This window comes from Hemiscyllium ocellatum, chromosome 24 (assembly GCF_020745735.1).
Source record: "Hemiscyllium ocellatum isolate sHemOce1 chromosome 24, sHemOce1.pat.X.cur, whole genome shotgun sequence".
Classification (NCBI taxonomy): Eukaryota; Metazoa; Chordata; class Chondrichthyes; order Orectolobiformes; family Hemiscylliidae; genus Hemiscyllium; species Hemiscyllium ocellatum.
This window is the reverse complement of record NC_083424.1, coordinates 44,250,688-44,322,776: the sequence shown is the minus strand read 5'-3', so window position 1 is coordinate 44,322,776 and position 72,089 is coordinate 44,250,688. Positions and strand designations below refer to the sequence as shown.

Here is a 72,089-nt window from a genome sequence, read left to right as displayed (position 1 = left end):
GTGGATTACTCTTCTGAGGGTCGGTGTGGACTTGTTGGGCCGAAGGGAGTCTACGATCTATGAGCACACCGTTGGCTTATCAGCAGCATCTCAAAGGCAGGTATGGCTTGGGCTGGGCTGAACAGCAGCAGCAGAAATGGGTGAAGGGTCAGACGTGAGGGAGCCAGGAGTTTGAGAATGAATGGATAGAAGGTGTTGGTGGCCAGTCAATTAGTGAGGGGTGGTGGAAGGTCAGGAGAGAAGCAATGAGGATGATGATTTAATGATGGAGCCAGGGGATGCGAGATGGTAAATTAGGAAGAGGGCTGGTGAAGAGTGAATTAGTGACGGATTTGAAGAGAGTTCGTGAGAGAGCCAGGGATTGGAAGGGTGTATTAGCAAGGGAATGGAGAAAGTTGGTGAGGGAATTGGAGGAGAGGTAGATGGAGGAATGTGAGTTAGTGAGGGGGTGGAGGGGAATTGGTGACACAGTCAGGGTAGGAATAGACGAGGGTGAATTAGTGAGGGGTTAAGGGGATTAGTGAGGTGTGGGAGCCATATGGAAGTAAAATAACTAGTGTAAAAGTAGCATACGTGTGACTTTACCTTGTCAGTTTGGAGAAACTGGGTTTGACAGGTTTTCCTGCAGCAACACTCAGAGGTTGCTCATCAGAGTCCTTTGCGGGCTGAATACTCTGCCAAATCAAACAAATTGCAAACTAACTGGATTGGCTGCTCACCCTGGACTACAATGCTCACGGCTATTTCGGAATTGAGTTTACATTTACAGTGTAACATTGTGGATCACAGATTGAAATGACCCACATTAAATGGTGTGAAACTGGACTGTCCCACTGACTGGTAGAATGCACACTTGATATCAGCAACTGCCTGCAATCCGGGGAGAATTTAGACCATCTCGGTGATGGAGTCACTGAACCTCTGTGAGTATTATTGGGAAAATGGGGTGGGAGTGAATGGAGAGAGGATGCAGTGTTGGGGGTAGGGGTGGGGGTGGGTGGGGGTGGGTGGGTGGGGAGGGGGGGGGGGTGAGTGTGGCAAATAAGACTTACCAGACCATAGGGCTGTTCTCTCATTAGAGAAGGAGAGAGAGAGAGAGATGACTGGTGATGGTTTAACCAGCATCCAGCCAACAGAAACAGGATTGAGTAATAGGCATGGTATAGAAGAAATGGGGCGAGAAAGAATTGTCCTTGTTTGCTTTTTGTTGATCAGAATAAACGAGAGTTTGTTCAAAATCCATGAAGCTGGTTGTGGTGTGGCTAGAGCTCTGTTGTAATCCTGCCCGTCACTTGTAGCCATCGCGCGCATGTATACACACACGCACAGACACACGCATAGACACACAGACACACAGACACACACACACACACACACGCACAGACACACACACACACACACACACATAGACACACACACACATACACACACAGACACACACATGCACAGACACACACACAAAAACACACACACACACACACACACACACAGACACACACACACACACACACACACACACACATGCTGAAGTCGGGCATAGCCTGAGGCTTGGGACTGGAGATTCTACCCAGGGAAAGCAAACCTTGGTTCATCTGCCCTCTGACTGCAGAGGAAACAGTGGCCAGACTGAGATTGGTATACCATCCGGCTCCTTTGAGGGGAAGGTGGATATGGAGGAGAGGGTAGCACTGGGGAAACTGGAACACGAAGAACATTAATTACAAAACGTGCTGGACTGGAGGAGGCTACAGAAGCCAGAAAGCCTGGGGGCTATGTAAGTAGTTATTGCTCTTTTAGGACACGACTAGATAAAAAGACACAGAGGGCTCCAGATGGTACACCCATCTGTGTTTTTGATTTGATTATAGCAGCTTCGAGTGGAAACCAAGTGTTAGTCCAGGTGACGATGCATTACCAGAACGGAACCTTTTAGTTGCCTGCTGTGTACACACTGACACTCTAATTAAACATTCATTGGCCAGAATCCACTCGGAGATGCCATGCCTTCCTAGCCAGAAAGACACAAGGTGTTACTTGATCAGAAATTGCTGGCTCTGTAACTCTTCCTACTCTCTGTGATTACCTCCCAGGGCCAATAACAGGTGCTGAACCTTAGCCAAGTCTGCTGATGAGGAAATTAGTGGACTTTTTGTTTCCTAATTTCATTGGGAGTTGGAATGTGTTTCCCTTTGCTGAGCTCAATAGACAATAGACAATAGACAATAAGTACAGGAGTAGGCCATTCTGCCCTTTGAGCCTGCACCACCATTCATTATGATCATGGCTGATCATCCTTAATCAGTATCCTGATGCTGCCTTATCTCCATAACCCTTGATTCCACTATCCTTGAGAGCTCTACCCAACTCTTTCTTAAATGAATCCAGAGACTGGGCCTCCACTGCCCTCTGGGGCAGAGCATTCCACACAGCCACCACTCTCTGGGTGAAGAAGTTTCTCCTCATTTCTGTCCTAAATGGTCTACCCCGTATTTTTAAATTGTGTCCTCCGGTTCAGCAGTCACCCATCAGCAGAAACATGTTTCCTGCCTCCAGAGTGTCCAATCCTTTAATGATCTTATACCAGAACTGCACACAGTACTCCAGGGGTGTGGTCTCACCAGGGCCCTGTGCAGCTGCAGAAGAACCTCTTTGCTTCTATACTCAATCCCTCTTGTTATGAAGGCCAACATGCTATTAGCCTTCTTCACTACCTGCTGTACCTGCATACTTGCCTTCATTGACTGGTGTACAAGAACACCCAGATCTCTCTGTACTACCTCTTTACCTAAAGTGATTCCACTTAGGTAGTAATCTGCCTTCCAGTTCTTGCCATCAAAGTGGATAACCATACATTTATCCACATTAAACTGCATCTGCCGTGCATCTGACCACTCACCTAACCTGTCCAGGTTACCCTGTAATCACCTAACATCCCCCTCACATTTCACCCTGCCACCCAGCTTAGTATAATCAGCAAATTTGCTAATGTTATTGCTAATACCATCTTCTATATCATTAACATATATTGTAAAAAGCTGCGGTCCCAGCATTGATCCCTGCGGTACCCCACTGGTCACTGCCTGCCATTCCGAAATGGAGCCGTTTATCACCTATCTTTGTATCCTATCAGCCAATCAACTTTCAATCCAAGTTAGTATTTTGCCCCCAATACCATGCGCCCTAATTTTGCTCACTAACCTCCTGTGTGGGACTTTATCAAAAGCTTTCAGAAAGTCCAGGTACACTACATCTTCTACATCCCTTGTCCATCTTCAGAGTTACATCCTCAAGAAATTCCAAAAGATTAGTCAAGCATGATTTCCCCTTCATAAATCCATGCTGACTCTGACCTATCCTGTTACTACTATCCAAATGTGTCGTAATTTCATCCTTTATAATAGACTCCAGCACCTTTCCCACGACTGAGGTCAGACTAACTGGTCTATAATTTCCTGCTTTCTCTCTCCCACCTTTCTTAAAAAGTGGTACAACATTAGCCACCCTCCAATCCGCAGGAACTGATCCTGAATCTATTGAACTCTGGAAAATAACCATCAACGCATCCACAATTTCTCGAGCCACCTCCTTCAGTACCCTGGGATGTAGACCATCAGGCACCAGGGACTTATCAACCTTCAGACCTAACAGTCTCTCCAACACCAATTCCTGGCAAATATAAATTCCCTTAAGTTCAGGTCCTTCAGCCACTGTTTCCTCAGGGAGGTTGCTTGTGTTTTCCCCAGTGAACACAGATCTGAAGTACCAATTCAATTCTTCTGCCATTTCTTTGTTCTCCGTAATATATTATCCTGTTTCTGTCTTCAAGGGCCCAATTTTAGTCTTAACCATATTTTTGCCTTTCACATACCTAAAAAAGCTTTTACTATCCTCCTTTATATTATTGGCCAGTTTACCTTCGTGCCTCATTTTTTTCTCTGCGTATTTCCTTCTTAGTAATCCTCTGTTGTTCTTTAAAAGCTTCCCAGTCCTCCGTTTTCCCACTTATCTTTGTTATGTTATACTTTTTCTCTTTTAACTTTATATTTTTCTTAACTTCCCTCATCAGCCAAGGCATCCCATGCCTCCTCCTAGGATCTTCCTTCCTTTTTGGAATGAACTGATCCTGCATCTTCTGCATTATACATAGAAATATCTGCCATTGTTCCTCCACTGTCATCCCTGCTAAGGTATTGCACCATTGAACTTTGGCCAGCTCCTCCCTCATAGCTCCACAGTTCCCTTTATTCAACAGAAATATTGTCACTTCCGATTGTACCCTCTCCCTCTCAAATTGCAGATTGAAGCTTATTGTATTATGGTCACTACTTCCCAATGGCTCCTTCACTTCGAGGTCCCTGATCAATTCTGGTTCGTTGCACAACACCAGATCCAGAATTGCCTTCTCCCTGGTAGGCTCCAGCACCAACTGTTCTAAGAACCTATCTCGGAGGCACTCCACAAAGCCTCTTTCTTGAGGTCCAATACCATCCTGTTTCTCCCAGTCTACATGTATGTTGAAATCCCCCATAACAACTGTAGTAACATCTTTGCAACAGGCCAATTTCAGCTCCTGATTCAACTTACATCCGACATCCAGACTACTGTTTGGGGGCCTGTAGATAACTCCCAAGAGGGTCTTTTTACCCTTAGAATTTCTCAGCTCTATCCACACTGACTCTACATCCCCTGATTCTAGGTCCCCCGTGCAAGGGACTGTATATCATCCCTTATCAATATGGCCACCCCACCCACTCTGTCCGTCAGTCTGTCCTTACAAAAGCACGTGTAGCCTTGAATATTCATTTCCTAGGCCCTGTCCACTTGAAGCTACGTCTCAGTTATCCCCACAATATCGTATCTGCCAAGTTCCAAAAGAGCCTCAAGCTCATCCATCTTATTTCTAATGCTTCGCGCATTCATGTATAGTATTTTTAATTTGTTACAGCCCTCACCCTTCCCATCAACCCCTATTTCACTCAACCTTACAGCATGATCCCTTTCTGAGCATTCTGCTTCATTGAAGTCAAGTTGTCTTTCTTCTCTTGTTCTAACTTTCCCTTCAATTTCCTTTTTAAACATCCAGTTTGTCCCCTCCCCCCCGCTACTTAGTTTAAACATAGCTGTGTTGCAGTAGAAAACCTGCCTGCCAGAATGCTGGTCCCTAACCTATTAAGGTGCAAACCGTCTCTCTTGTAGAATTTATGCTTACCACAAAATATACCCCAGTGATCCAAGAACTTAAATCCTTGCTTCCTGCACCAGTTCCCCAGCCACACGTTCAAGTCCATTATCTCCCTGTTCCTGTCCTCTCCAGCCCGAGGAACTGGAAGCAAACCGGAGATAACCATCTAACAAGCATCTAATCCTGCTTTTTAGCCTTCTTCCTTGTTCTCCGAAGTCCCGCTGTAATATATTCCTCCTCTTCTTCCCGACATGATTTGTGCCGACATGTACCACCACCTCTGGCTCTTCACCTTCGTCCTTGAGGATTTCCCGCACTCTGTCTGTCTCCAGCTCACCTCGGTTCTGGACAGTTTCACTTTGCCAGTGATGCCCAGCGAGGGAACTGACATGTTTTGCCCTCAGTGGGAAACTGGTGCCCACACTGCATGACCAGCAAGGTCAAGAAAAGGCAAAGAGGTGGAAGTAGAACAGAAAAATGCTAGAGAAACACAGCAGGTCTGGCGGTACCTGTGGAGAGAGATATCGAGTAAACATTTCAGGTCAGTGTTCACAAGGGTCTTACAAAATATCTGTTTGACTTCAACGTTGTCTGTCTCTCCACACCTGCTGAGTATTTACTGCATTTTCTGCTCATGTTTTGTCGATCTGAACGCAAGGGTGAGTTGAATCAAGTTGTGTTGGTGAGTTGTCAGCAAGCTTAAACAGAGCTTTTTTTGATTTTGATTTGATTTATTACTGTCACATGTACCGAAGTACAGTGAAAAGTTTTGTTTTGTGAGCAGTAAAGGCTGGTCATACCATACAGAGAGCATCAGGGTAATAGAACAGAGCGAGGAATATAATGTTATAGCTGCACAGGAGGTACAAAAAGTATGAGATCAACATTAACTTTGACATTTGAGAGGTCCATTCACGTGTAGAAGACTGAAGGAGTTAGTGAGTTTCACAAAGCTGAGGTACTGCAGGAGGTGGCTGTTTATTTCAAATAGCTGGGGAGTGCAGAGAGTTTGGGTCACTCTGCCTATGGCTGTAAAACTAAATTTAAATAATAACCTGTTGAGGAGGCAGAGACATACCAGAGGTCCGAAAGCTGTCTCCAATATCCTTCACATGCACGAGAGGTTCAGGAGAGCAGATAGCCAATCAGGCTGATGTCACCCATTTCACAAGCCAATCAGCTCCCTTCTTGCCAGCTGAGTCTCATTTTGCACACGTCCCCTTGGTGCCTCCCCGTGCTGTGTAAATACAACTTACAATGAGACTCAGTGACTCACTTTTTAAAAAGTGCAGCAGTCCTTTCCTTGATCCTTGGTTTTTTTAAATCAGTCCTTTTTTCTCAGTCCACAACCAAAACTACAGAAAAATAAAAATATACAATCTTTACGCCAGTGAAAATCAAACAGCCATTTGTCCACCCAAAACCATCACCAATGCTCTGGGGGAGTAAATAAACTGAAATACATGAAGATGACTGAGGGTAGAGATCAGCCATGACCCAGTTGAATGGTGGAGCTGATTTGAGGAGGCAAATAGCTCCTGATCCTATTTCCTATGTACAAAGAAATGTTTAATAACATGAAAAAACAGTTCAATTTCATTAAATGCACCTATGAGCTGCTGTTCCTCCTGCACATCAAAGTCCAGAAAAGGATTCTATAATTTCTGGCTACCCATAGGAAGATGACCCTGATTGTGTCAGGACTGCTCCTGGGTTATTGCATTGTTTATATCTCAGTACAGTAGGACTCAGCTCAGCAACAACCTCAACCCAATTCCCATATCCTACTCCTACTCATTGCAGCAGGCAGTTAAACTCAGCTGTTGTCTGGCAAATGAATTACCTTCAAATATTCGGGGGGATCGTTACAAACGCAAATTGGGTTCACTCAGCTGTAAAACCAAGCAACCAAATTGCAAACGAAATCACTTCTGACAGTAAAGTGCTAATGGAGTTCCACATTTCACACCAGCACTAGGAATCTGTGACATTTGAGTGCCCCTATTCCACCAGACTTTCTCTGAGTAGTTAACTTGGCTTTCTGAAAATAGTCAGCACTAATGACTGACACTGGGTAATCGAAAGAAGCCTCTGCAAATTCGGTCTGATTCATCATCCCCCCCAAAAAAATGAATGTGACATTGATAGTAGATGAAGAGATAGAGAGAAAACTTCACATCTTTATAGAAATGGCTAGAGAGATTGTTGATTCATTGGTTTTAATTTTCCAAAATTCCATAAATTCGGAGAAAGTGTCAATAGGATGGAAAACAGCGCAAATAACTCCTTTATTCAAAAAGGGAGAGAGGTAGAAAGCAGGTCACCTCAGGCTAGTTAGCTTAACATCTGTCATAGGGAAAACATTAGAAGCAATCACTGAGGAGGTTATAGTAGGGCACTTTGAAAGGTTTGAGGTAAACAGGCAGATACCACACAGACTTGTGAAAGAATAAACATGCTGAAGCAATTGATTGGACTTATTTGAGGGTGTACCAGAAGGCATTTGATAAGGTACCATATCAGACATAATTGTGAAAAAAAAGCAGCTCGTGTTGTCAGGGGTAACGTATTGACGTGATTAGAAGATTGGATGCTTCCTGACCGGCTGTGCTTTTTCCAGCGTCATACTTTATCGACTTTGACTCTCCAGCATCTGCAGTCCTCCCTATCTCCTGGAAGATTGGCCAGTCAACTGAAAGCAGAGAGGGTCAGTCTCTAGTTGGCAAGATGTAATGAGTGATGTATCACAGGGATCAATACTGGGACTTCAACTGTTACAATTTACAGAAATAACTTCGACAAAGGGTCTGAAAGCATGTGTTGTCAATTTTGCTGATGACCCAAAACTAGGTAGGACAGTAAATTGCTCAGAGGTTACAAAAGGATATGGGTCAGTTTAGTGACTGAGCAAAGATCTGGCAAATGGAGTATAATGTGGGAAATGTGAAATCATCTATTTTGGAACTGACAATAAAAAAGAAGCATGTTATCTAAATGATGAGAAATTGCAGAACTCTGAGACAAAGGTGTCATATGCATGAGGCACAACACCAGTACAAAGGCACAACAAAATGTTATTGTTTATGGTGAGGGGTATTTAATATAAATGTAATGAGGTTACACTTTATGGGGCATTGGTGAGACTGCAGCTACGTCGAGTATTAGTCTAACTATTTAAAGAAGATTGTAAATATATTGGAAGTAGTTCAGAAAAGCTTACCAGACTAATACCAGTATTGTTTTATGAGACAAGCTAGGATTGTATCCAATGGAGTTTAGAGGTGACTTGACTGAAAGATATATCCTGAACGGTTTGGCAAGGTGCGTATGTGGCCGAATCTACACCTAGGTGTCACTGCTTAAAAATAAAGGGTTACCCATTTCAGACAAAAATTAGGAGAAATTTTTTCTCAGTGGGTGGTAGGTTTTCCTCAAAAGGTAGTGAAAACAGAGTCTTTGAATATTTTTACGACGAGTTATGCCGATCATTGATAATTGGAAGGGGGGTGAAAGGTTATGCAGAGTAAACAGAACGGCCAAAATCAGACTAAATGGTGGAGCTAGTTCGAGGAGCTGAGAGGCTAATTCCAGCTCCTGATTCATCCGTGGGTAAGAAATGGCTGCAGTAACAGGCTTATTAACTCCTTTTGCCTCTTGCACATGAAGATGGGAAATGGTTTGTATTATTTGGGATGAATGTTTCATTCATCCATTTTCTTTTCTTTGAGAACGTGCCTCAATTTTATTGAATTCATTTGAGAAAGTAACAGGCAGGTTGGATACAGCAGCACCAATTGACATAAACATTATTAGGTTTCAAAAGACATTTGATAAGGTGCTACACAGATAGTAGCTGCACAGAATAAGAACTTCTACTGTTGAAGGTAATATATTGGCAATGGACAACAGCATTATGAATAAGTAGGTCATTATTCAGGATGGAAAACTAATGGAGGTGCTGCAGAGATCAGTGTTCGGGACACAACTACCTGTATTGTCGCCAAGTATGCTCATGATTAAAAGAGAGAAATGGAAAGAGATAAAGAAAAACAAGAAAGTATGTTTTGTAGAGGGCTTGACAGATTGGGCATCATGTGGGAAACATAGAAATGTGGATACATGAAAAATAGGAGCAAGAGAAGGCCATTCAGCCCTTTCCATCCTACTCCCCCATTCAATATGATCACGGCCGGTCATCAATTCAGTCCCCTGTTTCCAAATTTCTCCCCATACTTTTTAATCCCTTTAGTCCTAAGAAATATATTTATCTCTTCAATGTTTTAACTTCAACTGCTTTCTATGGTAGTGAATTTCAAGTCCTCACTAGTCTCTGGGTAAAGAAATTTTTCCCCATCTCAGTCCTTAATGGCATACCCTGTAACTTTAGTCGCTAAACCTATCCACTTTGGTCAAAAGAATAGATAAACAAAACTTTATTTAAGTGGAGAAAAGTTTCAGAATTCAAGGATAAAAAGGGGATTTGGGAGTCTTCATAAGGAAATGATAGAAGGTTAGTCTGCAAATGATTTGGAAAGCAAGAGGAGTGTTCAGATTGATTGCAAAGAGAATGGAGTTTTAAAGTAGGGGATGTGTGTACAGGGTGTGACTATATTGAATGTACTGTGTATAATTTGTTTTCTTTATTATTTGCATTGGAGCAGTTCAGAGAAACATCAATAAGGTGATTCTTGCAAAGTAGGTGCTGTTGTTTGAGGACGGGTTGAGCAAATATCATTAGACCATTAATCCAGAAACTCAGCTGGTGTTTGAATCCCACCAGAACAGAAGCTATTGAAGACTGTGAAACCATTGCTGATTGTCAGGAAAAGTCCATCTGACTTGCTATTGAAAGAAATTTGCTGTCCTCACCTGGTCTGGCCTACACGTGATCCCTGACCCACAGCAAAGTGGTTGACTCCCAACTACCCTCTGGGATGGCCCTAGCAAGCAACTCAGTACAAAGGCAGCTAGGGAAAGGTCAGCAATGGCTGGTCAGCCAGTGTCACTCACATCACACAAGTGAATTTAAAAAAAAATGTTTAGAATAAGGAATGTTCCTTTTAAGATGGAGAGTGTCATGAGTTCTCTATCCCACAAACTTGTGGAAGTTCAGTTATGGGTGCGTTGGGCATTTTGTATGAAAAAAAACAAAAGGGATTCAAGAGCTATAGAGATCAAGGTGGATATGAGGCCACAATCAGATTAGCTTTGATAGTATTGGAGAGCAGGGCAGGCTTCAGGTGCTGAATGGTTTATTTCCACTTGTATCTCTGAAGTTACATTTGTTCTCAGTTCATTCTCAACATTCAGTCAGGAGGTTAACAAATGAACACGATCTGCAAATCTGCCTCCGTATCGGGTGGTGTACTCTGCAGTGTGTATCACAAAGCTCCACAGCCAATATTTTGATGTTTAAGAAGGATCCTCGAGGATTCACATCCCTCGATTCACTCTGTTTGCTGTGTGTCCAGGATTTTGTTTCTTTTGTCAAATTTTCAGCTCTGTGTTTCTGGAGCCTTACAGGACCAGCTCCCTCTTCTGGATATCTGTGTAATTACCTCAACTAATTTCAAACAAGCAACAGACTTTAAGACCACAGGACTATAGACAAAGGAGCAGTTAGCCCATTTGGCCCACTGAGTCTGCGCTGCCCTTCAATCATGGCTGATACATTTCTCAACTCCATTTTCCTGCCTTCTCTGAGATGAAGAACTATGACAGAATACACTTTGTCCGGTGGCTGAAGTTTCTCAGGGAGTCTCAGTCTGAGTTAACCCAGTTTGGAATCTAGGAGAAAGTGAGGACTGCAGATGCTGGAGAAGAGTGTGATGCTGGAAAAGCACAGCCAGTCAGGCAGCATCCAAGGAGCAGGAGAGTCAATGTTTCGAGCTTAAGCTCTTACTGATGAAGGGCTTATGCCCGAAATGTCGACTCTCCTGCTCCTCGGATGCTGCCTGACCAGCAGTGCTTTTCCAGCATCACACCTTTTGACCCAGTTCGGAATCTATCCCATTTAACACAGTGTGAAAACAGAGCTTTCGGGTCAGACTAAGCAGGGTAGCTTGAGCTGTGAAATTACTCAACTTGGCAGTGCCACCTCCGTTAAAAGAATGTCTTATGCCCAATGCGGGAAGGTGGGTACTGAGATGGAATCCTGCATGCTAACCCCAGATGCAGATTGGCAACAACATGGAAGCACGATAGTGTCAAAGTGGGCTGGTTAGAAGGTGGCTTTAGAATTTCATTCCAGTTGTTTTAGAAGCTGCTAGCTCTCTAGTCTTCAAACCTCATAGTCTCTTACCTCACCATCTTCATCCCATCTCCCCTCATTCATTGTGCTTTTAATAAATGGTTAATGGTTACAAATAACTATTTGCCCCAAATCCTTGCTGTGCAAAAATAATTAAAATGTCCCAAAACACAACAAGAGTTTTTGCTTTTATGTCTTTGGGCCTCTCTCATATTTTTCTCTTTGTATTTGCAATTTCATGGTGTGCGGTTGGAATTGTTGCTGAATCCCTTTCAGGTACTCATTTGTTTATTTAACATCTTGATGGTCCCCTGTTTCCTAAAGGCTGGACACAATCCGCACGTTCCTACATGTTAAGACGTCCACGGCTCCAATGTTGAAGGATGCTCCACAGTCATTGCGCTTTCCAAACCAGAATTACAAACAAAACAGCAGTGGGACTTTGGACATTTCCATGTAGTGCGCATTCTTAACCGAAGTGAAGTCAGGGGGCATTGACTGCGGGAGACCTCAGCTCACTGATTCACCTTTCTGTCTAGGTTACAATAAACTGCAGCCATTGCAGAAGACAGGCTGATGTGAGGAAGGTCACAGTGTCACTGCTGATGTGACAGAGGCCATACTGTAACAAGACAAGCCAGGGCAAATCATTCTGATGAAATAGCTGTTGGTCATTCTGTCACACACTGGGTTATGAAGCAGTCAGTAGGTTCCTTGCTCACTTCAGAAGCTGGTAGACACTATCTTGGCTCCCTCTACTGTAGAAGCTCTGAACTCTCAGAGGTTCCGTCTTTAGGAGATTTGTTAAACTGAGAGACAGTGAAGACTGCAGATGCTGGAGATCAGAGTCAAAAGGTGCTGGAAAAGCACAGCAGGTCAGGCAGTACCCGAGCAGCAGGAGTCGACATTTTTAGCATAAGCTCTTCATCAGGAATGGGGGAGGGGGACTGAGGGGGCTCACAGATAAATGGGAGGGGGTGGGGCTGGAGGGAAGGTAGCTGGGAAGGCGATAGGTAGATGATGGTGGGGGGGGTGATGGTGATAGGTCAGACAGGAAGGTGGAGTAGATGGATGGGAAGGCAGATGGACAGGTAAGACAGTTCAAGAGGGTGGTGCTGAGTTGAAGGGTTGGATCCGGGATAAGGTAAGGGAAGGGGCCATCAGGAAACTGGTGAAATCAACATTGATCCCGTCTGATTGGTGGGTCCCAAGGCGGAAGATGAGGCATTCTTCCTCCAGGCATCGGGTGGCTAGAGTTTGGCGATGGAGGAGCAGGGCAGACGGGTTGATTGGTGCATGTGTCTCAGAGATGTTCTCTGAAACGTTCCACAAGTTGTGCCCTGTGACTAACCACTTCAACTCCATCTCCTACTCCGCCAAGGACACGCAAGTCCTGGGTCTCCTCCACCCTGGGCATTGGTGGTGAAGGGACCAAATGTTGACAGCGTTGGATGTGATGCCAATCAAGTTGGTTGCTTTGTCCTGGATGGTGTCACGCTTCCTGAGCATCGCACTCTTGACTTATAGATACTGGACAAGGAAATGGGGAGACAGGAGGTGAGTCACACACTGCAAAACTCCCAGCCTCTGACCTGCTCTTGCAGCCACTATATTTATATGGCTCGTGCAGTTCAGTTTCTGGTCAACAGTAACCCCCAGGATATCGGAAGTGTGGGATTCAGTGATGGTAATGCGCTTGAATGTCAAGGAGCAACGGTTAAATTCTTGGAGATGGTCATTGTATGGCGTTGTGTGGCTCAAGCATGAGTGTTGACTAGGTCTTGCTATGCATAGTTACAGACTGCCTCAGCATCTGAGGAGTCACAAATGGTGCTGAACACTGTACAATCATTGGTGAACATTCCCACTTATGACCTTATGATGGAGGGAAGGGCATTGCTGAAGTCATGGTCAGTACTCTGAGGAACTCCCGAAGTGATATCCTGGAACTGAGATGACTGACTTCCAACAACCACAACCATTTTTCTATGTGCTAGGTATGACTGCAACCAGTGGAGAGTTTGCCCCCACCCCCGATACCCACTGATTCCAATTTTGCTAGGACTCCTTGATGCCACACTCATTCAAATGTGGCCTTGATGTCAAGGGCGGTTAGTCCCCCCTCTGGAATTCAGTGTTTTTGTCCATGTTTAACTAAGGCTCCAGTGATATCATGAACTGATGGAAGCCAAACTAAGCATCACTCCGTAGGTTCTTGTTGAGCAGATGCCTCTCACTCTGTGAGCACCTCCCAGTGCTTTGCTGATGATCGAGAGTTTTGAGGTGGGGTGTGTGGGAGGATGCGGCGATGGGGGTGGGTTGGATTTATCCTGCCTTTATGCACATGACACATTTGGGCAATTTTGCACAATACAGGGTAGATGCCAGTGTGGTAGCTATACTGGAACCTCTTAGCTGGGGGTGTGACGAGCTCTACAGCATACATCTTCAGTAATATTGCTGGAAAATTGTGTTTTACAGTATTCAGTGCCTTGTGTGTTTTTGCTATCTCATGGAGAGAACCTAATCGTGTGCAGACCGGTGGCGGTAATGGTAAAGTGGGGGATATGCAAACCCATGGAGTTATTTGTTTGGGCCTGAATACAATTCTGCTGGTTCTGATAGTCACAGATGTCATGGATGGCCACTTTTGAATTGCTAGATATGTTCAAAACTATCTCATTTAGTGTAGTGACACTGCCATACAATATACCGGAGGGGAACCTCCATGGGAGGATGGGACTTTGTCTCTACAAGGCCTGGTCACTCTAACCAATACTGCCATGGACAGATGAATCTGGGTCAGGTAGCTAAATGAAGATGTGGTCAAGCAGGTTTCTTTCTATGCTGGTTCCCTCAGCCCTTGCCACTGACCCAGTGTGGCCTCTATGTCCTGAAGGAGTCACTGTAGGAACAGTGCTGCTGCCAAGACATTCTTGGTGATGGGCAATGAAATCTCCACCCTGAAAACATTCGGCATTCTTGCCAACTTCAGCACTTCCTCAAAGTGGTGCTCATCATGAAGGAGAAGAGGTTAATCAGCTGAGGGGAGCACAGAACATGGTAATGAGCAGGAGCTTTCCTATGTAGGACCTGATGGCAACAAGAGCCATTGTTGAGGTCTCCTAAGTCAATTTCCTCCCAGTTACATAAGAGTGAGCCACCAGCCTGGTGGGTCTGTCAAACCAGTGGAATAGGGCACACCCAGAGTTGGTGTATCTGGGAGATTGTCTGTACGGTCTGAATGTGTGAGAATAATTATATCAGGCTGATCCTTGAATCGGAACAGCTCTCCCCCTTTTAACAGAAACCCCCAGTAGGGAAGACTTTGCAGAGGCATCGGGGCTGGGTTTGCTCTTGTTGATTACTCTCTCAAAACTGCCTGTTACTGTTAAACCCACTGATCTTTCTTTTACTAATGTCCTTTAGGGAAGGAAATCTGCCATTCTTATCCAATCTGGCCTCCATGTGACTCCAGGCACACAACAAATTGTTTGACCATTAACTACCCTTAACATTTGGTGGATTCAAAAGAAATGTGTGAAATTTCAAATGCATACTTTGCAGCTGTACTCACAATGGAGAGGGATGATGTAGGTATAGAAATCAGAGAGGAGGACTATGATATAACCTCGAACACATTTGAGAGAGAGGAGGTAGTTGTGGTTTTAGCCAGCTTAAAATGGGATAAGTTCCCAGGCACAGACGAAATGTACCCTTCTGTGGAAAGCAAGAAAGGAGATTACAGGGACTCTGATATGACCTTGTAAATTCTCTCTAGACATAGGTTTACTGAAGGTCAAGGCAAAGAGCATTTCCATTGTTGCACAAAATGCATGTGAGCCCAGACAAATGTGCATTGAGTAAATAGCCAAGGTCTTTTTCCCCCAGGGCATGGAAGTCCAAAACTAGAGGGCATAGGTTTAAGATGAGAGGAGAAAGATTTAAAAGGGATCTGAGGGGCAACTTTTTCACGCAGAGATATGGAATGAGCAGCTGGAGGAAGTGGTGGAGGCTGGTACAACTGCAACATTTAAAAGGCATTTGGATCTGTATATGAATAGGAAGGGTTTAAGAGGGATATGCACCAATCGCAGGCAAATGGGACTCCATTAATTTAGGATATCGGGTCAGTATAGACAAGTTGGACTGAAGGGTCTGTTTCATGCTGTACAATTCTATGACTCTGGATTAGTGGTGCTGAAAAAGCACAGCAGTTCAGGCAGCATCCGAGGATCTGTAAAATCGACGTTTTGGGTAAAAACCCTTCATCAGGAATACAGGCAAAGTGCCTGAAGGGTGAAGAGATAAATGAGAGGAGGGTAGGGGTGGGGAGAAAGTAGCATAGAGTACAATAGGTGAGTGGGGGAGGTGATGAAGGTGATAGGTCAGGGAGGAGGGTGGAGTGGATAGGTGGAAAAGAAGACAGGCAGGTAGGACAAGTCATGGGGACAATGCTGAGCTAGAAGTTTGGAACTGGGGTGAGGTGGGGGAAGGGGAAATGAGAGAACTGTTGAAGTCTATATTGATGCCCTGGGATTGAAGTGTTCCGAGGCAGAAGATAGGCGTTCTTCCTCCAGGCGTCTGGTGGTGAGGGAGCGGCGGTGAAGGAGACCCAGGACCTCCATGTCCTCGGCAGAGTGGGAGGGGGAGTTGAAATGTTGCGGCACAGGGCGGTGTGGTTGATTGGTGCGGGTGTCCCAGAGATGTTCCCTAAAGCACTCTGCTAGGAGGTGCCCAGTGTCCCCAATGTAGAGGAGACTGCATCGGGAGCACCGGATACAATAAGTGACATTGGTGGGTGTGCAGGTAAAACTTTGATGGATGTTTTTACCTAATTCTATGACTCTGTGACAACTAATGTGGCATCATTCTTCAAGAAGACTGGCAGAGATAAACCAGGAAACTATAGGCCAGTGAGTTTAACATTAGTGATTGGGAACTGTTGGGAAAAAAAACTTGGCGTAGTTTACCTAAAGTGACAGCCTGGACCAGGGAAAAGCGAAGCAAGGCTGGGAACTGGGAAGGAGATGCCTGTGGGAGGCAGTTTAAAGAACTAAAGCCATGCCACAGAAGTGAAAGGCATCCACAGAAGTGCCAGAGCTAGATTCACCACAGTAAGGATTGAGACCACAAAGTAACAGCTCACTTCAGCTGGTCCTGAATCAACTGGCCCTGCCTTAATCAACACACAGAGTAGCCAGACCATTCAAAATGGAGCTTCAGGAACTGCAGAAACGAAACTCACTGAACCCAGTTCCCACCATGACGTTACATGATCGAGAGGCTAGAGACCAAAGCACAATCTCAAAATATGAATGCTGTTGACCTAGCCCAAAATTAGGCCTGATCTCAGTGGGAGAAAGTGAGGGCTGCAGATGATCAACAGGCAGATAGGCCCATGGCATCTGATGCTGCAGGTGAAGCACTTTCAGATGCAGAATTACTTGACAGCTGAGTACTAGTCGTGTTGAGATCTCTCTCTCTCTCTTTGCCTGGAGAGGTGTGATCTTCTGAATGGTTCAAGATGGAATCTCTCTTTGTCTAGGCAGCGTTGAATCATTCTAACTGTTACAAACTGATGGCTGATGGTTAGGGCTTCTGATTTGTCCGGTGTCCCAGGCCATCATTTTCATTGGTATCGGAACTTCTGTTCAAAGGTGTACTGTAGCAAGTTTGTCCAGGCAGTAAATGGCGAAATGTTGCATAACTTTAACCATAAAACTCTAGATTTTAAAATACAAATTCATTGCACAGACCTCTGCCAGTAGTCTAACCAAGCTGCATATATTGCACTATTCCTGTCCCCATTACATTTTCATATTTGTTCTTTAATGACAAAGCCCTTGCCCTATCGATCTATACTGGTTTAATTATTTACCAGAAATACATTATGTTTGTTAAGAAAGTGCTGTTATATTTAAAATATTTGATCACACCTGCTTTGCATTTCAACAAATATCTTGCCTCTATGCATTTTTGCAAACTGCTAGATTTGTGTTTTGCTCTTTAAAAAAGAAATGGCTATATCTGATTTTAGTGATTTATGATCTTTAATTGTTTTGATTGTGGGGAAGGGAGTGGCAGTGAATGTAATAATTATTAGAAGTGACAAATAAAAGTTTGAGGGGAAAAAGACACCTGCAATCTGCTCAGGAGAGGAGAAAAATCAACTTTCTTTTTAAAGTAATCTTGAAACTTGTTTTGCACAGATTTAAGGTTACAATATTAAATACGAGATTAACAGTCAAGTATTGTAGTAAATGGACAATAATAAATATGCAGTTATGAAACTCAAATGAAGTGCTGATAAATTCAAAAACAAACCCTCACCACTATTACCGGCTGAGCCGTGCATCACATTCCATTAAAGGCTGTGTTATTTCATTTCTCCCTGTGACCAGACAACAAGGAATGAATCAATGCTCAATCGACACACTCACAATTCCCCAGATATTCCAATGGCTATATTGGCAGTGCAGCAGCACAGACTGGGGTTGCAAATCCGGATGCAGCTGATCCCGAGAAATTGTATATTCTGATGAGCAGTTCCCCGGTGTCTAGAACCCTCTGAAAATGCCCATTAATCACAGGGGATTTGGAAGGTTCTGATTCACTTCAGCTAAATAGTTACTTGGGTAAAGCTAGAAGAAAAACCTACTCTAACTCCTCTAACTATTAATCAGGCACCTGACTCAACACCAACTTTTCAGAGCATGCTCCAGTGAAATGTGGAATGTGATGCACAGCTCACCCAGTGATAGTGGCCAGGGTTTGTTTTTGAATTTATCCAACACTTCATTTGAGTTTCACGATTGTATATTTAGTATTGCCCATTTACTACAATACTTCACCATCGAGTACGGGATTAAAATATATTATCTCAATCTGATCCTGAGACACGTAAACCTGACAAGCAACTCCTAATCAAACAGCCTAACCTGACTAGAATCCAGTCCCCAATGACCAAAAGTGGACTCCAACCCCAGACCAGACACTGTCACTCCTGGACCCTACCCTCTTATCAACCTGCACACTGACCCCTCACCCTCCCAGCATCCCAATTTCACACTGATCTTACAAACCCTTTGATTGGAGCTGTCAAGCTATGTTAGAATCATTGAGTCATACAGCACGGAAACAGACCCTTCGGTTCAACCAGTCCATACCAAATATAATCCCAAATTAAACTAGTCCCACCTGCCTGCTCCTGGCACATATCCCTCCAAACCTTTCCCATTTGCAAACTGTGGAAGCCTTTAAGTGTTTTCCTGGAAGTTACTGACCAGTGAAACCACAACCTGAAGAGGGAGCACTCTATTTAGATTTGGGCATCCCACTGCTACATATCCAAACATTGGCTTACTTTATTGGTTTCTTTTTCCTTACTCGCAGGAATAGAGGCTTCAGCCATATGCACATCACAATTCTCCACGTGACAGATTAAATGTGAGGGGGGAAAAATTATTTGTTCGAGAGAGAAATTCATTTTAAGTCCAATCCCTTTAGTCAATTCTACTATAACTCCTCTTCCATTATTGCAAATTGGCTGTAAAGCAATTGGTTAATAGAGAACGCTGTTTCTAAAATGCGTTAGCTATGACACAAATAGATCACTGACTGTTATTTTGTATTATGCGGTTTTTGTACAGCGTCGGGTCACACAGGAACACACTATTGCGTTACAGAAGAAAAGACTAGCTTTACCATTGCGTAATAACCTAAGTGACTTCACAGGACAAATTAAACTATTACACTGAGCCACTTGTTCTGCTTGTAGCTACTCCCAGCAGGAGATCTGCTGCCACAGTATGTAGTCTGTCTTGTGCTATCCCCACACAATCACAACCACCGAGCTCTGATTTACAACCTCCCTCTGACAATAATCACCTAATTACACTCGGTTGACCCTTTTTGCTGCAACCTTGCCCTCTCAGTGGTTTTTCAGCTCTGACATATTATTTTGTGGAAGTAACTTTGGAGAGTTCTTTTAGCTCTTGTGATTTCAAACATCACCTTTCTTAACGTTTACACATGGAATTTTTAAAATACATTTCTCCCTTCACAGATCTTTATGTCGTGTGTCAGTTTCTTAAGCAGTCAGAGAGAATATACTTTTTCACAGCTTTCTTCGCTCCTGTCTTTTTTTGTTGACAAGTTTGAATTTTCTTGTTGTTGATCATCCTTTACCTTCAGGAAATTATGGAGCTATCTTTATGCTCCTTCTTGCAGGTGTGAGCCACATAATGTGATGCCAGGTCAGGTTGCAAAATGTTTGATCAAACAGGTAAACTTTAACATGCGTCTTACAGATGGAAGTGAGGTAGAGATGTGTAGAGGTGTTCCAGACTGGAGGATTGGGCAACTGAAAGTCAGTAATTATAAAGGACTGCCCAAGACGAGGAGCCGCCACCTATGCACAGATGGCCATCACACAGCATTGCCCTTTGATGTGAAGGGCACTGCTTGTCACTGGCCACTCGGGTGTTTTCCTATTTTCCTGGTGGTGGAAATTGAATAAAGATTTGTACACTTTGTGTCTTTCACTGTGTCTCACACCTGCGCGCACGCGCGCACACACACACACACACACACACACACACACCATGGGTGCTGGGGAAAAAGAAAAGAAAAAACATACAAAAAAAAACCAGGCGATTCAGAATCTCCTTTCTTCAGCAACTGAGAAAAAAAAATGCACAGATGGCCGGAGGAGGCAACACGAGCCGCGAACCGACAAAGACCAGCAAGGCACCACAAAATAGCACGGAAACGGTGCCTGGAGGCACCCAGAAGGAACAGCAGGCTGTAGCGGAGCAGACGGCAGACAGCGGAGAGGTGCAGCAGCCGATCCAAGCTCCTTCAAGGCATACGGGGGAAATGGAAGAGGAGGGATCAAAGGAGGCAGAGGACTGGATCATGGTCAAAAAACAGGAAGAGGAAACCTCTCGGGGCCCCAAAGCCACCCAGCGAAGGGGGAAGCGATACCTACAAGTCGAAGATACAGGCAGCTCTTCCGATGGTGAGGACGGGCGCAAGAAGGGTCGTCATCAGAGGAAGAGACAGAGCGCCGTGGGGAGAAAGGAGGGCAGCTCCGCCCAGGAAGGAAAGGACGATCCCTCGGAGGGGATGGGTAAAGGCCTCCCCCTACCCGGTGAGAACCAGGAGATACCTGGAGCTGTGGGCCGGGGGGTATCTGGGAGCAGCGGTCCTGTGACAGCCCTGCTGTCAGATGGAGAACTGGTCAGTGCGGACCATGGGCCCGACACGAAGACAGCAGAGTGGGGTAATGGCCCCAGCGCGGAACTGGACAGCTACCTCAGCCCTGGAAAGGTCCAACAGTTTGCCGTCACCACGGGGATACACACAGCTACCCCAGAGGGGCAAGACCAGCAGCAAATGGACACTGGTAACCTTGTAAACTGTTAAAATGGGGTTTAAAATTGCCAGCATCAATGTGCGTAGCATCAAATTGGCTACACGATGTGTTTCTACAATGGCCTTCCTGGCCAGTGTTAAAGCCGATATCCTGTTTCTGCAGGAGTGTGGGATACCGCACCTCAGCAGTTACAGGAGATGGTCGAGCTTGTGGGCCCATGGGCCGTCAGTGTGGTCGGGGGGCAACGATAACCGCTCCTCAGGCCTGGGTATCCTGTTGCGGGGAGGCAACTTCACCATCTCTGAGGTAAAGGAGGTGAACGGGCGCCTCCTCGTCACGGACGTTAAATACAGAAACGCTCCCATAAGACTAATCAACGTGTACGCCCCAGCGGGTAAGAGTGAACGTTTGGCCGTCCTGCAACAGCTTCCCCTGTTGCTGGCTACGTCCAGGACGGTCATTCTGGCTGGAGACTTCAACTGCATCATTGATGCAGATGGACGATCCGGCGGGAAGGACAGTAAACTGGACGCTACGTCCAGAGCCCTGATGGAAACGGTCAAAAGATGCCAAGCTGCACGACGTCTTCAGCACCCCTGCAGATGGAGCGCAGCGTAGATACACCTGGTCACGGGCAGACGGGTCTATCCGCTCAAGGATAGATTACCTGTTTGTGTCCCGAACGCTCTCGGTCAGAACCACCGACGTCAAGTCGGTGTTCTTCTCTGACCACTGCCTCCTGCTGGCCGACTGTCACCTACAGGACGAGCAGCGGGCGGGCATGGGAACGTGGAAACTGAACACTAAGCTGTTGACCCTGGGAAATATCGAGGAGCTCAAGAGGGATTACACAGGTTGGAGAACCGTGAAGCCCCTCTTTGAGTCCCCAGCGGACTGGTGGGAAACAGTAAAAGGGAACATCAAGAGGTTCTTCATCCTCAAAGGTGTTCAGGAGGCGAGAGAGAGGCGGGGAAAACTGTCCCAACTCCAGGAAAGTATGCAGAACCTGCTCCTGCTACAGACGATGGGGGTCAATGTCACGGAGGACCTCAAGGAAGTGAAGGGCCAGCAAGCCTCGCTCTTTGCCTCAGAGGCCTCCAAGACAATCTTCCGGTCCAGGGTCCGTTTGGTGGAGCAGGACGAGACGTGCTCACGTTTCTTCTTCCAGAAAATGCACAGAGAGCTCCATGCTCAGCAGCCTGAAGGAAGAAGATGGCTCGGTAACGTCATCTCAGGCTGACGTCATGAGGATCAACAAATCCTTCTATGCCAGTCTGTGTGACTCAAAGCCAGCCGACAGCACGGCTTCCCAGTCGTTCCTGTCCGCTATAACGGAGGTCTTAGATAACAGAACACGAAAGAGGCTAGACCAGCTCTAGATGAACTGACCAAGGCCCTCGAGTCCTTTGAAAAGAACAAAACTCCCGGAAGCCACGGCTCACCGGTCGAGATCTATTCCGCTCTTTGGTACTTGATTGGTTAGGACCTGCTGGAGGTGTATGTCAGTATGCTTCAAGCAGGTACCATGAGTGAATCCATGAGGAAAGGCATCATCACCCTCATCTACAAGCGGAAGGGGGAAGAGGGAGGAAATTAGAAATTGAAGACCAATCTCACTGTTAAACACAGACTACAAAATCTTGTCAAAAGGTCATCGCCAACTGAGTCAGGTCTGCTCTGGGATTGGTGATCCACCCTGACCAAACCTGTGCTGTACCGGGCAGGAAGATCACGGAGAGTCTCGCAATCCTCAGGGATATGATTGCCCACGTGCAGGAGAGGGGGATGGACACCTGCCTCATCAGCCTGAACCAGGAGAAAGCCTTTGACAGGATATTGCATACATATATGAGGGATGTCCTCTCCAAAATGGGCTTGGGGGAGGGAATTGGTAATTGGATCAGACTGCTCTACACCAACATTGTCAGTGCAGTCTCAAATGGGTGGGGATCAGACAGCTTCCCTGTAAGATCTGAAGTCAGGCAGGGCTGTCTTCTCTCTCCTGTCTTGTTTGTGTGTTGCATAGAGCCATTTGCCGAATCCATCAGGAAGGATGCGAGCCTGAGAGGGGTGACTATTCCTGGCAGTGGGGGCCTGCAGGTTAAGGCCTCCCTGTACATGGATGACATCGCCGTTTTCAGCTCTGATCCGCTGTCTGTGCACAGACTCATGTGCATCTGTGACCAGTTCGAGCGGGCCTCGGGGGCCAAGATAAACTGAGGCAAGAGCGAGGCTGTGCTCTTCGGGAACCGGGCTGACCAATCCTCTATCCCTTTCACTGTCAGGACCGACCACCTGAAGGGGCTGGGGCATGCGCCAAGACCTGGGAGGAGCGGTTCAGGAAGATGAGACAGGAACTAGGCACATGGGAGCAACGGTTGCTCTCCATCACCAGGAAAAACCTGGTCATCGGCTGTAAGGTACTCTCAGTATTGTTATATGTGGCACAGGTCTGGCCTATCCCCAGAACCTGTGCTGCCGCAGTCACTCGGGCCATCTTCCACTTCATGTGGAGATCAAAGATGGACTGGGTCCGAAGGGACAGTGTACAAAAACCTGTGCAATGGGGGAAACAAAAACACACCCAATGCCACCCTCACCCTGATGGCCACCTTTGTGTGTGGCTGCATCAAGCTGTACGTGGATCCCCGGTATGTAAACACCAATTGTCACTACGTACTGAGGTTCTACCTGTCCCCGGTGTTGCGAAGGATGGGCCTGGCCTTGCTGCCGCGGAACGCTCCAAGTAGTTGGACCATTCCGTATCACCTGTCCTTCGTGGAGAAGTTTATGAAGAAAAACACTTTTGACCACAAGTCCATCAGGAAGTGGTCAGCAAGTAGTGTCCTTGAGACCCTTCGGGAAAAGGAGAGGGCAGATCCTGTCGAGCAGTTCCCTGAGCAGACTGTCAAAGCCATTTGGCAGAATGCCTCATCGCCAGAACTTTCCAACAAGCACCAAGACATGGCTTGGCTGGTGATGAGAAGGGCTCTGCCTGTGAGATCATTTATGCACGCCCGGACTCTCAGCCGCACCGCACACTGCCCTCGAAGCAGCTGCGGGGGGGACGAGACTGGCACACACCTCCTTCTGGAATGTGCCTATGCAGAGGAAGTCTGGAGAGGAATACATTGGTGTTTGTCGAGGTTCGTCCCGAGCAGCGCCGTGACGCGGAACTTCATGCTCTACAGCCTGTTCTCTGGGACGCACACCGAGACGAACATCAACTGTGCCTGGAGGATCATCAACTCGGTGAAGGACGCTCTCTGGGCGGTCTGAAACCTGTTGATCTTCCAGCTGAAGGAGTTGACCCCGACAGTGTTGCAGACTGGCACATTCCAAGGTCCAGGACTACGTGTTGAGGGACGTGCTGAAGCTTGGGGCAGCTGCCGCCAAGGCGCGGTGGGGAAAGACCACCGTGTAACATCTGCCTGCCTAAGAACAGGGGGCCCACGCAGTCATTTGGGCTCTGCTGACGCCTCAGCTACAGACCTGTAAATATGAATGATTACCCTGTTTCGGTACGCAAAGAAATGGAATGTTTACATATGTATGGCATGTCTAATTGTACAGATCAAAGTATTTTATGAATAAAGTATATTTTTGAAATAAAAAAAAAATCACAGTGAATGTTGCAGTAATGGAAAATTCTTGTTCTTTGATTATTTTTCTCCTGTAACCATTTCAGTAAGAACTGAGTGCCTACTTCTTCCATTAGAGAAAATAGAGACAGCAGCTTCTCTTCAACTATCTGCCACAAAATGCTCTCGGAACCTCCCTTGAAATACTGGTCGCTGCATACATTTGCAAGAAACTTCGTTAGAGTCATTATGTCAATGTGTAGTACTTCACATTTGTTAATGTTTTCCTGACGCCATACTAGGTTTCAATGGATGAAAATTTGGCTGTTTACCCATAACTTGGAATAAACTATTTTACAAAGAGTTTTGTTTTACAGAGGTCCATCATAAGATTCTCTTTTATCCTTTGATATAAGAAGATTCGGATTAAAGTCTTTGTTTCACCCAATACCTGTAGTTGTGAAATCTCTTCCGTATGCAGAGATATTTGAAAGTCTGAACGTGAACTATTCATTCCAGATGATGAATGTTAATGTCTAGATAGTCATACCTTATCCAAGGTAAACTATCTATCTGGTGACTTAATTGAGACGTATAAGAGGGGTGTTTACCTCGGATGGTGAAGGCTAACACGAGGGGACATAGCTTTAAATTGAGGGTTGATAGATTTAGACCAGATATCGAGGTAGTTTCTTTACTCATAGTAGTAGGGGCATGGAACAGCATGCCTGCAACAATAGTAGACTTGCAGACGTTAAGGGCATTTAAATGGGCATTGGACACATATGAATAATAATGGAACGGTGTAGGTTAGATGGGCATCAGATTAATTTCACAGGTTGGCACACGAAGGGCCTGTACTGCACTGTAACTTTCTGGATGTATTTTTCTTCTTGTGGCAGTTCCCATCCATGTGATACATTCTGTATATCTCCGAGAATTTGGTTACTTTCAGGTCAGTTAACTTTGGCAGCTACATTGACAGATCCCAACATGTGTTTGTTTACTCTCAAACCCAAAATCAAAAGGTTTAAGTTAATAATTGATATTTTAGAGATGAATACCCTACTGTGACACGAGGAACTATTTGAAATAAATGAGGAATTTAAAATAAAGCTGGTCCAGTTCAGGTCATTTAGAGTCATTGGTTTCTTCTGAGCTAATGGAAGTAAAATTGATCAAGATTATGAATAAAATGCAGGTAAGTCTCCTGTGCATTGGAAGAGTCAAGTCCAGAAGTAAATAAGTCATAAGTTGATTTCTCCACTGAATGTAAACATTACCAGCTGGCCACAATTTATGCCTTTGAGAAAGTAGTGGTAAGCTGCCTTTTTGAACTGTAGAAGTTCACAAGCTGAAGGCACATCTGGCTGTTAGGAAGGTAGTTCATCTCAGGAGCAAACGTGACACTGAAGTTGCAAACAACTCCAACTTATTCTTAAACTTGTTGTCAGGGAGAGGGATGGAATTGGTAGCTATGAGACATGATTTAGCGTCAGGGACAATAAAAAATGGCTCAGATCTTCCCATTAAAAATAGGAAGGGGATTTCTGCTCATCCAGTACTGAATGTCAAGGTAAGCAGCCTGATAATGGAAGAATTAGAAGAGGCGATGGGGAGGTTGAGTTAGGGAGTAATTGGTATCACTAACAGTGTTGTGAATGTCACCAAAAAGCTAGCGTGTAGACGACAAATAAGAGGTTAAGGATACATCCCAGGGTCTGGAGTGAGCAGCAGAGGTAACAGGGAGAAAGCAAGGACTGTAGACGCCAGAGATCAGAGTCGAGAATGTGGTGCGGGAAAAGCACAGCACGTCAGGCAGCATCCGAGGAGCAGGAGAATCGACATTCTGGGTATAATCCCTTCATCAGGAATGAGGCTTGAGGGCCAGGGAGCTGAGACATAAATGGGAGGGAATGGGGTTCAGGGGAAGGTAGCTGGGAATGCAATAGGTAAATGAAGGTGATAGATCAGAGATCTCAGATACTGCCTGACCTGCTGTGCCTTTCCTGACCAGATAACAGACAAGAATAGGAAAATAAATCATTGCCGAGTTATTCTCTAGCTATGGAGTGGATAAGACTGGAACCAATGAGTGCAGACACTAATAGCCAGGCAACGGCAGAGAGATGTTGGATAAGGCTGTGCAGCGTTTAAGAATGATGAGAAGAATACATTCTGATACAAACTATTCTATTATTTAACTTTCAGAGAGTGGGTCAGATATGGAGTTCTGGTATGGATGCAAATTGACTTGGGATATGACGACGTGTTCAATGGCTTTGGAAGGTCAATAGGCTTTGGAAGGTCAATAGGCTTGTGGAGTGTTTTCTTGAGGTGGAAGGTAATGTCAGCAGATTAAAAGGAGAATGGGCAAACAATTTGAAAGGTAGAACTTGGACAATATTACCTGATACAGGATCCAAAAGGTCAATTAACAGAAGTTTTATGTAATCAGGTGGGTTTCTTTGGATAAGATGATCTGAGACATGGAGAGATTGTGAGAAACAAGAAAAAGTTGACAGTTCAGGGCATGGGGAGATACATAGCATTAGTGTGTTAGCTACATTTTAAAAACATCACAAAAAGAATTAAAACCAGTTTCACAAACAACAGTGGCAGTGTTAATTTTCTTTGACAGATGCAGTTTGGTCTGGTGTTCCAGCATTTTGTTTTGTTTCAGATTTCCAGCACAATATTTTGATTTTAAAATAATTTAAACTCGCAATGATACATGTTCTTTAAGATGCTGTAAAAATACACAATCCTCATCAAACCAGAAGCGATTGAAAAGGAGCCATTCCAAATATTGGTCATAACTTTCCTTTCTGCTACAGGTATCTTTAAAGATGGCACTTATATTACTTAGTTTCTGTGCATTAACACTTGAGCATCTTTGCGAGGGTTTATTACAGATGCTCCTACCTTCAAGAGAAAAATGGAATCCTTTTATCTCACGATGATGGAATGGGTCTTTTCAGAAAAAAGAAATTCCTCATCTCTGTCTTAAATGTGTGTTCCCTTATTCTGAGATGATGTCCTCTGGTCCTAGACTCTGCCACAAGAGGAAACAATCCTTTACATCTACTTTATCAATTCCAATGAGTATAGGCCCAATTTACTCAATCTCTCCTCATAAGCAGTCCACTTCCCACCCACTATCAGCTCAGTGAACCTTCTCTGGTCTGCCTTCAATGCCAGTATGTATTGTCCCGGAGATAAAAGGACTGAGAACTGTTTGCAGCCCCATTCCAGCTGTGATGTGATGAGTGCCTTGTAAGGTTTTAGCAAATGTTCCCTATTTGATAGAGGTAAACATTCCACTTGTCGTCCCCATTAAACTTAGACGCTGGCTTTTCATAATTCTGCAATCTCTCTAATCAAATAACATTCAGCTCCTCTATTCTTCCTGCCAAATTATATAGCACCTGCATAGTTTTTTTTCTTCTCCCTTCCTCCCCAAACCCACTCTCACATTTCACCTGTCTAAAAGCCCTCGGCAGACTCTTATCCTCACCACTTTCCTTTCTATATACTTGTGCCATCTGCAAAACCAGCTATTGTACCTTCCCTTCTCTCATGCAAGTCATTAATCTACATTGCTATTAATTGTAGCCCCATTACTGATGCCTGCATAGCACTCTACTAGTTACACTGTCAGCCTGAAAATGAAGCCCTCCGACCACACCCCCCCCCCTCCCCATCCCAACTGGCTATGAGTTAGGCAATTCTCTATCCATGCCAATATATTACATCCAACACCGCAGGCTCTTAAGCGCCGAAACGTGTCATAGCTTATCAAACATCTTCTGAAAATCCAAATATATTAAATCCACTGTTTCCCTTGATCCATTTTCTTGAAAGCATACCAGTAAATTTGTCAGGAGCAATTTACTCCTAATGAAGCCATGCAGCCTTCGCTTGCTCATATTATGCCAGTGTTCTGTTATTATATTCTTTATAACAGACTATAACGTTTTCCCCAATAACAAACCTTAATCCACTGGCCAATTTTTGCTGTACATAAAATTAAAAAGCTGCAGTTTTGAAAATAAAATAAAAAGTCTGTACTGAAGAAACTCAGCAGGTCTAGACCACCTATGCAGAAGGAAATATATTTAACACTGAGCCCACACTTCTTTGGAACTCTAAATAAGTTATGGCCTCTAACTGTTAACAATGTATTTGTTCTGCAGCTTTAATGGAAAATATTCCAAGGCGTTGCTCAAGAATGCTATTGAGAGAAAAAAAATGGATAGGACACCACTTCAGAACGAAAGACTAAGGTTCAGGTTCAGTGAAGGAGAAGGCTTCAAGGCATTTCTTAAAAGGAGGGAGAAAGTTAGCAAAGGTGAGAATTCCAGAATGTTAGATCCAACACGGCACGGTGGCACAGTGGTTAGTACTGCTGGGTTCAATTCTTGTCTCAGGCAATTGTCTGTGTGGAGTTTGCACATTCTCCCTGTGTCTGTGTGGGTTTCCTCCAGTTTCCTCCCACAGTCCAAAAATGTGCAGGCTAGGTGAATTGGCCATGCTAAATTGCCTGTAGTGTTAGGTGAATGGGTACATGTAGGGGAATGGGTCTGGGTGGGTTGTGCTTCGGCAGGTCGGTGTGGACTTGTTGGGTTGAAGGGCCTGTTTCCATACTAATTAATCTAATCTTAACACACCTGAAGGCAAGATTGCCAGTATTGGAGTAAAGGAGAGGCCTGAACGACGGAGGGGTTCGAGGAGCATTCCTTTTATAAAAAAGTGTAATTTTCTTCATACATGAACCCTTTATGCTTCACTGGAATAATTCACAACATGTGATGAAGGCTTAATGGTCTGAATGGTCATCTGAGCTACTTTATTCTATTAAAATGTAATCACTCTACTGTTTCACCTCTGCATGCCATGAAGCAGCAACATGAAAAAGTGACATTTGATTGATCCAGATCTATAGTCTCTCAGAAAAACATTGTGCCCTTCCGCGCTCACATTTGGTAAGTTGTATTGCCCTTAATGAGCTTTAAACAAAATTCAATTGTGAACGTGATTAACTGCTGGCAAAATGCAAGATGCAAAAACAAAGCACCACAGGCCTTGGGGCGGGGTGAAAGAGACATTATTCATTCAACCACACGCTGTAATTAGCACTCACGTCCAGAAACCTAATCACAAAACCCTCTTCATTACAACGTTTCTCCTTTGAGTAACAGCTCAAGTTGCGGCCGTGCTTGAATCAGAAACTGCTCCACTTAATATCGGTCTTCAGGAAGACGGCAACATTTGTCAAATATGCATTTGATTCAGAGTTGTTGCACGTCACCAAGGAAGGTTACTGAAGAACTCTACCTGGGTACAAAAGACCATTTAAAATGCATTTCTAGAGAGGAAAGGGTTTCCAAGAATTATGCAATCATACAAAGCAGGCAGGAAAAGACCCAGCTATTTCATCGAGCTTCTGGCAAACATACAGTGCTTGGAGCTTTGCTACTGAATATATCTCCAAGTGACCCAGACAAATAAACTCCTGGAAGGGAGGAATAAAAGGAACAGTAATTTAAGAAGGAGGCAGAGACTAATGTAGCCTGTTCTTGTTCCTACATTGCTTGTACCAGCATTGAAATTCTTCTCTCCAGATTTAAACACCCATTAAAAATGTTGGCTGTAAACATCAACTGGGATTTCTCATTTTCCCATAGACTATTTCTTAGTCTACACGTATGACACCACCTTTAAGCCTCTCCAGAAAGTGCTGCTATTATACAATCTTCTCTTTTTTTTAAAAAAAAATAATTTTTATAGATTAACAGAAGTGATCATATTGGATTCCAGACAACCAATCAAGCACTCGCAGGTTCGATACAAGTCCGTCAAAAGGAAAAGACCTTCCACTTGTCCCAAAGTGTCTTGTAAGCCCCCATAGAAAAAGCATTCCTTTCCCTCCCTCCCCAGCATTCTACCATCTAGAAGACAGGAAGATTATTATTCTCTGCTGTGCCTGGATAGGTGTAGGCACAACAATACTCAAACTGCAACACCATCAAGAAAGGTGCCTACTTGATCAGGAGCACACATCACATCTAACATCAAGACTACTTTGCCTACTATGCTCACATCCAAACCATTTATGTAAACTTGGACGCAGCACTGATCCTTGTGGCACTCCACTGGTCACAGGCCTCCAGTCTGAAAAACAACCCTCCACCACCACCCTCTTTCTTGTACCTTGGAGCCAGTTCTGTATCCAAATGTCTACTTCTCCCTGTGTTCCATGAGATCTAACTTGGCTAACCAGTCTCCCATAGGGAACCTTGTTGAGCGTCATATAGATCACGTCCACCGCTCTGCCCTCATCAATCTTCTTTGTTACTTCTTCAAAAAACTCAATCAAGTTTGTGATACATGATTTCCCACGCACAAAGCCATGTTGACTATCCATAATCAGTCCTCGCCTTTCCACATACATGTAAATCTGTCCATAGGGATTCCCTCCAACATGCCCACCATCGATGTCAGGCTCACTGGTCTATATTCCCCTGGCTTGTCCTTACCACCCTTCTTAAATAGTGACACCATGTTATGCAACCTCCAGTCTTCCAGCACCTCACCTGTGACTATCGATAGTATCTCAGCAAGAGGCCCAGCAATCATTTCTCTAGCTTCCCGGAGTTCTCAGGCACACCTGATCAGGTCCTGGGTATTTATCAATTTTTATGAATTTCAAGACATCTATTTCTCCCCAATGTACATCTTCCACGTCCTTCTCCACAGTAAACACTGATGCAAAATATTCGTTTAGTATCTCCCCCACTTCTTGGGGTCCCAACATAGGCCGCCTTGCTGATCTTAGAGGGGTTCTTTTTTTTGTTCTTAATGTCCTTATTAAAACTCTTTGGATTCTCTTTAACCCTATTTGCTGAAGCTATCTCATGTCCCCTTACTGCTCTCCTGATTTCCCTCTTAAGTCTACTCCTACTTCCTTTATACTCTAAGGATTCACTCTATCTCTGCTGTCTATACCTGACATATGCTTCCTTCGTTTTCTTAACCAAACCCTCAAATTTGTTTAGTCATCCAGCATTCCCTATACCTACCAATGTTTCCTTTCATCCTAACAAGAACATACTGTCTCTGGACTCTCGTCATCTCGTTTTTAAAGGCTTCCCATTTTCCAGCCGTCCCATTACCTGCAAACATCTGTCCCCAGTCAGTTCCTGGAAGATCTTGCCTAATACCATCTTGCCTTCCTCCAATCTAGAACTTTAAATTCTAGATCTGGTCTATCCTTTTCCATCACTATTATAAAGTGAATAGAATTATGGTCATGGGCCCCAAAGTGCTCTCCCTCTGATACCTCAGTTACCTGCCCTGCCCTATTTCCCAAGAGTAGATCAAGCTTTGCACCTTCTCTCGTGGGTATATCCACATACTGAATCAGAAAATGTTCTTGTACACACTTAAATTCCTCTCCACCTAAACCTTTAACACTGGCAGTCCCAGTCCATGTTTGGAAAGTTAGAATCTCCTACTATAACTACCCTATTATTCTTACAGATAACCGAGATCTCCTTACAAATTGGTTTCTCAATTTCCCTCTGACTATGAGGGGTCTATAATACAATCCCAATAAAGGTGATCATCCCTTTCTTATTTCTCAGTTCCACCCAAATATCTTCCCTTGATGTATTCAAAATTAACACTCCCCTCCTTTCTTGCCCACTTTCTATCCTTCCTGTAGCATCCTGGAACATTAGCTGCCAGTCCTGCTTATCCCTGAGCCACCTTTCTATAACTGCAATGATATCCCAGTTCCATGTTCTTAACCATGCCCGGAGGTTCATCTGCCTTCCCTGTAAGGCCTCTTAAATTAAACTGCATTTAGTTCAATGCATCAGTCCTACCTTGTTCCCTGCTTTGTTCCTTCCTGCCCTGATTGTTTGACTCACTCCCTTTCTCAACTCCCAGTCTCAGATTGATCTCTATCCTCATTATTTCTCTGGGTCCCACCCCCTCATTTTACTCGTTTCCTAAATCCTTCAGAGCAGCTCCAGCAAATCTCCCTGCCAGTATATTAGTCCCCTTCCAATTCAAGTGAATCCATTCTTCTTGTACAGGTCACATCTATTCTAGAAAGGATTCCAATGATCCAAAAAAGAAGAAAAAAGTGAACCCTTCTCCCCTGTACCAGCTCCTCAGCCACACATTCATTTGCTCTATCCTCCTATTCCTTCCCTCACTACCTTTTTAAATTTGTGTGTCTAACTTGCTATATTCTCCCTTCAGAACCTCATCTATTGCCTTTGCTATGCTTTGGTTCCAATATGTACAAAGACCTCCTGCTGGTCCCTCACCCCTGTAAGAACATTCTGAGACATCCTTGACCCTGACACCAGGGAGGCAACATACCATTCTGGTTTTTCACTGCTGGCTACAGAAATGTCTGTTTGTGCCTCTGACCAGAGTCCCCTATCACAAGCAATCACTTGGAATCTGACATACCCTCATTGCATTAGAGCCTGTCTTGATACCAGACACTTGGCTGTTCATGCTACATTCCCGAGTACATTTTCCAAAACAATTTGTATCATCGATAGTCACAGGTGAGGTGCCAGAAGACTGGAGGCTGGCAAACGTGATGCCACTGTTTAAGAAGGGTGGTAAGGACAAGCCAGGGAACTACAGACCAGCGAGCCTGACCTCGGTGGTGGGCAAGTTGTTAGAGGGAATCCTGAGGGACAGGATGTACACGTATTTGGAAAGGCAAGGTCTGATTAGAGATCGTCAACATAGCTTTGTGCGTGGGAAATCATGTCTCAAACTTGATTGAGGTTTTTGAAGTAACAGGATTGATGAGGGCAGAACCGTAGATGTGATCTATATGGACTTCAGTAAAGGTGTCTGACAAGGTTCCCCATGGGACACTGGTTAGCAAGGTTACATCTCACGGAATACAAGGAGAACTAGCCATTTGGATACAGAGCTGGCTCAAAAGGTAGAAGACAGAGGGTGGTGATGGAGGGTTGTTTTTCAGACTGGAGGCCTGTGACCAGTGGAGTGCCACAAGGATCAATGCTGGGTCCTCTACTTTTTGTGATTTACATAAATGATTTGGGTGCGAGCATAAGAGGTACAGTTAGTAAGTTTGCAGATGACACCAAAATTGGAGGTGTAGTGGACAGTGAAGAGGGTTACCTTAGATTCCAACAGGATCTTGACCAGATGGGCCAATGGGCTGACAAGTGGCAGATGAAGTTTAATTCAGATAAATGAGAGGTGCTGCATTTTGGGAAAGCAAATCTTAGCAGGACTTATACATTTAATGGTAAGGTCTTAGGGAGTGTTGCTGAACAAAGAGACCTTGGAGTGCAGGTTCATAGCTCCTTGAAAGTGGTGTCACAGGTAGGTAGGATAGTGAAGGCAACGTTTAGTATGCTTTCCTTTATTGGTCAGAGCATTGAGTCCAGGAGTTGGGAAGTCTCTGCAGTTGTTGTGGCTGTACAGGACATTGGCCTAACAAATGTTGGAACATTGTGTGCAATTCTGGTCTCCTTCCTATCAGAAAGATGTTGTGAAACTTGACAGGGTTCAGAAAAGATTTACAAGGATGTTGCCAGAGTTGGAGGATTTGAGCTACAGGGAGAGGCAGAACAGGCTGGGGCTGTTTTCCCTGGAGCGTCAAAGGCTGAGGGGTGACCTTATAGAGGCTTACAAAATTATGAGGGGCATGGATTGGGTAAATAGGCAGAGTCTTTTCCCTAGTGTCAGGGAATCCAGAACCAGAGGGCATAGGTTTAGGGTGAGGGGAAAGATATAAAAGAGATCTAAGGGGCAACTTTTTCACACCGAGGGTAGTACATGTATGGAATGAGCTGCCAGATGAAGTGGTGGAGGCTGGTACAATTGCAACATTTAAGAGGCATTTGGATGGATATATGAATAGGAAGGGTTTGGAGAGATATGGGCCGGGTGCTGGCAGATGGGACTAGATTGGATTGGGATATCTGGTCAGCATGGACAAGTTGGACAGAAGGGTCTGTTTCCATGCTGTACATCTCCATGATTCTATAACATACTTGTTTGAGATGGGGATAGCCACAGAAGACATCTGCCTAACCCCCCTACCTTTCCTGGAGTTAAGGTATCTACCTGACTGTATTTGCAGTTTTTCTCGCTTCCTATTACTGCCATCCATCACCGTTTAGCTCTTGTAAATTCCTCATTGCCTGTTACTCCAACCGATCCAATAGGATTTGCAACCAAAAACACTCGCTGCAGACATAATCATCAGTAACATGGAAACTCCCTAAAACGTCCACATCCGACTGGAAGAGCATTTCGCTCTACTAGAGGTCATTTTGCTCCTCCACAATTTACAGACCCAGAAAATAGCACCATCTTTTTGCCGTACAAAAGGGTGCTCCAGGCTAACTTATATTATGGTTTATATTTTTAAAATTTAATTGAGATAGATTTCAATAAAACATCATCAAGAGCCAGTACTACAGACTTACAGCAAGGCTACACATTAAAAACCATGAACTTATCTGTTCCTGTGCTGTGAGCTCTACCACACCGGTTCCTCCAAGGTCAGCTGTGAATTTCGCCGTTTGTTAATTTTTCCTAGAAGCAGGTTTTCATTGCCACTACTTCTGGAAATTCTTTGAGCACTGTATGGACAACTTCCTCTCTGATCTAATTTTCATACAATTTATGTGCCATTATCCTCTTGGAATTTAAATGAAAGCTCTGGATGTACCTCATTATTGTTCACTGTTTACATATCCATCAGATCTTTCAGATATCTCAATTTTTCAGAAACATATCTCTTCTGCCTTTCATAATTCTCCATATAATTAACAAGAATGTTGCCAGGACTAGAGGGGTGGACCTTAAAGTTTATAAAATCATAAAAGGCAGAAATAAAAGGTGCTTAGAAAAGGTCTTCTTTCCTAAGATGGGGGGTGGGGGGGCAGAGTCCAAAACTAGAAGGCATAGGTTTCAAGGCAAGAGAGGAAAGATATAAAAAGGACATCAGGGGTAACTTTTTCAGGCAGAGGTGGTGCGTGTGTGGAACAAGCTGCCAGAGGAAGTGGAGGGTGGGTACAAAATTACATTTAAGAGGCATCTGGATGGGTATATGAATACTAAGGGTTCAGAAGGATATGGTAAAAATGTTGGCAAGAGAGACTAGGTCAGATTGGATGTCCAGTCGGTACGGATGAGTTGGATCGAACAATCTGATTTTGTGCTGTATGACTCTAAGACTAGGTATTGCCTGCTGCTTATCTCCTCTTAAATAGGAAGTGGATCTACAGACAGAAATGAATAGGGAAAATGAGGAAAAAGACAAAATCTAAAGTGGCAGCCCAGTTAATATAGCATGTATGTGACTTTATGGCTTCTAATGATTTGCATTTAGTTTTTTAAAAAAAAAATTGGAACCACTATCAACAGCCACATTTCTTTTAAAAAATGGCTGTTACGTGAGTTCAGTGTACAACTGTAGTGAAAAAAAACAAAACAAATGCTTTGTTTTATAGGATGCCAACTAATGGCAAAGGCCAAGGGTATTTCATTGTGAATTTAGTATTGTGTATTCTAATTCTGGTCATTACTACTGCAATGTAAACCGATTCACAAATCCATGCTGTGAAAGTAGTATCAGCATCCCAACCCTCGACCAGGAGGCTTGGTTCAAGTGTCCCCCCCCCCCCCCCGCTCCAGATAACATCTCTGAACAGGCTAATTAGGAAAAACCAAAAAAGAGGGAGATACTGCACATGGATCACAGTTCCTTATTCTTAGCCGCATAGTGGAAGACATTTGGTTTCAGCATTGGAATTTAAAATCCTACTCAGCAGATCTCTCCTAATGATTCATTAAGTAAATCCACCACATGCTGCATTACCGAGCAAAGCTGCAAAGTTTGATGTCTTGTTTGTGCTGTTAATGGTGGCAGGAAATAAACCACAATTCTCATACCTGCTGGTTATCCGGCAACCTTTGCAGTGAAGTTCATATGCAGACTTGGACTGGGAGTTTCCCTGTGGTGCCCTTTCATCCTCAGGGTCAAAGTGCAAGCTAACATTTAAATGTTAAGCTTTTTATCAAAAGCATGGCTATTTAAGAGAGAGCAAGGAACTGTCAATATCACAAGCCATCCATCTGCATGAATCATCCAGAACTCTGTGTAGAAAATTGCATGTGTGGGGAAAGCCTTTTGCTTTGCAGACTTCAATGATGAACAAGATTGGCTGGCACAGCCTTTTCATATATCGAAAAGCATTAAGAAAGTAATGACACTAATGGTATGGTGCAAGTACAGTTGAATACAGCCAGTTGCAGATCAGCTAAATCCAAATCGAATGGTAGAACAGACTTAAGCTGAAACATGGCTCGCAGTTCCGGAATCTGGTTATAATATTAATGCCTGATATTTGCTCCAGAAAAAAGTCAATTCCAAAAACAGTGCTGAAATCTCAATGTTCATATACCACGGTAGTTGAGGCCCAACTTAAATGTTCTGTCTGGAGATAGCACCGACAGACCCAATGTTCAGCATCTGTGACTGGGCATACATCTCTAGCAATTGTATGTAGGAGGAGATGCTAAACATTCCACTTTTGAGGACTGCTGTATACATTTATTAATTCCATTGTTTCATTTGCTCCTTTCAAATTTGTTTAGCTTATTAATTCCAAAGATTTCTGGTTACACCATGTAACTTAATGTATAAAAGTGCAATTTGACTTGCAGCTGATTTCATATTGATTTATTCAAACTGAATTCACGAGAAAAAAAACTGAATCGTTCTTTTGTCCAACTTACCCAGAAGTGATTACTGCAGATCAATACTAATGCTGGACATAAAAAGTTAAACAAACTTTTATAGATCACCAAAATACATATTTAATTTTCTATTTAAAGGCACATATGAAGGGGAGTGGGTACTGCAACAGCTTTCAATTAAATTTTATTTCCAAACTGCAGAAAAGGTAACGGCAACAGAGTAGAATGTGTTGCTATTTGGTGAATGTGGAGATTTCCAGACATTCAGTAACAGTTGCTCTAAGCAGGTGGGCTCAATACAATGGATTTTCTGTGCAATAATTGCATAAACCATTTGCAGACACCACACTAAACACAAGTTCACGGATCTCAGAGTTCGTTGATTTTTTTTTGAAAGACAAATGAGGCTTACCGGTAGGTCTGGGAGACTTGCCACTCTGATGACCCCTTACACCTTCCCAATCAGAGCTGGTCAAAGGTAAAGGTAGTTTCATTTTTAGGGAAAAAAAGATTAAATTTGTCCCCAAGTGAAATACTTGTAAGAAAGTAACATTTTTCTAAATTCCTTTTGCAAAATTAGGTGTTACCTTTAAGAAATAAATAATTATTCTAAGAATGCATATCTGAATAAAACCCAAATGTTTTTCATCATTAAGTTAGATTACTAGCCACATCAAGATTAATAAAGATAGGTTTAATAGCTAATCTATTTAAATTAAATGTTTAGGATCATGGCTAGCTGAAGCCACATAACCCTGATTGGGGGAGGGGAAATGGTGGTGCCAGCTCCCCCAATCCTACTGGTAAGCTTTGTTCCCTGGGATAGTCAGTCCCACCATTGTAGGTTATGTTAACAGGTAAGTTCATCTGATGAAATTGGCAATATGGTCACCGCTGCATTGGCACAAACACAATTCATCAAAAAATAAAACTAAAAAAAGTGTTCCAGAAACAAAGTAAAGCACACGGTAGTTGGTGCACAGCACACAAATATTTCTGAATAAAGGCAGAAAACCCTGCTTTGACAGGTTAAGTACGTTACATGTACTGTTTATCCAGGGCTTATAATGCAGTCTTTCACTCATCTGGATACATTTGACATAAAAATATCTTTTTCCGACCCCCCCCTTCTCATTAAAACCAGAGTGCAAATTAATACAAACATACCCTCAACCCAAGTTCCTGAGAGCTCAAAATAAAAGCCAAGCTACAAAAGAAAGTTATTTTAATGCACACAAGAAAAAAAACAAATTAAGATTACACCAGAAGCACAGATTCTACTGACACCTTTTAGGATTTAGGTTAGCAGAGAAAAAAAATCTAATCTGTTGAACTCCCAAAGTTAAACAGCAGTTCTTTCTTTGGGACAAGCATGTCTAAAACTTCGAGCACTTAAATTTTTTTTTAACCCCACCCATCTCCGACTATGGAAAAGAAATAGTTAAAGCCTCCACACAGATTCAAGCTATGCATGATACTTGAAATAAGTTAGGGAGAAAAAAAAAAGTAACTTTGTCCATAATATAAAGCATTAAAATTGGTAATGTCAAAATTATAGAGTTTCTCCTTTCATCCAATACCACATGTGGATTATTGAATGATTTTCTTTCAGCAATTACATTCTTTATTCCCGCACTTCAAATGTTTTTCCAAATTAATTTCAAAAAGCAAAAGTTTCTTCTTTATATGCAGAATTGCCATTTTAAAACAAAAAGATAGTGTATCTAAAACAAAGTTGAAATGTTGCACAATCAACAATTTAGTTTTTTTTTTGGGGAAATCCTGCATTTCTGTTTTGTAGGAACCACAAGACCTAGATTTAAAACTGAAATGTCAAATATCTGCAATATCCCTTCTTGATTATTTCACTTCTAAGCATAAGTTAAAGTTTCTGTAAAGAGCTAAAATACACAAACAGTACCACCTTTCAGCAACACCCAAATACATTACCCTTTTAAACTGTTCATATTGGGTACAGGTTCCAAATTTCAGCTCAGACAATAAGAATTGGCATCATTAATTTGTTGGAAATCTGAAGTGATTACTTTTCTTGAGGCACAAGGCCCAATGACAGCAGAGTACCCTGGCTCATCATTCTAATCAAACAGAAAGAAGTGATAGAGGGTTTAGAAATTTCAATATCCCCTTTGGTGGAGGGGGGGGTGCAATGAATAGAATATTTTTAAGATTATCTTCCATTTTCAAGCCAGTGGATCCTTAGTAAGCCTACCAATAAAGGCAGGTAAAATCCCTTCATCCAAAGCACCACCAACACCCAGCTTGGCTCTTCCATCTGATTGCCCGTTATAGGGATCCATTGCAATTGGACTAAGCACAAACCCAAAGTCCCCAAGATGGCACAGCACAGATCACAGAATAAGCTCACAGTGGCTCTGAACTCAGTCAAGTGTCTGTTCTGATGTAAAATCTCCATGCTCTTGCATAATCACTAATAATGTCCCTGGTCAAAGACCAGATACAGATTATAATCAAATAACTTTTCTTGCTGTACTTAGCAGTCAGATATCTGATCAAAATATTTCACACTGACATACCAGAGACCATCTTTGTGCCCCTCGCACAAGCTTTAGGCACCGTTGCCAGAGAATAGCTGTGTAATCACAACTGGTACGCAATCATACATGAGCCTTGCTAAATATGTATTAAGTCAGTCAGCAGAAAACAAACTGGTTCTCTTGTTCCCTCTTGTGACAGAAAAAGAGAGAGACAGACAGATACTGCCTTACCTACTAATTCTAGTTTTATCTTTTAGTAATTCAGATTTCCCAGATTCTGCAGTTTTTTTTAAAATTGCTGCTCTGCAATTTCAAATTTCATTGTTATCATACAATCCATTTAAAAGCACTTTTGCTGGGGAATGGACAATGAAATTAAAAAAGTGAGGAAATATTCTTAAACTGTAATTTCCGACAATCTGGAATACAAACAGATGGTGCCAGAAATATACAGCAGACCCAGTGCCTAAAACGGAGTCAGAGTGTAAAACATTGTCTTTTTTCAGCTCCTAACAGAATTGTTATACGTTTGTTTGATTTGACATTGAGAATTTGCTACTGTAATCTAGTAATTTAGGCTAACAATATCATTCTGGGATTTGTCTTTCAGCAAACAACCAAACCACTGGGTGAAACTTGAAAACACATTGAAATGAACATGGCCTTTCTCTCAATCTTTGAAAACTCTGTAGCCATAGTCCAATTAATTACCAGCACCAATTTCTAACCAGCTGAAATACTAACTTAAATCTGATCAATTCAATACACATCATTCATTATCGAAGAAAAAAATTTCATGCCAATGCCCAAGTGCAGGTAGACATGGTAGAACAGAGGGGAGGGAGGGAATGATTCAAAACAAAAATACATATTGGGCAATCACCATCATTTGCCTATAGTACCTTTCATTTAAAATTCTCCATTCAAGTTTTACCAGTGGATTTTGTAACTCCCTAAACTGCAAATGGCAAATAATTCATATACTAGGTATATAGACTTTACATTCAGATAACTAGTATATTTATTCCCCAATCTAAACAGAAAGTTCTTTAAATTATACCTTAACCAGAGCCAAAAGACAACATGGGCAACTTTATTTCAGCCACTGGTTGCAAGCATTCAACTATTCAGGGCTTTGAATTTTGCACTTCAGAATTATTGCAGGAGTTTTTAAAAAATGGGAATCTATCAACAAAAACAAAATTATTGCGATTCAAGCCTTCAAATTTCCATACAAACCATTTCTCTTCCTTTCTCCCCCTCATTTCTGAAGAGGAAAGAGAAATAAACTGCTTTAAACAGACTGCCCCACACAGTGTCAAAGCTCCTCACCCACAAGCACCACTGTACATGCGAAGTATATCTCATAACCGACAGAGACAAAACAAGGTGGGAATGAAGACCCCAAAGGCAACTAAAATGGGAAACATTAGGCTGCTGTTGTCTGAGGCATACGGGTCTGGTGTTCGAGGTCCCGACTTCACCTTCTTTTTGCTTAATGTCTTCTTCTCATTACCATCCTCATAATCATCTTCTTCTTCCTCCTCTTCCTTTTTTTCTAGACCAGGATGAGGCAGAAGTTTGGGAACATCTGTAATGAAATAAAATCAAATAATAATGGAACACAGATTTAACTGTAATTGTTAACATTCTAAATTAGAATTAAATAAACCAAACTTTGAAGAGAACTAAGACAACTCAAATTGTATTAGCTCATTTCTCAAATACTTTTCCATCTTAATGAAGCTATTTTTTGACAGTAAATAGCCCGTGAAATGGATTTTTATTGATTGACAAGAAGCATAAATTGGCTGTCAAGTTCAACCCAACCATTATTTCTCCTTTCACTAACAGCTTTTGAAAACACTTCTTATTGTTGCCAATTTAATGTTTCAGTAGCAAAGGGACATAGAAATATGTAACCTAAACAGAACAAAAACATTGTTTAGCCTGAAAAACACCATATCCTTTAAATGGTGAGCAAATATATTATCTAGGCCTCTGAACATCACAGCCCATAAAATGAATGGAAGAACAGAAACCAATGAGGTGACCTTCTGCAGCTTTGTTTCAGTTTGAAAGGGGCTAAACAGTATCCTGTATTAAAGATTTACTCTGGTGTATCTCAGGAGTATACAATAAAAATCAGAAGAGGTGGCCATTTTGTTTCACAAGCCTCTTCCAACATTGACCGAGAACATAGTGGATCAGATTTACTCCACTTTTTTTGCCTGCAAACCCAATCCCACCCCATTACTAGTGATTCAACCAAATGTCTACTCAACTTTGCCTTGAATGTATTTAATGACCCAGCCTCCAAATGTTGGTTAAGACAATGCCAAACACTAAAAACTTCCTTCACATGATGATTTTCTATATTTTTGAAAAATCGTCAGTGATTAAGATTTATTGATAATCTAAAACATCAAAAGTTGTCATATTTCAGGCATTTAAGTTTGTTAATCTAAAAGAAATGTAATTTGAGAGAAAACTCCCCTAAATTAACAGTGAATCTGAATTATTTTTGCTTTAGTAAGTAAAATCACATATCCCTAATCTTATTTTGTACTTCACTTTTCTTTCATGCTATCCAATGCAACAGGTTTGGTTTTTGGACCTACCGTACAATATAGGTAGCAAGTCAAGCAATAACATAAATGATCAATTCACACATTAAATTGCAATACCACTAGACCCATAATGCAGTTCTCCAAGGTACCCAAACTGCTTTCTCACTAAGTCATTAAAATGTATGAACATATCAAGATGAATTGGTAAAATGATCAACAGCAACCAAATGTCCGACACAACTGAGAGATTGTTTTGAATATTTAACTTACCCTCCACTGTTCCTTTTACGATGCATATAGCACAGACTTTTGGGTTGTCATAGTAACCCTAAAAAGGCAGAAACAAAACACAATTGTTAAGTTAGCATTTCAGAGTTCTTCCCAAACTCTTGTGGGCTAAATGCACAATTCCCAGCTTTCTTATTTAATTCCAAACCACAATGGTTACAAATAAAGCACAATTGGTAAATAACATTAATGCGTGTATGGACTAGTCAGCTATTAGAACAAAGATGCTTCCAGGAGTGGAAGAATTGAACAGGTTGAGATTTTCTCCATGGAGAGAAAGGAAAGATGTGATTGTGCAGAATAGTGAAGGTGTGGATAGAGTGAATGAGAAGGGCCTATTTATCTTGGCAGAGAAGTCAGTGACTGAGGGCATACATTTAAAATAGCTGGCAGAAGGATTAGAGGGGGAGATGAGAATTAGCTTCCTCAAACAAAGAGTGCTGGTGGTCTGGAACTCATAGCCTGTAGGACAGTAGAGGTAGAAACCCTCAATTCACTTGAAAGATGCTCTTAAGTCACCGCACAAGCTCTAACGTGCTGGGCTATGGATCAATTGTTGGAAAATCCGATTGGCCTGGGTGGTTTTTTTCAGCAAGCACAGCCACAATACCCTAGGTGGGCTTTTTTTTACCATAAACAAACAGTCTACGATTAAAGACACTTTCCTTAGGAGAAATGTAAGGCTTGCTTTTGCAAATTCCTTCATTTAAAATTAATTCAATCTTCTTTTGGTAATTGTGTTTCTCACTTCACAACAGGAGTACCAGTTGTAAGATCTATAGTGCCACTTGAGGTGTTGACCCTCATAACAGCTCCAGATGTGATTCCATGTTGTAATACTTTATGAATCTAGAACCAGTGCGGCAGCACAGATAGGGGAATATTGAAAACACCCAAGTGCTGTGTCAGGTACTGAATTAGAATCTTAAATAGGTTAACCATTCCAGAATATAGTTATAAATATCATTGAGATTTACTTTAGACTGTTCTTTTTAGCCAAGTCATATCAATTGAGAAAGTCCAATCATTGCTTTTCATATTCTGGGTTAATGTTGCTCATCATCTCCAGAACAGCAAGAAGTGCTACAACTGGCTTCAGTCTCTGGGCTATGGAGGGGAGATCACCCAGTTTCTGCTTCTGTTGTAACCCCTTCAGGAAAAGCTTATACATAGACACAGATTAGTGAAGGATTGGACTTGATATTTCTCTCAAACTAAAATAGCCCATTAACATCTTCCAAAAATGAATAATAGAAAAAAATAAATTGAGCCAGGGTAACCAAATGTACTCAGACTCTAGCAAAACAAGTGGCAAATGAACAGAACTGGCTAAAATGGAGGGTGGTAGCAGAATGTGAAGTCAAGGGCATACTCTATACATATGGACTAGCTGTGTGTCATCACTGTGTGCAAAATCCAAGTTAAGAAATTAGAAACACCAATGTTAAAAAAATATATTTTTATAGAAAGGAATCCTTTTGGGGTAAACAACATAAAATGATTTTTAAAAAGAATTGCTCAGAGAAATTCAAACCAAGAAAATATGACATGTATCAAATCTCATTGGAACATTTGGAAAACAGCAACTCAAATTGAGCTCCTTGTTTTTGTCAATTAACCACTTACTTATTCAGTATAAAGTGTTGTAGAAAGGAGAGATTATTCTAATATTAACTTGATGTTTGCCTGCTCATACATTTTATTTCATTAAAAATACTATTATCGGTTTTAGAGAAGGCATTGAGAAATGTGACAATAAGCAACTTGTCTGGTTACCACAAAATACAAGTCAATTGAAACTTTATCTAATTTTTAAAAGGATCGAACATGTAGTTCAAAGTGCAATAGATTATATCAATTCTTGCTACAGAGCTGTCTATTCAAATAGCATTTGATTGTGCTTTGAACATGCAGTCTTCTTTATCTTTATGCTAATAACACTATTAGTGTGATGCTCTTTTGAACTACCTAGTGCCCTAGTATTTCTGACAGGGAAAAAATAAATGAGGACCTGGAAAGAAAGCAATGGATCTTAGTATTGACCACAGCACCATTATAACAATAGATACAGGAGAACCTCAATTATCTGAACGAGATGGGCAGCCACTATTTTGTTTGGATAATTGATAATTCAGTTAATCAATTTGATGTCTTTCCTCTGGGGCTCAGAGTTTTCTATTAAGCATGCTCCCTATTCAGGAGACTAGCAGCAGCACACCGTGCGCGTGCCGCCCCCCCCCACCCGCCCTCCAAACCCCGTCCAACACCACGCCCCCATCCACCCCCCCACCCACAGTCCGCCCCATCCAACACCGACCACCCCCCCACCCAACACTGCCCCCCCCCCCACAGTCCACCCCCATCCAACACCGACTCCCCCCCAACAGTCCGCCCCCATCCAACACCGACGCCCCCCCCCCCCACCCTACAGTCCATCCCCGTCCAACAAGACCATGAAATGTTGCTAGTCAATTATTTACAAGTTTAACCAGTTTCACTTTGGTGTTAATAAAGAATTTTACAGTCATCAAAATAAAAAAAGCTGGTAGGAGACTTAACTCGCAAAATGAATGTGATGGTCAAATGTATTCCACAGGTTTGCAAACTGCTCTGATCATGACTGACTCATCTGCTAAAAACTGGACTCCTGGGTATTATCTGGGTAGGGTGAAATATGGAGTTGAGGCCACAAATTCAATCAGCAATTATTTTATTAAATTGAACAGGTTCAAGGGGCTGAATGACTGACTTCTGCTCTTGATGTCGATGCTTGTACATTCTGTCATTACGAATAGTTCCTTACCTTGACAAATTCTACAAGTAGTTTCCCATTAAATGTAGACACCTCTCCTTGAACGCTAAGTTTTCCTTTTCTAATTGTGAAAGACACCAGTTCATCATGCGCTGTGCTGTGTCCCACTTTTTCAAATATGTCAAGATCTTTCACTACTACATGCTGTCCATTTAATCTCACATCAAAGACCTAGAGAGGGAAGAAAGCAAATACAAAAATATTTTTTTCTTTCTGAAGATCCAGGTATCATTTTGACACATTGCAAGATGGAAACACATACATCATCTAATTGGGCTACACCCCAGTGTTGTTTTTTTGAAAGTATACAGCTTCTATGCGAGTTATAGGGCAGGCAAGATTACAACTTTCAAATAGATTCTTTTGCACTTAATGACAGTGTAACATTTCTATTCAGGTAGTTTTAAAACAACACCGCATAAATGCGCCCACAATAGCAGAATTGTAAATTTGAGTTACCATTCCATTTTGGGTCATAGTTCTTCCTAGAGAAATAGATGAAAATACATACTTAATAGCATACATTGGAAATACAGGATTCTAGGCCAGTCCCAGAGACCTTTTCCTTATTGTCACAGGATCTCCTGATGATTAAGATTTGCTTCATTAAGAACTGCTTCACATTGAATTGATAAGGAAATTTAAATAGAGACAAATTGTCATAGCACAGACAAAAATCCTGAACCATGATTATGGCTCCACAAAGCAGCCAGGTCTGTAGCACTTCGCGAATGCGCGCGCGCGCACGCGCGCACACACACACACGTTTAAAGCTCTGTGCTTACTCATGTGCATGCAGATGTGAGAATACTCTCATGCCTGTGCAGGTTTTACATACTAGCATCGAAACATGGGTTATATTTATTTTTTTAAAACACAGAAGTAGTCAGACAGTTGGTTCATAATGTTATGCCTCACTGGGATAGTGTACTGGAAGAATCAAGCCCTGCTGCTCTTGGAGTCATCACAGAAGTTAAGAGTTTAAAAATGTATGCAGAATTCCCAAATGTCTTTGTCTTTTAGACTGAGGTTGACAGCAAGGACCTATTCAACTAGAACTACTATTAAAATTACAATTAATTAGGTTCTAACTATACAGTCAAAACAAAATTTACAATTTAAAATCTCTAAACTCACTTATTATACTGCAATCTATACCCACTCTCACATGGCTGTTACAGGCAAAGAGAAAGCCTGGGAAGACAGTTCAATGGACTCGGTTTACAGGGTTTGCAGTGATGATTCTTTTGTTGGTCAGTTCACTGCTTCTCTATCTTCATTCTGCAGGTGCTTTATCCTAGTTAACTTGCTGGAGGCACAGAGTGACTGTTCCTACTCAAAAAGGCTACTACCATATTAAAAGTCAGAGATTATACCAACTGATGAGAGAAAATAAATTCGCTACCTTCAGGGCTGTGATGCTTTGCTCTGCAGAAAAAGAAATCAATCCTGCGCTTAAACATTCACAACCCCAAGCTGTTCAGCTATCTGGGAGCTGGCCACAGATGGTGACAAGCAGGAGGTCTTTGTCATTGATAAACGGTCACCATTCCACAGACTGAAAAATCACACACCATGTTATTGTCCAACAGGTTTAATTGGAAGCACTAGCTTTCAGAGCGCTGCTCCTTCCACAGACCAATCAGCTAATGGTTGGTAGCCAAATTTCCATTCTATAATGCCTTCAATGTTTAACAAACCAGACTCATTTGCATTTTAAACACAAAAGTTAAAGCTGCAGTTAAATCATGAACAAGTGGTCTTTTTTAAAAAAAAAAGAAAATTTTTAAGCAACTTTCACCAATAAACTACCTGGCTGTTTGCTTCTCTTGGATGGCCACAAAGAGAAATTGATTTCCACCCTACTCCCCAAAATTTCCAACTATTTCCAAAAGAACCAGGTCTGCAGCTGTTCATACAATTGTAATGTCAAGGAAACATGTGGAAAATCCTTAATAAATCACCATAGCAATATTAATGATTGTTAACAATGTACAATATTGGCATTCTATTGTGCATAGCACGTACTCAAATCAACAAAAACCAAAACTTACTATCAACATTTTCCAAATAAAACAGACAATATTAGGAACACAAAGGAAGTGGCACAAAAAGCACAGGATTAAGGTTACAAGTCAAACCGCTCTAGAGTTTAGATGAAAATTTATCAATCTGAAATTTAAGCCTGGTACTACCACTTCCACAGAAGCATTACCTTGCTTTTCACTTACAGATCAGATCATTAAGAGATCTATGTTCATGAAACAGAGATGACATGCTTATTCAAACATTAATTTTGGCAGCCAATATTTGCAGCACAGTTCATTCATAAGTATTACAATTGTATGAATTGGACTGGTAAGCTAGAGGAGATACTTGTTAGGAAGGAAGATGTGTTGGGCATTTTGAAAAACTTGAGGATCGACAAATCCCCCGGGCCTGACGGGATATATCCTAAGATTATGTGGGAAGCAAGAGAGGAAATTGCAGAACCGTTGGCAATGATCTTTTCGTCTTCACTGTCAATGGGGGAGGGGCAGAGTCAGAATCATTGGTGACCTTTAAGCGGCAATTGGATAGGTACACGGATAAGTGCTTAAGCTAGGACAAATGTTCGGCACAACATCGTGGGCCGAAGGGCCTGCTCTGTGCTGCATTGTTCTATGTTCTATGTCACTTGGCTTAACTTGTTTTATTTGTTTGCTGCTCATTTTCCTAGCTTGGTGTTAAAATTGGAAATGAAAACTGACTAGTCTCCTAAATATAAAACACTATGGGTAATTTGTGTACAAAATAAATTAACATTTCCAATAGCAACCCTACCACTATCATCTTATATATTCAGAACTGGAACAAACAATACTGAAATTATGCCAGACACATAATTACGGCCTAATGTAATAATACGCCAGAAAATGCCAAGGATCTTTTAAAAGCGTTTAATTGTAAGAACACTAAGTAGTGAGCAACAAAGCTACAGGTTAAGTTGCAATGCTGGTTTGTGCTTGAGGTAACTGATACGAGTTATTGTGAGGAAAAGATGTTGTAATAGACATCGGTCCTACTGTGTTAAGGGAAAGAGTGGGAAAGAGAAGTCAGTCGGATTTCAGTTCCCAATTGTTATCCTGTTACCATTCCCAGAAGGCATGTGTGAACTCCTGCAACTGTAGGGTTCAGCTGCAATTCTTCCCCAGAAAAATAGCCTGTTGACAATACTGTTTCACATAATAGACACTTGTGCAAGTCAATAGGGCACAGCATAATGACTGTCTTCAATAAGGATGGAGAAAATTTCTACTGTGCTGCTCTGCAGTGTAAAATTGTTATAAACTGACAGCTTCCAAATAAAAAAGGAGGGTAGTTGCGAAGAGTACAGTGAGAAGGTCCACTGTTCGAAGTTTGTCTGTACCTGTCCTATCAAGGTAGGGTCAAATTTTGCTCTCATGGCAACAACAACAATAAATTGGAGTGAGGCTAATGGAACTCAATTACATTTACACAAGTGTACAACAACTTCAGGCACAGGCAAACTGAAAAATTGTTTGAGTGGTATTGTTCCCTTATTAGCTTCACAAAAATGTCAAACATATTTTGCTAAAATAAAACAAAGAACTGTGGATGTTGGAGCTCCAGCGATCCTTCTGCAGAACTGGATGTATTTTACTGTCTCCTTTGACACTGGCACCATGTGATTTGCACAATAATGTTATACCTGTCTAGTAGATACGTGGAGTCCAAAAATTAAGCATTAATAGGGGTCTTTCAGATTGTGGACTGTTTAAGGAAATGTTTAGAAATGTTTAAAAATGTTGAATCTTAGTTTTATCAAATTTTCATTATTATTTTTCTGAACACAATGCAAAACCCAAAAAGGGTAAATAAGAATGTATGCAATGTCAAGGTCAGAAAGACAAAAAACATCAAAACCTGAACCTCCTAAATATAATAATTACATTTCAGTGCCAAAAAATTGCCTGGCAATAATAAACAAGTATCACCATTAAAAAGGTGATCTCAATTGAATCAGACTCACCATGCAAGTACAGAATCTTCATGGGGTTCAATTCTTTCAAATTTCAGAACACATTTTTGTGAAACTAAGTGCATCTGAAACTGTAAACTGTGGATTTTCACACCAAATACAATTCGGTCTTCATTTGAGGCTCACTGTACAATATGCACATAAACAACAGTAACAAATCAAAGTAATGGGTCAAGGGATAAATTTGCTGTTCAGTCCATTCCCAAACATCCTTTTTTGTTGTGCTGTTGTCAGCTCACACTTACAATAGCAACTCAGTGGGTAAACCTTTATTTTGAGATAAATGGAACAGGGACAAATCTAACTGACAGCAGCAACCCTTAGGTACCCTACCACAGCAATACCTTATTCGATGTTTTCAAACACATGATAGACATCTGATCTTCACATTAGAAAACAGTGAAAATTGAGCGGAATAACAGGAAACAGCTTAAAAAGAGTTCTACATATTTATCCCCAACATGCACTTCCTTCCCCATACAAGCGCAGGAGGAAAGACACCGACATTTTTAACCATCTGCCATCATATGGTAGTGCCTTAAAAACAACTTCTTCCAGGTAAACCAGGATTTACTGGTTCTGGTCATTCAATAAATTGTATTGACTGCTCACTATGCAGCTTCCTCTAGGTGAATGGAGACCAAGCTTTGCTAAACACAAACTTGGTCACAACTGGGATCCTGAGTTTTAGATCATCCCTCATGTTTATTCTCTGCCCTCCACCAACTCTTAGTGCTACTTATAGTGAAGTTCAGCAGAAGCTTTAAGACTGGCACCACATTTTACAATTTGCTAACTGACGGCCTTCCAGACTAGATATTTGATTCCAAGCATTACAAGATCATAACTGATTCAGGATATTCAGACAGCAGAGATTACCAATGATTCTGCTGTTCATTTCATCATTCCAACCTTTCATTTCTTTCTCAGGTTGACTGTTTCCCTCAACTCTCCTCTCAAGGAAAAATGATGCACACACTCGAAATTTGACAGCTTGAAACTGTCTGGTTTGCTGAATCATTCCAATATACAGTATTCTGCTTGTTTTCAGATTTCCAGCATAGCAGTATCTTGCCTTTCCTTCCTTTTTTCTAAAAAAAAGGGAAATTTTACTTCTTTCAAGGTGGTCAGATTTTTTTTTTAAATCCAATTTTTCGAAAATATTTCAATTTAACAAGTTCAGAATGCGAAATCTTGAACAACAGAGGATGCTGTATTTTAATTGACTGAGTTGCATAATCTCAACCTCAAAATCAATCTTATTTCTATCTATACATTGTCAGTTTTCCATTATTAATCAAAAATAATGTTCATTATGAAAGTCAAACTCAGTTATGAAATGCTGATTTTTCAGTCTCTTCAGGCTGGATATTCCCAGGCAGAAACTAAGGACTTCAATTCCTGGCATACCCTGAGATTCCCAATATGTGCATACAGTGGATCAGGCTATACTCGCTCAGTCCATGGATCCTTTTAAACATTAAGTGTCCAGTTATCTGGGTCAAAAGGAGCATGCCTACAGGGTCATGAAACACACAAAGGGAGACCATGGGACCACAGCTACCATGAAAACCTTACTAATGATGCAACCATAAAAATCAAAACATGCATGGAAATTAGGTCGCCTTCTCCTTCCTCCCTATCCCAAAAAGGTTTCTGGTATAGCAAGCTGTGAGAAATCAAAGCTCAAATCCTGGGAGCTAGTGTGAAGGCAAGTGTTGGGGTTAGAACTCAGGAAGAGCATAGAGGTCATCAAGAGCTAGGATGTAGGTGATATTTCAAAATAAGCTTGTGAGAGCTGCTAACGATCCACCGCAGCCCACAAATAGTATTTGCATGTTGCAATAGAGCTGTGAAAAACCAGGGGCTTTACAACCTCAACAAAGCTAGCTATCTATGAAATTGTAGATTCTGGAGTTGGTATCAAGAATCTAGGGGAATAGAGCGCTCAGAAAAGCAATGTGAACCACCAATATATGAGCAAACACAGACAGACAGTCTAATGGAGCTGAAAAAGCGCAGCAGATCAGGCAGCATCCAAGGAGCAGGAGAATCGACATTTCAGGAACAAGTCTTTGTTCAGGCTTGAGCCCTGAAGAAGGGCTTATTCCCAAAACGTCGATTCTCCTGCTCCATGAATGCTGCCTGACCTGCTGCGCTTTTCCAGCAACACATTTTTCAGCTCTGATCTCCAACATCTGCAGTCCTCACTTTCTCCTAGTCTAATGGACCTACCTTTTGAAGATGTTCTGAAGCTAGGCTTTCAAATGAATTCTAAAAACAGGATACCAAGTAGTGTCACCAATGTGTGGGAGTTAGAGAAATCTGTGGCACATGTCTTGACTGCATTTTCCATTTGATGTGCTCTGGGCTCTTTGACCAGCGTACCTGTACCACTATTCACACCCTATTAAGTCTAGAGGTTATGCTGTAGACTGATTAGAACTACAGTGATGATCCTGGAATCCAAACAATTTTCTCGAAATAATTTTGCCCTAAAATCCGAACACATTTTCAGAATCTGAACACCACGTACCATTCAGGTCGCACATTGTTTGTTCAGTTCATCCCGGGAAGTAGTCGTGAAAGCATCTCTCGTGTGTCCATCATTAGTTTACCTCATGTTTTCACCTTGATTTGTGCTGGGTTTTTAAAAATTATCACCCTTGTGCATTCACCAAGAACAGTGAAGCAAATAAGTGCATTCACCATTAGCACTCCTCACTAAGGTAAATGAAGTTATTTTCATGTTAGTACATTTATTTCTTGCTTTTATTATTATTACTTGATATTTAGGTTATTTACTCATCTTATTTTACCTTAACCATGTGTATTTGCAGTTAAAAAATGTCTCGAAAATGTTTTTCTTTTGGGTCCAGAAATGGATTAATTCACTTTCCATTATTTCTTATGTGGAAGTGTGTTTCGGAATCCAAACTTTTCGCAATCCAAACAGCCTCCTGGAATTAAAAAGTCTGATTCCGAGGCATCACTGTATTGTGGCTTTGTGTAATGAAGTTCAATTTGGTTTGTTCAAAACCATGGAACCTGTGGCTTTATTTTCTTAGTTACATACCTGCGATCTTAAAAAGTTGACTTTTTGCAGAAGCCCTCACCTCCATTCTTCATGAACCTGTACATCTGGAAGCTGTCTGTGATAACTGAGCAATGTTGTGGTAGCTATAGAGATTCAATAGCAGCAAGCTAAAATTTTTTGCAGTACCCAATTATATTTTTGTCAACCAAGACGATATGAATCTCCCCAGGGCCTATAACCTACTGAGGGAACTTACATTATTTAATGGTAAGTGGTGACTAACAAAGTTAATATTCCTTAATTAGCATTTTTGATTTACCAGTGATACTTGATCCTGGTAGGTGTTGGATGACACAAATTTTGTTATATTTAAGTCTTGAAATCGTTTTAGAACACGTCATATGTCTTAAACAAATCTCAAAGCATGTGCCATAAAATGTCAATAATGATCACTAATTGAGGTATAAAACACAGCATTCTGATTAGAGTCAAACAGCGACAAATGTATTCAATTAATAAGTACATATGGAGGAGCTTGTTACTGCTCACAAACAGTTACAGCCACAGCACCCTAACTTAGTCCAATGAATTACTTTTTCCAATAAATAAAGCCATAAGAAAAAGACGACTAGTAAAGATTTGTTTATTCAGCTCAATGATTGTCACTAGAGGAAGTTAAAAATAAATTGTAGTCTCCAAAATAGTCAGAGAAATATCACTATTTCCTTGTAATTTAGTGTGGTTGAAATGTGGATTAGAACACATTGGAAGCATATCAACATTTACAGGTCGGCTACTTCTCTGGGCTGACTTTGTGAAAGGACTGTTTTATCATGAGGCAGTGTTAATACATAGTTGCTCAACTGAAATGTAGCATCTCTAACAATTCAGTAGATTTAGAGATGCCTTTAGGTGCAAGTTTAGATTATATTTTTGGTGGCTTCCAGCTACAAAACTCATTTTGAAATAACATGATCTGCTTCTTGCTGCTGATGGGATGGAGCAGCCAAAGAGCATGGAACCATTCTGCATTGCTAGCAAACTGGAAAAGTCAAAGCTAGAATGCTGTAGTCCCACATCCAACCTGTACTCCTTACAAGCACAGGTTCTTACTGATGTACAGGACCAGTCAAATTGAAGAGGCAAAAAAATTTAATACTTCGGTTGGTTACAAAATGTGTTCCAATATAAATCTTCTGAAGTAGAGACTAAACTTGTGCTCCTACAGCACCACGTCATGTGTCGTAAACAGATGTCCATGCAGGTGACAAAATGGCAATATGACCACTAGTTGAAGTAAGAGTGTTGAGCCAGAGACTAAAAGTAGCATCAGCTCTTCTATAAATAACTTCATGCAATCTTAAATATCCTTCTACCCAATAGGTATAATACAGGCTTGTGTCACTTAAAAGCAACGTCACCAAAAATTCTACCCCCTCAACATAATTCTCACAGTTTATAATGTGCTTAAATCCAGAAGGACTTCACCCCACATCTTCTACATTTAATGTGAAATTTGCATTAAGACTCAGACCTGATTTTGTGCTAACTGAGGTTTAGAAGAAAAAACTCAAAATTTATAGAGCTACAATACAGACCCTCTCAAACTCTTTAGTTCCATTGTGGGTAACATCTGCCAAAAGCAAGCCCTATAAAAAGGTATGACTTCACAAAGTGGGACTCAGGATCCCAAATAGGGTTTCAAACTGAAAATCTGGGTCCACAGCTCTGAGACAGCAAAGGTTGCTGGGGAGCTCCAATCCAGTTTATTTGCTACATTCCTTCTCTAATTGACTGCTATCAACACGATTCCCCAACCCTTGGATCTCACTAAGGGCTCATGACAATTTTTCAAACTGTCAAATAGGATCACAATAAGAATTAGTTTGGGAAGCACTGCTCTAAAGGAATCTTTTCATATCATATCTTTATTCAGTGGGGCTACAGGAACATGCGGAGAAGATTACAAGGATTTCAGACTCTGATCTTTTCACATTTTAGACAAAATACTTTACATTAGTATAAATTTGTTTACTAGGCTGTAGTAGCTTGCTGTGATTCTTCAAAAAAAATACTGCTTCACATAAGTAGTCTATACTGCATAAGCCTAATAACATATTTTTGGCTGTTGTTCAATACTTCAGTCATTAGCCACATACAAAAGACAATCCATGAACAACCAGAATGCTGGGTCCAAGGCTGCGAGACAATTTGACAGCTGGCACCGGTAATAAATCGGGTGTCTTCTCCATTGATACCATGTTTTAGTAGTTTCAATAGGTAAATTAGATGTGCCTGTTGGCCTAACTGTATATTACATTCAATCACAACAATAAACCAATAAGTTGAACCTGGTTAAGTTTTAATTAATCAAGTGATTAAATAAAATGTTTTGAGCCTTCCATTCTGATCATAGCAACAAGTATAGCTAGAGAAGTGCTGAAACGTCTCATCAAAAGGTAAGCTTCTGGAGTAAAAATGCTGACTGATAACTTAATGGTTCAGCCCCTCATCACCAACTTAAGGCAGCAGATAGATCCAGAGCATTCCCTCTTTCAAGATGCACATCTTGTGACTTCACAACAGTAGCAAGAAAAAAACTGTTTTCAAAGTGTAAACTAGTTTAGGTAAAAAACCTTATCTAGAAACGGCGAGACTATATTCAGAAATTTAACGAATTATTTTTCATTCATATAGGATTCAAGAAGATCGAAGTGAAAAAGGAAAATGCTGACCCATAGAAAACCTCTCTCAAAACTTGGCAACAAATGTAATTATAAATATTGTAGGTAGGCAGGATGTGAAGTCCCAAATACTTTTTAAAAATGAAGGTGTCTTCCTAGAGAAGATTTGAGTCTCTCAAAAACCAAATCTGGCAAGGCAATGGTTGCTCAACATCTTACAATAAAACAAGCTTAAGTTGGCAGAAGAATGCATGATAATTGGAAATAAAAACAGTTGAAACATGATGGGTGATAGTCCTACCTTCACAAAGAGAAATGGAAGTTAAGTAGGTGCAATATTTCTGACAGGTTAGCAGAATGTTACTAAATATTCAATGACTGTCATAGAGATGTACAGCACGTAAACAGACCCTTCGGTCCAACCCGTCCTTGTGGACCAGATATCCCAATCCAATCTAGTCCCACCTGCCAGCACCCGGTCCATATCCCTCCAAAACGTTCTTATTCATATAACCATCCAAATGTCTTTTAAATGTTGCAATTGTACCAGCCTCCACCACTTCCTCTGGCAGCTCATTCCATACACGTACCACCCTCAGCATGAAAAAGCTGCCCCTTAGGTCTCTTTTATATTTTTCCCCTCTCACCCTAAACCTATGCCCTCTAGCTCTGGACTCCCCAACCCCAGGGGAAAGACTTTGTCTATTTATCCTATCCATGCTCCTTATAATTTTGTACTCTTATAAAATGTCACCCCTCAGCCTCCGACGTTCCAGGGAAAACAGCAGAGCTTAGAAAGAAAAACAAGACTTGCATTTACCTAGTACTTTTTTTATGACCGTATGATCTCAAAGCACTTTATGGAGAATGATGTACTTTTGAAATGAAGTGTAGGCATTATTCTAATGTAGGAAATGCTAGTCAGTCAAATGCAAAGCAAATTCCCACATCACCAATAAAGGTATTGTATTTCCCAAATACTATCTTAACAACAGAAACATACAACCTACACTTCCCTGGACAGCAGTATGCGAGAGGATTAATAGTTGCCTTAGAATAAGGTGCTGGCTGCCTAACATACATTATCACACCTCAAAGCTGAAAAACAACCTTTCAAACCTTGAAAAAAATTCAGGCTAAAAATCGGGCAAACTTACCTACAAGATTTATAATTGCAAGGAAGCAAAGAATACAAAACACTTTCAACTTCTTGAAGACTGCGAGTTTGAGCCTTAATTAGTTTTAGCATCTTTTAACTGAGTCTTCAATAACAATCTGCCTCTCAGTGGAATACCATTCAAAATGGTTTGAGTTTTTAAATATACACATACCTCCTTGATTAAATGACTCAAAACAGGGCTTGCTCCAATGTCATTGCGTGCGGTCAAAACACAGCAGAACCAGATGGAAATATAAATTATAGATTTTAAAAATATAATCAAGCAAATATCTGTTGAGCTCACTGTTTATTTTTTAAGATGCACTTTCACACTTCAGAGAAAGTAGCACTTCCTTTATTTTAGAAGTTTGGTAACAACTGGGAATATTTTCGGAGAAGCCGGTTGACCACTTGCTAAAGGAAACATGCGTTAATTCCCTCAGTAGGGGATTAACTCAAATCACAAGGATTCCCTAGTCAGGAGCAAGAACTGCCATGCAAGTACAGCCAATGTTTTTAAGAAAAGCAGCTTTAGGCATGAGCCCACCCAACAGGGGAAAATCGACAAAACTTTCCAAGATACATATTTCAACAAAATACCAAATTAACCAACTAATAACTATTCATACCAAAAATTTGTTAGTTCTCCTTTTCACTCCATGCTATACTTCACTCTTAGCCAAGAATACCAAAAGGCAATGTACTCCCAGGTTTCTAACAACATTCTTTCATAATTAAGCTGTTAAAAGGCTTACACAGGGTGCCTGCAGCATCTTGCTTTGTCCTGCTGTGTGGAAGCAAAGAGCCACTGATCATTATTTCTTTGTAGCAGAAACAAGATCAAGAAGCTCCCTTTTGGGGGGACATCGTGGAAAGTTGAAGGCAAGGAGTGGAAGTGATACTAAATGCTCCACTTTCCTCACCTCTAAAAAAAAACACGCCAAAAGAAAGCAATAAGCCACTTCTCCAATATTCACGTCAAAAATTAGTGATTTTACTTAAGTTTTCAAAATTTAGTAGCCAATATTCCAAAGGCCAAAAATCCAGGATCAGGAAAGAACTAGAATATGAGGTGTAAACAACAGACTGGAACCAAGAGATAGGCAGAATTTGCAGCTCATGAATGACGGAAGGTGCAGGGAACAAATGGCAACTCCACTCAAGTGGTACAATGAAATGCAGAGAAAATAGACTAAAGGACAGCTACTAAAAAGAAAATAGGATTTAAATGTCCTTATTTTCCATTCCTATGGATGATAACAACAAGCAAACCATCTTTCAGATTTCCCAAGATAATTTTTGAGAGGGGGAAGCAGGGAGCAGGAGTACAGTTAAAATTAAGTGACCTGAAAGAAGGTTCATCCTATCTGAAAGTGAGCTTAGAAAACTCAGATGGCATTCTACTTTGAACCAGACAGTTCAGACAAGTCCACAGACTGATAGATAAGAATTGACAAAAATCAATACAGGAAATCATAAGTAATTCTGTAAATACTCAGCAGGTTAAATATCATATGTGGAGACAGAGAGAAGCAGAGTTAATGTTTTAGGCAGTGACCTTTCACACCATCATTCTGGTGAAAGTAATTGACTGAAAACATAATTGATTCTCTTTCCACAGATTCTGCTGGAAAAAAAATGTACAGATGGCTGGAGATAGACTCCTCTCTTTGAAGTGCAAGACTGTGCTCAAGTACAATTCCAGATGTCGCAGCTGCCCCTTGGCTGCCTCACACAAGTGGCATTTTTCCAAGTGTAAAGTAAGACAATAAATGCTGGCAAGCTATTCAGGTCTGCTGGGTATCACAATTTGATCCTGGCCTAGAAAAGCAATGGAGGAGGAAGACAATTTTTCAAAACTTCAGTAAGTTTGCGTTATAAATTGACACTTCTGAAGAAAGCAATTTGCTAACTTAGGTATGGGAATCAAGGTGATACTTGTGATTAACTAGTCAGTAAAAACATTAACAAATGGATGGTGTACCAGATAAAATTAACACTAAGGCATTCATTTATTCTCAACCTTCAAGACAACTACAGACAACCTCTCAAAGAAATGCCCATCACAAGCAAAGATATCTCCAAATGAGAGATCTTACCATGTATCATTGTGTAAATAGGACAACTATTTATAGGACTAAATGTCCCAGTAATATCAGGCAACATCTGAACCGGTTTTCAACCAAAACCAGAGTTTGTCTTTTCTCTTCAGCTCTGTTACCTGTGTCACTGCAGATACCACCATATCTTAAATTTTGTACAATATCTCAATCTCAACAGCACCTTTTACTGGGCTTTGAACAGAAACAAGGAGGGGTTAGGGTAGTTTAGTCACTGCTACTTAAATTGCACACAGACAGCAACCACAGCATTCCATTCAAAAACTTCTCCCTGTTACTTCAAGAAATTCAATTAGACAAGCATAACCTGTCTTTGGGACTTCTGTACAAGCATGATATTTAGTCATGGAAAGTCATTTGATCTGCTGTACCATACAGCAGATCTCTAGTAGGAGTAGCTACAGGCCAAAGATTTCTCCTCGTAGAAGAGCACAAACTAAAATTCGAATAAGGCCCATTAATGAGTTCAAGAATTGTGGTGTGCATTTTCTCCACACCTGATCAAGCTCATGTAGGGAATGCATAAACTTGGCATTGCCTGCTCTTCCCAAGCTGACCAGGGAACAGGAAATTTCCTAGAAAGTGATGGCACTCTTCGCCATGACTCTAAGTGCAACCTGGTTCTCACTGTAGAAATGCTGCGCTCATGTAGCTAGGTGGTAGAGGCGAGTCATGAGCCATTTGTAGAGTGGTTAGGTTTTGATGAACAGCCCTCTGGTTTGATACTGCAGTTTGAAGATGGTGGAAACTATTGACTGGCACACAATACAAGCCAGATACCAGGCATTCACCAAAATGACTTGCAATGAACAGTCACAAAGCAATGACAGAGTCAGAGTCAGAGATGTACAGCATAGAAACAGACCCTTCAGCCCAACCTGTCCATGCCGACCAGATATCCCAACCCAATCTAGTCCCACCTGCCAGCACCAGGCTAGATATCCCTCCAAACCCCCCCATTCATATACCCATCCAAATGCCTTTTAAAATATTGCAATTGTACCAGCCTCCACCACATCCTCTGGCAGCTCATTCCATACACTTACCACCCTCAGCATGATAAAGTTGCCCCTTAAGTCTCTTTTATATTTTTCCCCTCACCCTAAACCTATGCCCTCTAGTTCTGGACTCCCCGATCCAAGGGAAAAGACTGCCTATTTATCCTATCCATGCCTCTCAATTTTGTAAACCTCTATAACATCACCCCTCAGCCTCCAACGTTCCAGGGAAAACAGCCCCAGCCTGTTCAGCCTCCCCCTGTAGCTCAGATCCTCCAACCCTGGCAACATTCTTGTAAATCTTTTCTGAACCCTTTCAAGTTTCACAACATCTTTCCAATAGGAAGGAGACCAGAATTGCATGCAATATTCCAACAGTGGCCTAACCAATGTCCTGTACAGCCGCAACATGACCTCCCAATTCCTGTACTCAATACTCTGACCAATAAAGGAAAGCATACCAAATGCCTTCTTCACTGTCCTATCCACCTTCGACTCCACTTTCAAGGAGCTATGACATATTCAGGAAGTAGAACCTTTCCTAGTTTTCTACTCGCTGAACCATGTAGGTGTGTAATCCAAGGCTCCCTGCACCATCTAGTTACTTCTACAAAACCAGACCAGATATCCCTGCTAATAGAGAAAAAAATTAAGTCCCTCTCCAAACAGAGAGATTCAATCACCGTCCAGTTGCCCAGTGAACTGAGGAATATTGGCAGCATAGCTGGCAGCAGCCTGGAAAATCCTGATGTGGACAAATGAATGGTGATCCTGGTAACAACCACCGTTTACAATGCTGAATGATCATCGGTCTAGTTGGAAGTGTTGGTATAGATCAGCAACTAACTCCTTGATGAAGTATAGCCACCTTAGACACTATGCCTGGATAACAGTGAAAGTTATAATCAAACTCCTCCATAGGTATGACCTTCTGTTGAGTGCCACTCAACTCCTTTCTCTGGAGAACAGGGTCCCCTTTCTGGTATATGTTAAGTTCACACTACAGCCCCATAAACAAGAGCAAGTTTTCTTCTGTTGAATATTATTCTTCCTTGACTCAACTTACGCAATTCTCAATAGGATAGTATTTCCACTAACTCAACAGCAAAGAAAATTCAAAAGTACCACACCAGTAAATTCTATGCTGATCCCTTTAAATAATGCAGCTGGCGAGTGGTGGAAGAATTTGTACATTGCACACTCATTTATCTGTACATTTATAATAAAAGGCTCTATCAGAACTTGTAAGCTTCAAAATAACAAACAGGGCACCAAATGAGGATTAAATGGAGTCATATCCATCCTCCCTACACGATTCCAGCAATTATAGAGTTTGTGTTTGCAACAGCTTTTCTAAGGCTTATTCTAAACTCCAGGCTCTTTGAGCACCAAAATCAGCAGTACCACAAAACCAGATTTTATAGCCCATGCTTCTATATTTGTGTTATTAACTGGGCTGCACTATAACCAGGTTGGAGGCACCATAAATACTTTCAATTCCTTGCATTAGCTATTTGACACCCTCAGGTTCACAGTAGCTACTGAACTAAGCATTTCTAACCTAATAGCTGTATTGTCAATAAGGACTCAGTAAAATGCAAACATGAGCTTGTGAAATTTGTGTAAATTGGAGTAAAAGGAGTTATCAAGACTGTCAAAAGATTAACACAATACTAGGGCAACAAACTGATGAGTACAGACCTGTAACCAACAGAAGGAAAAAAGCCATTAAAGCTGCTTTGGTATTGTGTGTCTTAGTTGCTAGTGTCACCAGTTCTAAATGCACATGCTTCTCTTGGCTGGCAGCAACCCCAAAGGAAATGTTCCTGAGTGATAAGGGCAGCTGCAGGAAAGACTTGGTTTGGAAAAAAAAAATTGCAAATCTATATTGGTTCACTACAGGCAACCCCTTTGCTATGGAGGAACTCTTGAGCTACAGAGTCTGAAAGCTCAAGTACAACTGGATTGCATTAGATTGACCAAAAATGAATAATGAACCACAAAATATTCATTTAATTTAAAAATTTAACAAACTTATTGTGGATCCTGAGTGCCTACCACAATCTTGTCAGTCAGTAGTATCTGTTATAAAGTGCTATTCTATGATTTTGCCAGAAATGACAAAATGCAAATATAACATTTACAGTGTTACATAACCAACAATATACTATTGCCTACAAATGGAAAAATTAAGATATTCTAAAAAAAAACTTGGAAGTGACTTCTTAGAAAGTCAGCATTAGTTTTTGGATCTATGCTGAATGCTTCAGAGGTCAAATGAATGCTGGGTGGCTTCTCTCACTAAAGCTTTCTTATCATCGACTTGAATTATCGTGTTTCCCTCTCTATAGATCTGGTTTGACATAAACATTTTCTGATTCTATTATAAGTAAACGCATTGACTGCCACAGCTTTCAAAATGATCATGTCAATCACCGACATGTTGGGGGATCAGCTTAGCTCAGTTGGCTTGCGAAACAATGACAACAGCATAGGTTCAGTCCTCACACTGGCTGAAGTTACCATGAAGGAATCTTCTTCTCAACCACTCCCCTCACCTGAGGAATGGTGCTCCTTAGGTTAAATCACCACCAGTTACCTCTTCCTAATGATAACGCAGCCCTATAGTCTGGTAAGACAATGCCAACTTGACTACATGTTGCAATTGTTAAGAATTAAATCGACATTATTAAATGGTACTGTTCTCGCAAAATGAGCTGCGCAACCATAACTGGGAACTCATTTCGACTGGGACAACACATCTATCCTGAGACAGGCTAAGCAAACACATGCCAGAGAATTCCTAGAGGCCTGGCACTCCAACCACAACGCCATAAACAAGCACATAGATCTAGATGCCATCTATCAACCTCTCAGAAAATGAACAGTAAATGACATCACCACAAACCCCACGAACCCCATCCAGGAGAAAGATATAAATAGAAAGCAGGAGACAACAGCTTCGCTTCACTTGGAAGTCGCCACTGATGATGTTACCTAGCCAGGTAATGAAATGTCTGGATATCAAACCTACAGTTCAGCGAGCAAACCTACACCCTGGGAACTCAGTTCCAAACTGGCTCAGACAAATGGGTTTAAACTTAACTTTTTGTGCAGGATGTGAAGATCATACAGATCATCAATGAAAGTTGCAGTGCTTCCTAATGGATGCAGGTTTACAAACACAAAACACTTAAAATGAACAGTTTTGACATTACTGGAGATAGAGTCATGGAGATGGACAGCATGCAAACAAACCCTTTGGTCCAACTGATTCATGCTAACCAGATATGCTAAATTAATCTAATCCTATTTGCCAGCATTGGGCCCATATCCGTCTAAACACCACCTATTCGCATAGCCATTCAGATGCTTTTTAAATGCTGTAATTGTACCAGCCTCCACCACATCCTCTTGCAACTCAATCCATACATGCACCATCTTTTTGCATGAAAATGTTGGCTCTTGGGTCCCTTTTAGATTTTTTTTGTTCTGCAATTCACATTAATTCTCGCAGCTAGCTGCGCTCTTCATTCTTTTAGATCTTTCCCCTCTTCATATACAAACCTTAAGTCGGGCCATGAAGGGACGAAGTAGGTACATGAAATGCAATTCCCCATCAAACAGCATGCCAGCATTTGAGGATATGTCAACTATCTCTTCACTGTTCAGTGACTCGGACTGATAAGTAAACGCAGAGATGGCAGGTGAGGATCAGGATTTGTGATGAAACCACCTCAACAATTAAATAACAAAGTTGTAGTCTTGCCAAACATCAAGGGATCATTTAGATTAAGTACCAAAAAGGGAGTTATTGGAACCACTCACTAGCTCCTGGAGGGCAGAAAAGCTTGGAATGGCAGAGTTGAAGCAGTAACTGTTCACTAAAGTATTGGAACACATACTGCAAAAATACATTTTTTTTTTACATTTCCATCAGCAGAATATCAAAATTCTTTCCATCTAAAGAAATTTAAGTACCTTCTGTTGAGATTGTGCAAAGTACACTTCAGCAAACTTCAGAACCAGCACATAGTCGCCTTCCTCTTTAATTGGAATATCGTATCCAAAGGTTTCTTCATTGTAGCGCTCAGTTTGATACAAAACTTGATCTTCGGGCACTGACCGAAAAATTGGCAATCTCATTCCATAGTCTGATGCTTGAGAACAAAGGGAGAAGTAAAGGCAACAAGTTACATTAAGTTCAAGAATATACTACAAGTTTTAACTTACTATCTCCTCACCAGTCAATTGAAGCATTGATTTCCTTTTCTTTCAAATGTCACTGAGCACTTTGGGCCATGTAATTAACTAATAAGCAAATCTAAGAGATTCCAAATCAGTCCAACTATGCGGCCAACAGTAGGCAGAGTCAAAAGCAAGAACTTGCAGTTCTGTACTGTTTTTCAATATTTCAGAACCTTTCAAAGTGCTTGCAAACCAATTTAATATTTTTATGAACTGTAGTCATTTGTTGGAAATTCATGAAAAATGAATATGTGAACATGTGATATAATTTTTCAGTGATGCTGGTTGAGAGGAAAGTATCAGCTGGAACATTCCCACTCTTCCTCCATATGGTTCAATAGGAGAGAACTTTTACATCCCACCCCTCAAACAAAGAGCAAAAGTGGCCTTGGCTTAATCCAAAAGAATACACATGGCTGACAGCTCCGCCACAGCAAAGTGCAAGCATTAATTATGAGGTGAAGTTTCAGAAACAAGACTTGAACCCACAATCATCTGATTCAGTTGCAAGAGCTATGAACTATGCCTGTCAACCTGCATATGCCTTCCAGCAGAATTAAAAGTTGTTCCAAGTCCAACTTTACGTTTAGGAAGCAAACCAAAACCCTAAAAATGCAAGAAAAACAAAACACGGCACAAGGACTATTCAACACGACAAAGGATAATAGTTTGAAAGAAAGCAACACAGGGCAAATATTTTTCTCTATTTTCAATTTAGACGCAAAGGAGCTGCAAATGGCATAACATTAAAGTTTAATGCTTTGTGAAGCACCAGAACAAATCTTTGTCTCTCAACATTACAGCAATAAACAAACTTCTTAAAAGACAGAAGATTGTCATACCCTAAGAACAAGGTCACCCCAGTTTCACCATCTCAATTTTTACATGGCATGCATTTGATGTAAAGTACTAGTTGACAGTTCCAGGACACTGCCACAAGACCAGCATTGTAGTCACTGATGGACTTAAGGTAAAGAATAATAACAGAAACAAGGTTCGTCAGTTTCTAGAGTTTTGTTGCAGTGCGCAACATCAACTATAATATAACAAGTGACAATAAATGCTTTTCTTCAAGAGTCCAAATGTTAATGTCAGGTAACACTCATCTGTGATAAAGCAAGGGCTCTTATGGCACAGAAGCAGCATCCCTACCCGAGTCAGGAGGTTTCAGTTCAATTACACACATCTGGAGTAGGTGGAGTAAAATCTGAGCAGGGCAATAAGAAATTCTCTCACCGGGCAAGTACAAATTTCAGTGGCTGGGTCAATTGAACAAATGTGACAAAACCAGAGAAATATTGCTGGGGAAGACTGCATGTCCGAGAGGAAACCCACCTGAATTTAGATGCCTGAAATTAATGGATTTAAATTGGAGGGGCTCCCTCCTCAGTACCTAATAGTTCCCAAATCTTCTGCTATTTACCATGCCTGTAATTCAACAGGCACAGCAAGTTAGAGAATTTACTACTCACTGCCTGACCCACATATAATAAAACCCACTTGGCTTGGAGGTACTCAATAATACCTTCATGGAGGTAAATGCATTAAGGAATGGAAGACAAGAAAAAAATAACGATGCCCACTTAATCCATTTGAAATAGATTGAAAATTCAAATAGGAAATAAACATTGGCTTTAAAAATGTGGAAGGTACATGGTGAATAAACAGAATACACACTGGGGACAATGTGGTTTACAGAAAATAAACCACTCGTGTTGCAGCCGCCATACCTCAGTTATGCCTGTGCAACCGGCGCCACTCCACTTTCGGTAAACCACTGGTCCCCGGTGTGTATCCTCTACAGAATTTATATGGAGTCGAGTCTGGATCAAAGCCAAGAGACAAAATATTCAGAGGCAATGTTATTGAAGTACTTCCTCAAACAGATGAATATTTGGGCATTCATTTTTATATTCATTTTTTGCCCAAGATCTGGGAACAAATAAATTCAATTTTAATATGCTTCCTATATTTATTATTCAAGATAAACTAGTAGCTGCGCCTTTCAATGTTGACCTACTAAACTATTAGCTAACTAGTACACTCGTCACAATTTGCCCAATTCATCCATCATTGATTTCTTAGTGTGCAAAGGCAGCATAATTTTTCACAAGTATAACTGCCTACTCCCCACTGAATGTTGTGTTTGTCAATGGATCCAAAGTATGATGCTAACCCTTAAAACAAGAGAGTACTAGGTTCCATCAGATTTAGGCTGAGGCAATGATGACAATCCTAAAATGACCAAATGGGATTCCATCTTCTGTAGTGGCTGAAGATAGGTTTGTTTACCTCCTTCCACAGAAGGCAGAACAGCAACACTCACTGCCTCGTCTCCTTGTACCTAAAACAACTTAGGTGAATCAGAAGATGGCTAGATACCTTACCAGGTAAAAGCCAACACCAGCTAAAGTCAGTACGCTGAAATGGGGAGAATGATCAGTAAGGAGGGGGAGAAAAGGAGACCAAAAAGAGGAAAACATTAGAGGCTTTTGATTCACACGAAGACTATGTCGTTATTTTGAGATATCTGAAACTAGACGAGAATACGCTTTATAAAAATATAGCCTTAACGTGCAATACTGAAATCTGAACAATGCATCCCACCTTAGGGCAAAGCATAATTCAACTGAATGTTCAGCAATGAACCTTAGCCATTTGAGAACTAAAATGCCTACATGTAATCTTTTACTATGAAATGGAGAGAGATGTTATAGAGTGAAGTTCATTTAGACCAATCTACTGGCAAACCTGTGCAGCAGGTTTTACAAGTCACATTACTGGCGATGTCCCCGTTTCAGATATTCACATGTCATACTGTGTAAAATCCACAAGTTTTTTTTGTATATTCAACATACGCACAGGATTAACTTGTAAATCAGCTGAGTGAAAAGAGTAAAAGGGGGTTAAGTTATAAGAGTGTAGAACAAGAAACAGCAATTGATGTCTCCAGTATGAGGTTTTATCAATTGCAAAACAAACTAGGAAGGTCTGCTAGAATCCCAAAATGAACGTCAGTAAGATTAATTAAGCCAAGGTGACTCAACATCAACACCCACACTTATAAAGAGATGTTCAATGCTACTTTGCTTCCTTGCATGAAGGAAATGCAAGTGCCTACTGGAAAAATAAGGCTAACGTACAGGTCTGCATAAACAGATAAAACGGTGTGAAATCAGACTTTCAATGTCAGTGGACAATTCAAAAGTCAGTATGCTATGCTCTAACAAGAACTAGTGATAAGATTATGGGTTATAAACTGATAAACACTCTGCCTTTGATAACATTTCAAAGCACATTTAAATTTCAGAGCTCCATATCAGCAACTTTTCAACTGGATTTGAATAAATATAAACCCCATAATCTTACAGCACAAGAGGCCATTTGGCCTGATTCGCCTGTGCCAGTTCTTTCAAAGAGCAGTCTAATGTAATTCCACATTCTGGATTTTCCACGTAACATAACCCTGACCATTTTTTTCCAGCTGTTAATCCAAAGTTTCAGTACTAGCTGAAAATTAGTTACCTGACAGAATGTCTAAACCTGGGCCATAAACTAGGAATAAAGTCTGAGTGACACAGCGTGGTCCATTTATCAGTGAACCATTAGGTGGCTTTTCAAGATAACATATGCAGAACTGACATAAAATGCTTTTAGTTCTACCAATGGGGTGCAGAACCGAGTCACGGGATTTCAATTGGTGAGTTGTAAAGTTTTATCACAATGCATCCTAAAGGATGACAACATGCCCTTAGCATATTAGATAAGACATAATTTGTTACAGTAGTCAGGCAATACTTAGTATCTTTTGATATATTACAGGATTACATATTCAACGCAGTTTTATCAACACTGAAACCAAATTTACAAGGGACTGAGTTTTTCAAGTAAAAATGTCCTGGTCATAAACAGCTGCAGCTCTGTCCATCTAAATTTCAAATGACGCTTCCTCTTTTAGAGAGTTATCTTTGGTTACAGCTGTTCCTATTATGCAAAATAAGAGAGAAAAACTATTATTGTGCAGTACCAAGGAGACCTAATCATATCTCTCACATTTCAGGGCTGTTCCAAAGCTCTGTTCTTACTCACCAAATTCAAAGTTAGAATAGTTTCTTGACTTGATCTAAAGATAGCATGTGACAAGTATCAGCTAACTATATTTGTCAGATCAAAAATAAATTCTGCAAGACACTGCGTTACGGAGTGAAACTCTCTCTCCTGAAATCTCCAGGACCTCATTTCAAATCCAATGCTGATTAAGAGATAAATGTCTCCTGTACCCTAGGAACCTAACATGAAAGTAGTTTGGGTTAGCTTCAAGCAAGCTCATAACAGGCACATGCCTTAAAACATCAGTACATAAATTAACAATTTCATTGCAAGATAGTCAGTACAGTAAATGGGGAAATGTCACACTAGTGCACACATCATGAAATTTTTGAGACGAGGGTTAAGGAGGGCAAGGGGATCTGTATTAATTACCCAAATGTGCGATATCAGATTTGCAAGCATTTGATGTAAATACTTAGCTGGAATAGAAAATTATTCTGTCAACCAGCGCCAATATCATTCATACTAACTCTTCCACAAGAAAAAAATGCATTTCACAACAAGAAAACAAAAAAAATGCCTTTATACCATCTATACCACTATTATAATGCCCTAAATATCTCAAACACAGAACCTAACCTTACTGCTTTGATATTGAGGACATTTCCACTAAGACCTTGAGTACACAGCACAACCAGTTAAGCTCACAATATTTCACATTGTAAAATAAAGTATTATTTCTTTATGAATTACAAATATCTTGGGCCATTCCAAATTAATTGTTAAAAGAACATGAATACACGTTTACATTTCTAAAAAGGGTAATTCAAATATAAAATAAAAAGACAGCATGCTCCTCACCCTCAATGAAATTAGTGTTAACCACAGTATTTCAAACAAGTTGGCCAGAAAAGTATATTAACAGCCATGGATAAAATTAGGGGGAAAAGTGACATCAAAAATGTAATGGGTTTCTACAGAAATTATTGTCCTTAAAATTTACTTGCAAACATTAATCTGCAAACAGATGGAATTGTTCATTATTTCTAAAGTGCTTTGGGACATGATGTGGTCATACAAAATGTTGTCATGAAAGATATTAAAAGTCTGCTTTGCTTTTCATTCAACATAAGTTACAAACACTCGACAAGTTAAGAACTAAGCCATAAACAAGCAATTTATTTTTGCCCCAAAAAGGTGCTCAATCAATGAATTTGGATTCACATGTGCAACCCTTTCACTCAAATTATTCAGTCTTCACCAAGATCACATCACCTGGATGGAAAATGGTGGAAATCTATTCAAGAGTCAAGATAGTTATTACCATAACATTCACAGATTTATACACATTAGAGTCATTGGTCACCGAAGAGACCAATCTGAACATCTGAAGACAAGTAACTCCGCTCCCTCTTACCTTCCAAACAAGGTCAAATATCAAATGCAATAATACCACAATGGGGATATGTAAACAGTAAATTATTGTGGCATAGCACTGACCTTATCATGAATTTAGAGTCCATAGATCAAATAAATAGCAATCACTGGACGTTTTGAATTCATTTGAACAAGTTCCTACGAACAAGCTATTGTACTGTGAAACACTGAGTCCTGAGGGGTTCATATTATAAATCTTCAGTACAAAGAACAAAGAAAATTTACAGCCCAGGAATAGGCCCTCCAAGCCTGAGCCAATCCAAATCCGCTGTCTAAATCTATCGTCCAATTCCTAAGCATCTGTATCCCCTCTGCTCCCTATCTACTCATGCATTTGTCCAGAAGCACCTTAAATGAATCTACCATGCCTGTCTCTACTATCTCTGCTGGCAATGCATTCCAGACACCTACTCCCCTGTGTACAGGATTTTCCATGTGTATCCCCCTTAAACTTTTCACCTCTCACCTTGAACACATGACATCTCGTTATTGAATCCCTCATTATGGGAAAAAGCTTATCTGTATCCACCCTGTCTATACCCTTCATGATTTTGCAGACCTCAATCAGGTCCCCCCTCAATCTTAACCTACACAGCCTCTCTTCATAGCTAGCACCTTCCATACTAGGCAACATCCTCGTAAACCTTCTCTGCACCATCTCCAAAGCATCCACATTCTTTTGGTAATGTGGCGACCAGAACTGTACACCATATTCTAAATGCAGCCGAACCAAAGTCCTGGACAATTTTAACATGACCTGCTAGCTCTTCTATTCAATACCCCGTCCGATGAAAGCAAGCATACTACATGCCTTCTTGACCACTGTGCAGCCACCTTCAGGGTAGAATGGATCTGAACTCCCAGATCTCTCAGTTCATCAACTTTACCCAAGGCTCTTCCATTCACTGCATATTTCGCTCTAGAATTAGATTTCCCAAAATGCATCACTTCACATTTGCCTGGACTGAACTCCATCTGCCACTTTTCCACCCAGCTCTCCAGACTTTCTATATTCTTATGTATTCTTTGACAGTCCCGTATGCTTTCTGCTACTCCACCAGTCATCATGTCATCTGCAAAGTTGATCTGTAAATCTACAAGTTCAAGACCTCAGCTGCATGAAATCTGATTTCTCCAATGGAGAAATTATCCCAAGGCAGGTTAATCCACTCCTCTTGCACAATGCTCATGGCAAGTATTAAAATACAGGTGGTTAAGCAAGTCACCTGTCTGCATTCCATACAAGAATAACACGTTCAACTAGTGGAAGGGGAAGACATATGATAGAATGGATGCGTGTAGAAATGTTAAACAATGTTCTTCGTGCGGCTACGATGGCATTTTGATCTTAGGAAACATTTTATCCCGCACGCTATTATGTAATTTCAGGTGGTCAGATGCCCCAGAGATTCTCACGTAGCTGCTCTTCAACGAAGAACGTGCTCACCCTCAAAATAAAAATTTGCAGTCAATGACTGACTGACTAACTTTGGGGAAGTTGATCAGACTTGGCGGGCGAGAGCAGAACGACCATGTGGCCCGACTTAACATGTCTGGCAAACTCCCCCAAGTGCTGCGGCTGCTGGCAGGGGGACGGGGGTTGGGAAAGAAGACAAAAGGTGCTGGTCATCCACGTTCTGTACAAACGGGAACCCCCCCGACTTTCTGGTCTCAGACTTCAATCTGAGCAGCACAAGATTTAGGGGGAGGGGGGAAGGGAAAAGAGTTGGATTCGTCCCCCAAAGCGAATTGGGGGGGGGGGGGGGGGAAGAGAGAGAATCCCACCCCCTTCATTTTAAAAGGGGGTGTGGGGGGGGGGGGGGTTACAGTCGGCGGATTCTCTCAGCTGGGGGTCCCTGGACAAGTCAGGGTTGCTCTGAAGACCGATGAAAGGTAAAGGAGCCCACAGTGAGGGGCCAGCAGTGACCTATCCAGCCGCACACACACACACACACAGGACACCCAGACCCGGCTTACCCCGGCCTATTTTGCCTTCCAGCGGGTCCCTCTTGAAGTGGATGCCGTGGACGTCGGTGTGGGCCTCCCCTCCGGCGTTGATGGCCCAGACCACCTTGTCGCCGTAGCCCGCGACCGCGGCGCCGGAGGAGCAGCAGCAGCGGGCCGTCACCAGGGCGGCCGTGAACAACCACAGGCAGTGCGGGCTGCCAGCGCACGGCTTCCCCCTCCTCATCTCGCAGTCACCGGCTCCGGCCTCGGGCGCCACACAAACTGCGCCTCCTCCACCATCCAAATCGACACCGGGGAGTGGGGGGAGGGGAGGGGAGAGAGGGCTGAGGGGAGGGGGGGGAATAAAACTTTTAAAATAAAAACTCCCCTCGACAACAATCTTCACATTGAGACCCAGCCGCGGCTCCGATGATTAAATTGTTATTATTTCGCGGTCGCGCTAAAATAAATCCTTCCCCCCCCTCCTCGCGCTGTCTCTCTTTCTCGGGGGCAGTTGGAAGGAGGAGGGGTGAAGAAAGCGGCTCGACTCTACCTAACCTGATGGCAGCGGCGTGCCGGGGGGAATTGACAGGGCGCTCACCCAATAGGGATCGGGATCGCCGCCGGGTTGCGCGGACAACCCGGCCAGTGTGGCCAATCGGCGCCAGGGGCGGGCCTTCGGCTCATCACGTTCGGTTGCACAGGCAGCGCGAGCCTGTTCAGGTGGCAAGTGCCAACCGAATGCGGAAGTAGGTGGACCGGTTCCATTGGTGGCGGGAGGGGAGTGAAGGCTTCGGGTTCGCGCTTTTCCTGAGAGCCCTTATCACTAAGTGTGGTTTATTCGAGGGGAGGTTGAGATAATTTCCCGACACACATTTCGCTGACGTCCCCTTTCCCTTTAAACTCCGCGATCTTGCGCTTACCCCTTGTTATGTATGGTCAAGATACACCCCTCGTTGAGCAAAATGAGACGGTCGCCAGGAACCAATCAGAGCGATCCAACGCACACTTG

General features: G+C 41.8%; 1 protein-coding gene across 2 annotated transcripts; it reads right to left on the bottom strand.

Moving 5' to 3' along the window:
* Window positions 1-37,264: 37,264 nt before the first annotated feature.
* mlec (malectin) lies at window positions 37,265-71,620 on the bottom strand. 2 transcript variants are annotated; one of them, XM_060843732.1, is made up of 6 exons: window positions 71,108-71,195; window positions 65,374-65,466; window positions 63,377-63,555; window positions 45,347-45,526; window positions 42,526-42,583; window positions 37,265-41,276 (listed from the first exon to the last, which is right to left on the bottom strand). In XM_060843732.1, exons 3-6 carry the CDS (start codon window positions 63,539-63,541, stop codon window positions 41,050-41,052), a joined length of 630 nt encoding a protein of 209 aa, XP_060699715.1. In that variant the 5' UTR covers window positions 63,542-63,555; window positions 65,374-65,466; window positions 71,108-71,195; the 3' UTR covers window positions 37,265-41,049. The 2 variants fall into 2 exon arrangements, with proteins under 2 accessions (XP_060699715.1, XP_060699714.1); XM_060843731.1 differs by lacking the exon at window positions 65,374-65,466 and having other exon boundaries at window positions 71,108-71,620.
* Between the last annotated feature and the right edge of the window lie 469 nt (window positions 71,621-72,089).

Excerpts from the sequence above, each read along its gene's own strand:
- mlec (XM_060843731.1), bottom strand. The coding sequence starts at position 71,321 with ATGAGGAGGGGGAAGCCGTGCGCTGGCAGCCCGCACTGCCTGTGGTTG. Across the intron at positions 63,556-71,107 it reads GGAAGGCAAAATAGGCCGGG|CATCAGACTATGGAATGAGA; the intron begins GTAAGCCGGGTC and ends TTTGTTCTCAAG. Across the intron at positions 45,527-63,376 it reads TTGCACAATCTCAACAGAAG|GTCTTTGATGTGAGATTAAA; the intron begins GTACTTAAATTT and ends TTCCCTCTCTAG.